At 38.7% G+C, this 72,089-nt stretch overlaps 4 protein-coding genes and 2 long non-coding RNA genes across 7 annotated transcripts in view; 1 reads left to right on the top strand and 5 right to left on the bottom strand.

Annotated features, from left to right (window-relative positions):
• The first annotated feature begins 3,939 nt into the window (after window positions 1-3,939).
• Window positions 3,940-6,663, top strand: LOC114821781 (putative B3 domain-containing protein Os03g0621600). 2 transcript variants are annotated; one of them, XM_070814582.1, is made up of 5 exons: window positions 3,940-4,003; window positions 4,244-4,434; window positions 5,329-5,907; window positions 6,056-6,326; window positions 6,419-6,663. In XM_070814582.1, the coding sequence occupies exons 2-5, from the start codon at window positions 4,270-4,272 to the stop codon at window positions 6,475-6,477; spliced, it is 1,074 nt and encodes a 357-aa protein (XP_070670683.1). In that variant the 5' UTR covers window positions 3,940-4,003; window positions 4,244-4,269; the 3' UTR covers window positions 6,478-6,663. The 2 variants fall into 2 exon arrangements, with proteins under 2 accessions (XP_070670683.1, XP_028950959.2); XM_029095126.2 differs by lacking the exon at window positions 3,940-4,003 and having other exon boundaries at window positions 4,237-4,434.
• An 11,699-nt stretch (window positions 6,664-18,362) lies between these two features.
• LOC139192282 (uncharacterized) lies at window positions 18,363-19,441 on the bottom strand. Its single transcript, XR_011576330.1, has 2 exons — window positions 18,747-19,441; window positions 18,363-18,665 (listed from the first exon to the last, which is right to left on the bottom strand). It is a non-coding gene; the product is annotated as an uncharacterized lncRNA (long non-coding RNA).
• An 11,265-nt stretch (window positions 19,442-30,706) lies between these two features.
• Window positions 30,707-35,781, bottom strand: LOC114823670 (extra-large guanine nucleotide-binding protein 1-like). The gene is made up of 8 exons (XM_029099093.2): window positions 34,128-35,781; window positions 33,891-34,028; window positions 33,692-33,796; window positions 33,416-33,601; window positions 32,620-32,800; window positions 32,008-32,237; window positions 31,720-31,883; window positions 30,707-31,412 (listed from the first exon to the last, which is right to left on the bottom strand). The coding sequence occupies exons 1-8, from the start codon at window positions 35,235-35,237 to the stop codon at window positions 30,818-30,820; spliced, it is 2,709 nt and encodes a 902-aa protein (XP_028954926.2). The 5' UTR covers window positions 35,238-35,781; the 3' UTR covers window positions 30,707-30,817.
• Window positions 35,782-47,512: 11,731 nt separating this feature from the next.
• On the bottom strand, window positions 47,513-49,017 carry LOC114823671 (uncharacterized). The gene is made up of 2 exons (XM_029099094.2): window positions 48,048-49,017; window positions 47,513-47,901 (listed from the first exon to the last, which is right to left on the bottom strand). Exons 1-2 carry the CDS (start codon window positions 48,909-48,911, stop codon window positions 47,740-47,742), a joined length of 1,026 nt encoding a protein of 341 aa, XP_028954927.2. The 5' UTR covers window positions 48,912-49,017; the 3' UTR covers window positions 47,513-47,739.
• A 15,964-nt stretch (window positions 49,018-64,981) lies between these two features.
• On the bottom strand, window positions 64,982-66,828 carry LOC114823675 (protein JINGUBANG-like). The gene has a single exon (XM_029099097.2). The coding sequence runs from the start codon at window positions 66,633-66,635 to the stop codon at window positions 65,247-65,249; it is 1,389 nt and encodes a 462-aa protein (XP_028954930.2). The 5' UTR covers window positions 66,636-66,828; the 3' UTR covers window positions 64,982-65,246.
• Window positions 66,829-71,569: 4,741 nt separating this feature from the next.
• The window catches only part of LOC114823674 (uncharacterized), a 1,850-nt gene continuing 1,330 nt past the window's right edge, over window positions 71,570-72,089 (bottom strand). The window contains exon 2 of the long non-coding RNA XR_003771686.2: window positions 71,570-72,089. This exon is cut by the window's right edge and continues 31 nt beyond it. This is a non-coding gene — a long non-coding RNA (uncharacterized lncRNA).

The raw sequence follows: 72,089 nt of genomic DNA, 5'->3' as shown, positions 1-72,089 counted from the left end.
ACTTAGCGAAGAAGGCTTTGGTGTATTCAACACAATACGTTGAAATGAAGGAAAGCTATTTATTGATATCCCCGATAAGTCACAAATATGTACATATACATGAGTCAAAATAAACAAACAAGAGGGAGCCTTCACAAAGGTTGCTTAGAAGAAGTCTCAGCAGTCGGTAGAGCCCCAGAAAGAGCAGGCACTGGAGGGGGATCATTTGGAGCCTCAGTACTGGACAAAACCCTAGAAGGAGGAGGCAGCAGAGGTTGATCATTTGGAGCTTCATTACGCGGTACAGCCCCAGAAGACGAAGGCAATAAATGCCTTTGGAACAAACCCACAAATCTCTGATGATCAAGTAAAACCTGACCATCAGATTCCTTCATCTGGTCAAGCTTCCTCTTCATGTTTGTAGCATAGTCATGTGCGAGCCGGTGCAACTGTTTATTCTCATGCTTGAGCCCTCTAATCTCCTGTTTGAGACTCATCACTTCAGCCGCCAATGATTCAACTTGGCGGGTTCGAGCAAATAGGCGTTGGGCCATGTTAGACACAGAACCTGCACACTGAACACTGAGAGCCAGAGAATCCTTAACAGCCAACTCATCAGACCGTTTGGAAAGTAGTCTGTTATCTTTGGGAGTGAGAAGGTTCCTGGCCACTACCGCAGCGGTCATATCATTCTTCATCACGGAATCCCCAACAGTAAGAGGACCAGTAGGGGAGACGAAGGATGGGCGCCATATGTTGTCTGCAGAAGGCGTGGCTGCCTCTTCAACAAGGTTCAAGTCAAAACGACGGTCGGAGGGGCCAGACATTTTCAAAGGTGTTGAAGAGAGAAGAGGTCGAACAAATCAAGATCTTAGAAGTGCAAGAATGGAGCTTCTACTGGTGGAGATTCAAGTGTGCTTTGGAACTTAATGTCAGCCTCTATAAAAATCTGCACTCGACGAAGCTTCAGAAATCGAAGAGGCGTTTGCTTTCTCAAAAGCTGGGCTGCTCAGAGACCACGAGACGTTTGCTTTCTCAAAAGTTGGGCTACTCAAAGACCACGAAGGCCGATCTCATAAATCGAAGAGGCGCTTGCTTTCTCAAAAGCTAAGCTGCTCAGAGACCACGAGGGCCGATCTCAGAAATCGAAGAGGCACCTACTTTTCCAGCCTTGTCAGCACCTGTCAGCTTTGCGAAAATTATGGGCATTATGTCGAAGATTTCTGGTGAAGTAGAAAGCACATGAATCTTACTGTTCAATCACCCACTTCCCACACGCAACATTAGCTCATGGGTACCACAGATAACTTTGCCAAAGTTCTCTGACAAAGTTGAGACACGTGAAGCTTGCAGCTCCCACTACACCGCTCTGACCAAGAAAGGGTAAAAGAATAGCAAAGAAACAGCACTAACAAAGTTTAGACACATAAATTTTGAAGGTCTAGCTACCATATTATTACCCACAAGGGTAAAGGAACAGTACCACTGCTGGATAATTGGAAAGTCCCTGTGTGTCAACCTCTGTGCTTCGTGGCAAGATAGACTAGCAAACATGCCCAACCTTTTCTCACATTCGAGAAAACACTCCCAACAAGATTGCTTGCTCCAAAATCGAAGAGGCACCGCCCTCCGAATCTCGAGAGCCAGACTCCCAACATGATTACTTTCTCAAAAATCGAAGAGACACCGCTCTCCGAATCTCGAGAGCCAGACCCCTAGCAGGATGGCTTTCTCAAAAATCGAAAAGGCATCGTTCTCCGAATCTCGAGAGCCAGATCTCCGACTGGATTGCTTGTTCGAAAACCGAAGAGGTACCACTTTCCCAACTTCAAGAGCCGGATCTCCTTGGATAAAGCTTGTCTGTAATCTTTACACGCAACATCAGCTTTCCAGATACCATAGACCACTTTTTCAAAGTGCTCTGACAAAGTTAAAACATGTGAAGCTGGCAGCTCCCACTATCGTGTTATGACCAAGCAGGGTAAAGGAATAGCATTACTACTTGTTGTTAGGGAGACTCCTATATATGTTGACCTCCATCCCCAACAGACAGGCAGACCTGCAAAAATGCTCAACCCTTCCTCATATCTGAGAGGGCACTCCCAAAGAAGCCTTTCGAAATATTCAGCTTTCTTTCCCCCCGATAATACCTCTGCAAACAAGCTATACTAGAGCAAGAATATCTCATATCATCAGGGTTAAAAGCAAGAGTATCCCATATCATGTTTTTTCCCTGTCTTTTCCTTTGGCCTTGTTCTTACCTACAAGACAAGGAGAAAGAGAGCAATCAGTCAGCACTTGGAATCAAGCTTCCAGTCAGGAACTGACTGCCTGGAACCCCTTACTTGATTACTTACCTGGCATTGCTCTCGAGTACTCATCTTCAACATCTTATGCTTCCAGGGAAGATACCGCATCTACCTGAGGAACATATAGGGCAAGTGAGAAGGATACAAGGAAGCATGTGGAGACAAGCGTAACAGCACACGTGCCGATACATCCACTACTCTGTCAAAAGCAAAAGTATCCCATATCAGCAGGGTCGAACGTACTATAGATTTGATGGACTTGTTTTGACCCTCAAATTCTTCAGTCGGCCTTATACTCTGGAGGAAACCAGAAAACCCTCCAGCCCAGTTCAAGAATAAGCCTGTGGAAAGTTATTTCTTCAAAAGCAAAAGTATCCCATATCATCTCTTCTCATTTTTCTTCTCTTTATCCTTCATGCTGCCTGCAAGATAGGGAGAATGTGAACAATCAGCCGGAACTCGAAATCAAAGTTCTGATCTGGGACTGATTGCTTGGAGCTCTGATTGCTTACCTTGTCTGTCACCTCTTTCAGCAGATCCCCTAGCTCGGCGACTTGGAGGACTCCTACTACATGGTTTGTATCGCGCTTGACCAAGCCCGAAACTACAAGTAAGCTTCAAGTGAAATTGATACATTACCTTGTGCATCTCCACCAGTTAAAGATACCACCCCTGGATGGAGGAAGAGTACTTCCAGAGAAGATGCCACATCTACCTACGAGACAAATAAGGCAAGTCAAGACGATACCACACTCCGGAACTTAGAAGTTTCGTGATTACGAGATCATTCTCCCACAATATTTCCTAATGTCATTTGTACTAAATCATTCACTTGTACTCACTAAAAGAGAGCTTGAACCTATGTACTTGTGTAAACCCTTCACAATTAATGAGAACTCCTCTATTTCGTGGACGTAGCCAATATGGGTGAACCACGTACATCTGGTGTTTGCTTTCCTATCTCTATCCATTTATATACTTATCCACACTAATGACCGGAGCAATCTAACGACGATCACAAAAAGCGACCGTTTTCGCTACCTAGGATCTATCTTGCAAGAGAACGGAGAATTAGATGGAGATCTCAACCATAGAATACAAGCTGGATGGATGAAGTGTAAGAGTGCATCCGGCGTGTTGTGTGATCGTCGTAGGTCACTGAAGCTCAAGGGAAAATTTTATAGGACAGCAATAAGGCCAGCGATGTTGTATGGCACAGAATGTTGGGCGGTGAAGCATCAACACGTACACAAAATGAGTGTAGCGGAGATAAGGATGCTTTGTGGGATGCTTCGTGGGATGTGTGGGCACACGAGAAAGGAGAAGATTGTGAATGAGGATATCCGAGGTAAAGTAGGAGTAGCCGAAGTTGAAGGAAAGATGAGAGAAAATCGGTTACGGTGGTTTGGACATGTGCAAAGAAGGCCTACTGACGCTCCGGTTCGAAGATGTGACTACGGAACAGAGGTTCGGGGCCGAAGGGGTAGAGGAAGACCTAGGAAAACTTTGGAAGAGACCCTAAAAAAAGACTTAGAGTACTTGGATCTAACGGAAGACATGACACAAAACCGAGCGCAATGGCGTTCTAGGATTCATATAGCCGACCCCACTTAGTGGGAAAAGGCTTTGTTGTTGTTGGGTTAAGTTTTCCCCAGATTGTTCAACACTTCTTAAATGGAGGTGATTCCAACGTATCCACCACTAATAAACAGGAGGTAATGCTAGGTACAAGTGTCCACCTCTCGGAAAAGAAAAAATTAACAAAGTATTCATAAAGTTATGATTAATGTTAGAAATATCGATTTTTTAAATTAATTTTACAAATCATATGATGTGAGTGTTGATAATTGAATTATAATTTAAATGTTAATTTATATGCTTATTTTTTATTTATAATATATCATTTTTTTTACAAATTTGGTTTAAAATTTTGTCACTCTAAGATTATGCTGAAGGTATACATAAACACAGATTCCTTGAAATGCTCAACACACACCAAACCAAGGACGGTTCTGAGTCTTTGACCATTTCCCCGTTCAGAGGAGAAGCGCTGAAGAGGAAGAAGAAAATGGTGATGGCAAGATCAAATGCAGTAAGAGCACCCACTTTTTTCAAGGTTCTTGTAGATGACTTCTCCACCCAGTTGGTAAGTCCAGCGCCCTCCTATTATCTACTCTCTCTTTACACTTTACATAAAATAAAAACAGAAAAGAAAATTCCTTTAATTATTTACCGGAAGTCAACAGAAAAAAAAAATTGCATTGTTATATCACAGTGGATAATCTTTGGAGTTCCCACGATTCAAACCTAATAGCTTTGAGTAAACAGTATTTACAGCACTCAAGTTTCATGTTATGGATTGATCACATAAATCATTTGATGTTTGTATTTTGTATGACTGTTGCTTCGTTTTGATGTAATTTCCCAATTGGATTAATGAGTTTTTGTTCTATTTGTAAATCGCCTTTGTTTTGTTCATATTCTGTCTTTTGGAGTCTAATTATTAGCAATGTGGTCTTAATCCTCTTCTAATTTCATCCTGCTCAGTGGAAAAACCATAACTTCGATTGAATCTGTAAAATAATTAAGGTCTGTTTGGAATCCTTCTTGGATCCTATTTTTTGTTTTCAAACATGACGAATGTAGCTAAATTACTTAATACTCATTATTTTCAAAAAAAAAAAAAAATGGATCCAAGAAGGATACCAAGCAAGCAACCACTAAGGATCGGGGCATAAATTTCTCCTTATTTGTGATAAAATATGTACATGGCATCCCATATCTACCATAGCTCCCTGCGTAGATTTTAGGAAATTATTTCCGCACACCCTTTCTCCTGCATGCCCTTGTTTAGTTATGTCCCGTTGATTCATCTTTCCAAAGGCCAAATATAAACAAGCGTGTGCATATAAATCACTTACCTAACTATTTGCCTTTTGTTTTAATTTTCATTGGCTGAAAATAAGTTTGCTATGTATGCTGATCTTGATGTAAATTATATGTTGCCAGTTGGATCATAAGATTCATTTCTATGTTACAGCAAATCCCGCTGGCTTTTCTGGTGCATTTTGATGGAAAGGTACCTCAAGAGACCCATCTTCAGACCCCAGGTGGAACTTGGCCCGTTAGTCTGGAAAAACGTAATGACAGGTTCTTTTTCCAAAAGGGTTGGAAGGAATTTGTGCAGGACAATGGTTTCCAGCTTTGTGAGTTCCTAGTTTTTCGATATTATGAAAAATTGGGATTCTATGTTGACATATATGGAAGAAATGGATGCAAAAAGGAGTTTGTGATGGTTATTAGGAAGAGGGACAGACCTCATGAGGAGGCACATGGCAATGCAGTTCACAGAAAGACACCAAGAAATCATGGAAAGCAGAATGTAGATAACCAAGGTCAAAAAGGCTTGGCTTATGGAACTGGGACTAGTCATGCGACTCATGCCAATATTCAAATCAAAGATGAAGTAACTGATGATAGAGAATATGAATTATCGATGCATCCAAGGGCTACAAGAACTGAGAAAGCTGTTGCTCTTCAGAAAGGCAATGATTTTGAATATCGAAACCCTTTTTTCAAGGTTCCACTGCGGTTCTCATATACCCATTATGGTTATCTGGTAAGCATTCTATGGAGTAACCCTACTAGGCCATCAAAATAAACTCACTCTATTTGTAATTTTGTACATGTACAGAGAAACGTAAAATCATATATATTCTGTGTAAATTTGTTTGTCTTTCGACTCTTTCCTGCTTTTCTTTTTTCAGGCTTTGCCAGTTATGTTTGTCAAGGCACATCTCACTGTGAGGCCTTCTGATGCTACCCTTCGGGTTTCTGATGGAACAACCTGGCCTGTTAAAGTTGGATTTGATGTAGCTGGACACTGCAGATTCCTTAGTGGTTGGAGGCTATTTGTGAACGACAATGGTTTAGAAATTGGTGATATATGTGTCTTTGTCTTGATTAACAAGATTAAGTTTTTGTTTGAAGTTGTTCTTCACCGCAAGATAGGAGCTGTGAGTCCTACCTTGTCACCAGGTAAGCAATCTGTTATGCTGTGAATTTCTGCTCCATTATGTCTGCCCTCTGCATAACACAGACATGTCTTATTGTTTCGTCTTTTCGTTTAGTGGAAGACAAACTGCAGCGGAGGATCAATTCGAGTTACGAAATCAAGATAGAAGTATAATATATGAAGCTTCTTCTGATGAAAATGCCTCCTGCAAACGAAGGCCAAGCATAAGTATTACAAGGCCAGTTGCCTATATGTATATTTTGTCTTTTGTTGTTATTTTACCACCTGTCAACTGGCTTGTCTAAAAGAACAGTAATGTACCATATTAACCACTTAATTTCGATATCCTTATGTGTTTCATTGAACAGAAGGGGACATACTGCCACTCTTCATGTTAGATAGATTGTGTCCTGCCAAGTTGTTTGCTCTTCAAACATTTCATCAACTAAATCATGTCCTAAAGATGAAAAAACAATATTAGGTTGAAAAAATGGACAAAATGGGTGGGCGTTATTGAATTATTTCTCCATTCGAAGGCGCAATTTTTCTGTTTTTTGTTCGTGCAAATAAGCTCTAATTTAATGAAGTTAGTTTTGTTTTTGGGTTTTTGATAACTATTATACATCAGTCCAACTAAATTGGGGTTTCAAGATTTTGCATCCAAACTAATCTTATTGAGCAAAAATAATTAAATTGGACTGGGTAGGATTAGAGAAAAATCAGACTCCTTTTTTTTTCTTATCAAATACTAGGTTTTGTTAAATTATATGTTAGATTGGTCACCGATGGTGTTCGAACCCATACCATCATGCAAGGGCTCAATATTTTTTCATCACTGTGGTAAATGGCCACTTCCGAAAAATCAAACTCCCATTCTTGCAGTTTCTCATCTAGCAATCAATTTTGTTCATTCACATTTATAAAATTATTTTTAAAAGGTTTAGATCCTTAATTTTCATTTGGAGAGAAAGGAAAATACCGATCACATTTTTTAAACTAAATGTATTATTCCTGTAATAAAAGTGGGGTCTATTTATATGAAAACAACTCATGGTTAATTTTCATTTAGACCATCTCCAACCCTTGGGCTAAAAGCCAAATTTTTTAGCCCGGAAAATTTGGCTTTTAGTCCAGAAACATCTTTTCTGCTCAACCCTTCTGCCCTAAAATTTTAGCCCGGAATTATTAAAGAATGAACTTAGGCTAATTTTTTTCTTAAATCAATTTTAAAAAAAAATAAATATGTAGATTATTGTAAATTAATTTTATGAACATTTTAATCTAAAAATATTTAAATTCCGATAAACATTTGGCATTTAGCCCGGGGGGAAAGCTGGGGGGTATTTGGCCCAGAAATAACATTTGGCATTTAGCCTAAAATTTTAACATGGGTTGGAGAGTGTTTTGGGGGGGGTAATTTGGGGGGTAATTTGGCTTTTAGCTTAGGTTTGAAGATGGTCTTAGGGGAAGGAAAATACCATAAAGACCCCATTTTAATATTTTATAGACTACATGTGAACTATTTTTTAAAAGGAAAACTAATGAAAATGACTTGAAAACTTTGAGTTTTAACGATAAAGACAAAATAAAAGGTAAAATGAATAATACTATGATTGATTTTTTAGTGTAAAAATGTGATTTTTCGTTAAAGTGAACAGTACCGGAAACTTTTTGTTAAAGTTCTCTTTTTTAAAATAAAGGTGGGACCTATTTGTATATAAATAATTTTGATTAAGGGGAGGAAAGTACCATGGAGACCACATTGTGTAGACTATATGTGAATCTCTCTACTAAAAGTGAGGCCTATTTGTATTGGCGGATTCAACCTATTAGAGAGATGATTCATGTGGTCTATAAAATGTGGTTTCTTTCGCATCGTTGGGAAAGAAAACAACATTTTACTTTTAAAAAAAGATAATTGATAAAAGGGTTAATCTTAGGGGTGTAGTCAAACTAAAATTTTAAGGGATTTTAAAAGTGATGGATTTTAAAGTATTTAAGATGATTATAGACTCCTACAAAATTCATATGGATTTTAAAGAATTCGAATGGATTGTGGTGGAAGGATTTGAAATCCTAGGGGGTGGGGTTGGATTCTTTTTAGTCTAGGTTATATATACCTTTTGCTCTTAAATCCCACAAAAATCCACAACTTATTGAAATTCTTTAAAATCTTAATTTTTTTAATACACTTAGATTTTGAATGGATTTTAAAATCCTTTAAAATCTTTTAAAATCTTTTAATTGACTACACCTAGATTTGAATGGATTCTAAAATCTTTTAAAAAATTTTAGTTGACTACACTAGGATTTTTAAGTCTTTTAAAATCCTCTCAAATCGAGTTTGACTACACCTCTCTTAGTTTACTTCTCTAAAGTTTTTTGGTTTTCAACATTTGGTATATAAAGTTTTTTTCATCCTAGAGTAGTACATAAAGTTATAATTTTAGGACACTTTCATACATCCGTAAAGGTTGCTGTTAAATTTTCCGTTAACAGATGACATGGCATCCACGTGGACAATGACTAAGCGCTACGTGGATATTAAAAAATAAAATAATAAAATAATAAAAAATTAAAAAATTAAAAAAAAAGGGTAAATTACACAGTACCTCCTCATGTTTGATGTTTATTACAATCGCATACAACATCTTCAAAACATTTCACTTTCATACCTCAACTATTATTTTAGGGATATGATATCCACACACCCCATTTTACTTCTCACACACCTTTTTAATTTTCGGCCGTCAGATCGGATGAATTGAAGAAGATCAACGGACAAAAATTATGAAAGGGTGTGTGAAAAGTAAAATGGGGTGTGTGGATAGCACACCCCTTATTTTATTTCAATATAGTATCTCCATTACATTTTCTATCCATTGATCTATTAAATGCTGACGTGACTGTCACATATATAACACGTGGCTGCCAAATGTCTGCCACATGGCAAATAAAATAATTTTTTTTATTTTTTTTTTAAAAAAACCTGAATTTTCTCAAACAATAAAAATTGAAAAAAAAAATTGAAACCCATTATCCCTCAAACCACCCACCCCAAGCGACTCACATCCTTATCCCTAACCAAGAACCCAAAAACCTGCAACAACAAGAAGAAGAAGAGGGAGGAAGAAGAAGAAAAAAAAAACCCTAAACCCAGTTCGTCCCCCACCCGCAAAAAACCTAATCTAAACAAAAAAAATTCCAGTGGCAGTTGCAATGGAATAGCTTTGTCCACAAAACTTGCACCAGTGGCTTTTTCCGTTAAAAGTCGTCTCGAAAAACTTGAGATAAACCGATGTCATAGTCTTCTTTCTGGGTTTGGTTGCAGAGGTAAAATTTCCCTATCCGAGGAAACCAAACCGATATCCACCAGATCAACGATTGGAATCATCGCCATGTCCATCATTGGTTTGGGTTCCACCTCCAATCTACCAAGAAACAAACCAAAACCACTTTTAATTTCAAATCGTAAACTTTCATCTGATCAGGCAAGTGCTTTCAGCAATCAGTTCATGGCATTGCAATCCAACAACAAAATTTAACGAAAAATATGAATTTAATTTGAACTTTTTTGAAATTCAGCTCAGAAACTCAATCCAACATGCAGAAAGAGAGAACTTTAGCAACAAAAACCAAAATTTGGCGATTTGGGAAAGTACCTTTGAAGGTTTTGAAACCGTTGTTTGCTGCCCAGTTCAATTGATATGCTGCTTTTGCAGCTGCCCAATGAACCTGAAGTTGAAGGCTTTTGGATGTAGGGAAGCTGCCCAAACAGTCCCTTACTCAGTGACTTAGTCAATCACCTGTCTATGAGTTAAGAGAGCGAATCAGTGAGCAGCTTGAATAGAATAAATGATGAGAAAGATAGAATTGAGGAGAGAGGGAAAAAATGGAGGGAGATGGAAGTTGGAAAGCGGAATGGTGCCAAGAGTGAGTCGGATCGCAGCCGAGCGAGGAGAGAGACAGCGAAGATTGTGGAGTTGCAAAGCCGCGAGCGACGGCTGAGTCGTATCTTAAATCTCAAAATCTTCGACGGCTTACAAAAGTAAATGCTCGCTCGCTCACAGACTTAGTAGAAAGGGAGAAAGAGAGAGATGAGGGCTCGGCTGCTTGCTCACTCGCGACCCACCTCCCTTTCCACCTGGGCTTTTTTTTCCCCCTCTTCTTTTTCTTCTTCTTCTTCTTCTTCTTCTTCTTCTAGACTGCAGGTTTTTTGCGGGTGGGGGACGAACTGGGTTTAGGGTTTTTGTTTTTTCTTCTTCCTTCCTCTTTTTCTTCTTCTTCTTCTTGTTGCAGGTTTTTGGGTCCTTGGTTAGGGATAGGGATGTGGGTCGCTTAGAGGGGGTAAAGGATAGTGGGTTTCAATTTATTTTTTTTTCAATATTTTTGTTTGAGAAAATTCAGGTTTTTTTTTTAATTATTTTATTTGCCACGTGGCATATATGTGGCAACCATGTTAGCATTTAACAGATCAATGAATGGAAAATGTAACGGAGGTATTATATTTAAATAAAATAGTAGTTAACTGTGATAAAGACCTCATGTCACTGCCGGTGATAGATGATATGGTGGAGGCACTTGGATACAATGAGCGATTCATGAACTACTATTACAAGATTCCCAACATGGACCTTTCCAATGGTTTGAAGCCGATTCAAAGTGATTCTGATGTTCAGTCTATGTGCAATTTTGTTCCAAAAGATAAAGTGATTGAGATGTACATCAAAGAATTAACGACAGAAGTAGCCGTAACCCAAGAGCAACAGTTTCTGAAGTCCATGGAAGTCAGTGGTCTAAGTACATTGGTTATTGAGGAGATAAGTAGTTCAGAAGGGGATGTTGGGCCAACAACAATTAAACTAATCAGATTTAGAGGTTTGCTAGCTATTAAAAGGCCAGAAGTGGATGATTGTTGCATATCTCAACTAGTGCAAACATGTGTGACTGAGGTATAAGAGATAAATGATGATTCTGGGAATGGTCAGAAAGAGAGAAATTGTGAAGGGCCAGAAGAGAATAAGGGGAAATTTGTGGCTGAGGTAGGAGAAGAGGATACTCAGGTAGAAGAAGGGGATACAGAGGTAGAAGATGAGGATATTAAGGTAAGAGAGGGGGATGCTGAATTATTCTTTGATGTACCTATTAGTTTTGAGGGGAATGTTGAAGAAGAGAATGAAGAAGCTGCTCAAGAAGATAATAGTGACTTTGAAGATAGTGAATATGAAAGTGATGATGATAACCCAGTGTTTTCCAAGTTTGATGGTATTGTGGAAGAAAGGGAATTTGAGCACATGAAAAAACAAAAGAACTCTGAGCAAACAGATGAAAGGGATTATGAGGAAAGAAGTGCAAGACAATCTGAGCAAAGCCGAGAAAAAGAACAAGAGCAAAGGGAAGAAGAATTTGATACTGCAAATGTGGAACAAAATGTGGTTGATGATCTAGACTATAACTCTAGTGCTCTTGAGAATGTACACTCTCCGGATGATGAAAGAGGCAAAAAACATGAGCGATTCCCAGAGTTCAATAAAAAAACAGACATGAAGAATCTCACTCTTACACTCGGGCTTGTTTTTAGGGATCATGTGCAATTCAAGCGAGTTGTCATCATGTACTCCCTAGTGAATGGATATGGGGAAATCCATTTTTCTAGGAATGAGAAGCTGAAAGTCATAGCAAAGTGTGCAAAAGGGTGCCCTTGGAAGTGTTGTGCTGTAAAAATGTATGATTCAAACAGCATATAGATCAAAACCATACTTGATGAACACACATGTAAGAGAACTTGGGCAAACAAGAACATGAAGTCCTCTTTGCTGACCGATTTGAACATGGATAAGATAAAATTGAATCTCACATGGCCTATGGATTCCTCTTTAGCAACTGTCGAATCAAAGTGGAATCACAGTTGTGGAAAGAGGAAGACTTACAGGGCTTTAGATAGGGCTTTGAAGATCATTGAGGGAAACCATGCAGAGCAATACACAAAGTTGTGGGACTTTGCTGAGGAAGTGAGGAAGACTAACCCTGAAAGCACAGTAAAAGTGAAGTTGGATAGGGGGAGGTTCCAAAGGATATATGTGTGCTTGGGGCTGGTGCATACCATTGATAGGATTAGATGGATGCCATTTAAAGAGTGTACATGGAGGTCAACTACTTTGTGCTGTTGGCATTGACGTAAATGATGAACCATGGGTTATAGCGTATGTAGTTGTAGAAATGTGAGAATAAGTCCAATTAGATTTGGTTCTTAGAGTTATTGGTCGTTGATGTTGGGATTGTCAATCAAGGGTGATTGACATTTATTAGTGATCAACAAAACGGGTTAATTTCGGCATTTCAAAAAGTCCTCCCTAATTCCCACCACAGATTTTGTGTGAGACATTTGTATACCAACTTCAGAAATATGTTCAAAGGGAAAACATTGAAGGATGTTTTATGGTCAGTAACTAGAACAACAGTTCCCCACTTAAAAAAAGCAATGGATGATATGAAGAAGCTCGATGAAACTGCCTACAATTGGTTGGTGAAAAAGCCTGCACATCATTGGAGCAAGTCCCATTTTGAAACATATCACAAGTGTGACATGTTGCTCAACAATCTCTATGAAAGTTTCAATGCTGTAATACTTGTGCCGAGACAAAAACCAATTGTCACCATGCTACTCCTTATTCACACACTTTTGATGAAGAGAATTTAGATGAAAAGGGATATAGTGGTGAACAAAGTTGGAGATCTCCGTCCTAAAATAAAGAAGAAGTTGGAGGAAGCCAAAATTCAAAGTGGCAAGTGCATTACACTATGGTCAGGAGGCGCTAAATTTCAAGTTGATGCTGGAAAGAGGGAGTAATATGTGGTTGACTTGGTTGATAAGACTTGTTCTTGCAAAAAGTTTGGCTTGACATTAATCCCATGTAACCATGCAATAGTGGCCATAAATTTGAAGAGATAAAAACCAGATGACTATGTCGATGGTTATTATTCGATAGCACAGTACTTGGAGGTGTATTCTCATTTAGTAATGCCGATGAATGAGATGTCTTTATGGGAGGAAACTGATAACCAACCAATTTTACCTCCTACATATACAAGGTAACCTGGAAGGCCGAAGAGGAAAAGAAACAAAGAAGTTGCTGAGAGGGACAATGAGGGTGAACAAACTCTCACAAACCCAACCAATAATCCTCAAGGCCCTCCTCAACCACTTAAGCTAGGAAGGAAAGGGCAAGGCACTTTGAAATGTACTATATGCAAAAAGGAAGGTCATAATACAAGAACCTATCATAGACATCTTCCTCCAAGGGACAGACAGGTAACATTTTCTACTTTATGTGGTTTTTTAAATCCTTTAACATCATATCAGACTCTTAGTCCTTTAAATTGCTTTGTAGGCATCCACATTTGCTCAAGGACAATCACCATCAACAAATTAAGCTCAAACTGCACCTAAAAAGAGGACAAGGAAAACAAAGGTAAAAATTTAACCATTTCCTTAGTTGTAAAGCATTTGGATTAAGTTAAAAAACTTGCTTGGTCTCTAAATGAACTTTGGATTTAGACATCACAATTAGTAGTTGAATCACCTAAAAGCACCAAGCAGAGAAAGACCAAGCAAACCCATAACTGAATCATCCAAAGGCACCAAGCACATAAATACCAGGCAATCCAGCCACGTTTTTTGCACAGATGGTTGTTTTTTTGTAAAGGAATTGTAAAGTTAGAACAAGTTTTATGCATCCGGTACGTATCTTGTGAATTGAATGGACGATGTAGCAGGTGTGTATGAATTCAGTAGGTTTTGTAATGTTGGTTGGAGATGCTAGATGAATTTTGTTAGTGTTTTTTAACAAGTTTATGAATTTCTGGATAATTAAGCAGGTTTTATGCTTAATTTGGCCTATTTCATGTTTTTTTTTGGAAATGATGAGTAGCTTGTGCTTGAATACACTTGTTTTGTTGTGGTTATATCATTATTTTTTGGGTGAGATTTTTCTAATTTGAGGTCAAGGATGATAATCTATGCTTAAAATGGTAGATCATCTTTGTCTCAATTTTTTGCAAGAAAATTTGAATTTCAAATTTGAAATTTTGAAATTCAAATTACCAAAAAAAAAAAAAAAATCAAACATATTTTCTGACGTGGATGCCATTTGGCAAGAAAACATTGGGTGTGGTGCCACATGGAATCCATCTGGTTGAGGAATTGGGCCCCAAATCAAGCCAGATCAGCATTTAACTGGGGAATTCATGGACAAGCTAATGGAGGTATAACATTGGACCAAATTCTAAAGATTCGGTATGACATTGTCAATTTTAAAAGATGAGGTATGATACTATCTTGATCCCAATAGTTGAGGTAGTTTTTGTAATTTACCCAAAAACAAATGATAAATACAAACAATTAAACTTCACTCCATTCCCATGTTGCACTTGACATGCCTATAATTCTGGATGCATTTCTCTTAATAATACAAAATCTATAAAATAAAAAAAAACATTACAAATAATTGAAAACACAACTTTCGGAAAAAGTGTAACATCCCACATCACCCAGGGAAGAGGATCCTGTAAGCCTTATATGTATATTCTCATCTCTACCTAGCACGAGGCCTTTTGGGAGCTCACTGGCTTCGGCATCCGTAGGAACTCCGAAGTTAAGCGAGTTCGAGCGAGAGCAATCTCAGGATGAGTGACCCATTGGGAAGTTCTCGTGTGAGTTCTCAGAAACAAAACCGTGAGGACGTGGTCGGGACCCAAAGACGACAATATCGTGCTACGGTAGAGTCGAACCCGGGATGTGGTGGGGACTCGGGCCGAGATGTGACAATTTGGTATCAAAGCCAATCTCTGGCCGAGAGTGTGCCGACAAGGACATTGGGCCCTAAGGGGGATGGATTGTAACATCTTACATCACCCAGGGAAGAGGATCCTATAAGCCTTATATGTATATTCTCATCTCTACCTAGCACGAGGCCTTTTGGGAGCTCACTGGCTTCGGTATCCGTAAGAACTCCAAAGTTAAATGAGTTCGAGCGAGAGCAATCTCAGGATGGGTGACCCATTGGGAAGTTCTGGTGTGAGTTCTCATAAACAAAACCGTGAGAACGTGGTCGGGACCCAAAGACGACAATATCGTGCTACGGTGGAGTCGAGCCTGGGATGTGGTGGGGGCTCGGGCCGGGATGTGACAATTTGGTATCAAAGCCAATCCCTGGCCGAAAGTGTGCCGACAAGGACGTCGGGCCCCTAAGGGTGGTGGATTGTAACATCCCACATCGTCCATGGAAGAGGATCCTGTAAGCCTTATATGTACATTCTCATCTCTACTTAGCATGAGGCCTTTTGGGAGCTTACTGGCTTGGTGTTCCGTAAGAACTCTGAAGTTAAGCGAGTTCGTGCGAGAGCAATCTCAGGATGGGTGACTCACTAGGAAGTTCTCGTGTGAGTTCCCAGAAACAAAATCGTGAGGCGTGGTCGAGGCCTAAAGCGGACAATATCGTGCTACGGTGAAGTCAAGCCCGGGATGTGGTAGGGGCTCGGGCCGGGATGTGACAATTTGGTATCAAAGCCAATCCCTGGCCAGAAGTGTGTCGACGAGGACGTCGGGCCCCCTAAGGGGTGGATTGTAACATCCCACATCGCCCAGGGAAGAAGATCATGTAAGCCTTATATGTATATTCACATCTCTATCTAGCACGAGACATTTTGGGAGCTGACTGGCTTTGGGTTCCGTATGAACTCTGGAGTTAAGCGAGTTTGCACAAGAGCAATCCTAGGATGGGTGACCCACTGGGAAGTTCTCGTGTGAGTTCCCAGAAACAAAACTGTGAATCACTAGGAAGTTCTCGTGTGAGTTCCCAGAAACAAAATCGTGAGGCGTGGTCGAGGCCCAAAGCGGACAATATCGTGCTACGGTGAAGTCAAGCCCGGGATGTGGTAGGGGCTCGGGCCGGGATGTGACAATTTGGTATCAAAGCCAATCCCTGGCCAGAAGTGTGTCGACGAGGACGTCGGGCCCCTAAGGGGTGGATTGTAACATCCCACATCGCCCAGAGAAGAAGATCATGTAAGCCTTATATGTATATTCACATCTCTATCTAGCACGAGGCATTTTGGGAGCTGACTGGCTTCGGGTTCCGTATGAACTCTGGAGTTAAGCGAGTTTGCACAAGAGCAATCCTAGGATGGGTGACCCACTGGGAAGTTCTCGTGTGAGTTCCCAGAAACAAAACTGTGAAGGCGTGGTTAGTGCCTTAAGCGGACAATATCGTGCTACGATGGAGTCGAGCCCGGGATGTGGTGGGGGTCCAGGCCAGTATGTGACAAAAAGAGGAATTGGAAAGAAAAGGAGAGACAAAAAAAAAATTAAGTGGAGAAAGAATAACCACGTTTAATTTTCAAACTGCATACCAGTTTCGTTTAGTTTCAAACTCCCACAACCTTTTATCATAACTTCCTAGTTGCATTTCAATATATGAAAAACAGACAGAACTAACCCTTTGTTCTATGTATGCTACCGAATGGTCTTTTTCTCTTCGAAGGCCGCTTTGACAGTTATATGCACAACTTCTGTAATTGAACCACCTTTCGGGGAAAGAAAAATGAAGAAGAAAAAGAAAATTTTTAAGAACCTACCGAATAGTATCACCACAAAATTTGCAAGGCTTGAAATGATCATATATCTGCAAAGAAACAAAGAGTACCTGTACAGCAATAATGGAAGTCATTCAAGAACTCAACAATTTGCAGAGGAGTTGTTGAAAGAAAAAACATACCTGTAAAGAATTAAGATCAGAAAAGTTATTAAAAGAAAAAGTAAAGAAACCCAACTAGATACAGGTAAAAGCCCTGAAAAATTGATTACCAAAAAAAACCCAATTAGATATTAAGAGGGAAATCCCAATCAATTCTCCACTACTTGGGATCGTTATCATATTCATCTTTGAAAATAAGCTGTTGTATCAAAAGTCCGAATGTTTGAAGGCATAATGTTTTGCTGACATAAAGATCAATAGAAGATGAACCACAGAGAGTAATCTCACTAACTCTAATTGTAGATAGTAAACTGAAATTATGCAATACAACAATCTGAAGCCAAGCCAAACAAAATTAAAGCACAACCCAAGGGAAACAAAATTAATTAAAGCACAACCCAAAGGAAACAATTAAAGTACCTAGAGTTATGCGCGTGCGAAAAGTTTTTTTTAGATCACAAATTGTCTTCAAGGTCATTTAATATATAGTTGCTTTTTTCTCAAGTTTCTTTGGCGGAAGCTTGGAAATGCTTCCTTTATTGAAGAGGAAATTAAATTAGTGAATTAGTTGATTATGAACTAAAACCATAAAATGGAGAAATTTTTAATTGTGACGGGAACACGGATGGTGCACCACGTGTTTTTATGTAAGTGTGGAAAATTTTAATTTGTAAATTATTAACCTTTTAACACACATATCCCACCATGTATATAAGAACACGTGGTGTAACGCCTCATGTGACGGTCATACTGAAAAATCTCAACACAAAATGAAATGAGGCAACCCACTCACATTTGAAACATGGCCGACAATTCAACATGATGTTAAAAAAAATCCAGATGATGTTAATTTGCTGCAAGAAGTACATCAAAATTATTAAAAAAATTAATTGAATGCAAATATGTGATCAAAATTGAAAATTGAGAGAGAATGAAAATTTAAGACATGAATTACTAACCAAATAAAAATTTCAATTTTTGGAAAAGAATTTGTTCTAAAAGTGATTTACGCCCTAAAATTCATAACCATCTATTTGTATGAAAAATGAAAAAAGCAAAACTGAAGGGAACTGGTTGGATTAATTGGAACACTGCGTCTGCAATTTCATTGATCCTTCTTCCCTATGCGAAGAAGAAATCAAACAGAGTATTACAACTTTGAATTTAAACAAAAAGTATTAACAGAATTTAAACAAATTTACCATTTGAAGTTGGACTCTTCAAAAAGCTTACCAGGCCCGAGTTAATTAATAAGTTAAGCTTTGGAAAAGTTAGCTCAAACTTAAGGTATTATACTGGCTCCAATTGCTCAAACAATCACTTATTTAATAAAACTGTGTCTTCGGATTTTCTACATAAACAACCACTTGCATTTGCAATTTAAAATAAATAAACAAAAAAGGGATAGAGTTTGTGAAAATTCAAGAAGATAGTATTTGGGGTTGGAGGTATCAATTTCATCAGGGGTTCGAAAAAGTCCGATTTCCTCCCAATGACGCTGCCATCTGAGGTTGATTTCATGGAAAGAATAGGGCCTCATCACCGGTTGCTGGTTCGGTTTCTGCTCCACCACTCCATTGGCTTTCTCGGCATCGAGTTCCTTGGAAGCTTAAATTAAAGCGCACGATAGGAAAAAGAATTAAACACCAAAAATACCAAAGAGAAGAGAAAGAAAGTGAAGAAAAATACCTGAGAAATCGAACAATTCAATTTTTGCCTGACGGAAGAAACAGAGAAACCAAAGGCAACTGCTCATAGTAGTTTCAAACACCACCAGGTTCATCTTCCAAGGCAAAAACTGAATGGGTAATTTTATTAACACCCCACAATCTTATGAAAACACCCCACACTTTCATTTTTTCACATGAATTTTCTCTTTTACCCCTATTTGAACTAAATTAAAAGACTCCACAATCTTACAAAAACAACGACGTCCTCCACTATTCCACCCCAGAAAATCTGGAGCAAAATACCAACCTCTCACCATGGCACCATATCCTCTCTCTCTCTCTCTCTCTCTCTCTCTCTCTCTCTCTCTCTCTCTCTACAATCCCAAGAAATTGCATGTACTTCTTCTACCCTATTTGGAATTTTGGATGGTTGGTAAAGTTTGGCAACAGGAAATTTGGAGACGAGGTGGGCGAGTTTGAGTGTTGGACGACAGATTTTTGCGACGGAGGTGATGGGGCTGAAGGGTTATCCAATTGGATGAGTTGAGGTGATGGGTTGTTACCAACTGCATGGGAGTTGTCGGTCATGCGATGTCAACGACGGAGTTATTCAGAGGTAGTGGCTGTATAAATGGGGTTGTTTGCTGTTGACTTTTGCACGAGGGTGGGGGTGTATTTAGAAAAATGAGGGACAAAGTTGGAATTTTAGAGGAATATTTTGGATGTGGGGTGTCAATAAAACAACCCTTAAATCGCAATTTCAAACAACACCACGTTCATCTTCCAACACCACGTTCGACCTCAACTCCTGTGAAGTCGCAGGTTTTTGTCTTTTTTCTTTAGATTATCTGAGTTGTTTTTGTACCAAAATGCCACGTTGTTAGTTGTATTTTTTTTGTTTTGTTGGTTGTGGGGTGGGGGGGGGGGGGGGAGGGTTTAGTTAAAAAAAAAAAATTGTGAAACTTGAGACACAAAACTTGACTTCTGAATTCCAAATATTAGAGATTATAGATAAAGAAAAGAAGAAAAAAAAAATAGGACTTTTGTTTCCTATGGTGCGATGTACAACTCCTCACCGTTCTTTCATTCGTCAGCATGAAACTGGTTTTGTTAAGCTCCAAAAGGATAAGTGAAATATTTGAGCATTGTAATTCTCAGAAGATAGAATCAAAGATTTTATGAATGAATTTTCGTTTATATGGTTAGTTATATGTGGGGATGAACTGATGTTAGGCAATGTTTCGGGCTATTGGGATTGGGTTCTCTAGTTCGCTTCCAGCAACTGCTTTCCTTAAGAGCAACTCCAGCGTTGCAAAGGCCTCCTAGGGCAAGTCATTATTGAATAACCTCCAGTGAACAGTAACTGTCTTTAATGAACATTAACTATCTTTTGCATCTCCACTCCTAAACTGAATAGCCATGGCAATAGGCAATAAAATATTAGTATTTTTTATTTTATAAAATAATAATAAATAATTTTATTTGTAATTTCGGATATGAATCAGTCTCATTGTACCACATGTCATTAAATAAGAAATTACAACCTAAAGTATTTGAGAAAATATAAAATTATGGTGTAAGTTGGAAGATAATGATAACATATTTATAGAAAAATTAAATCAATTTTTTTTAATTTTTAGGGTAAAGTACAAAAAACTACCTCAACTATTGGTGTCACGACACTTTCATACCTCATCTTTTAAAATTGACAATGTCATACCTCATTTAACAAAGCTTCGTCCCTCCCCACCCTCTCCTTCCTTCTTTCCTTCCTTACTCCCTCCTCTCCTCTTCTCCCCCATCTACCAGCTGCAACCCGGAAAAAAACGAAGGAAAAAAAAAAAAAACCTACCTTCGTCCCTCCCCCCCCCCCCCGCCGGTGTCATTCTCTCTTCTCCCCCATCCCCCCCCCCCCGCGCCCCGATCCGGTCACATCCCTCACCGCACCAACCCCCCACCCCCCAAGATCCCAAGATCCCCACACCTGCAACTCAAAATCCACCAGCCCCCAACCTGAAGAAGAAGAAGAAGAAAAAGAAGAAAAAGAAGAAAAAGGAAGAAGAAGAGAGAAGGAAAGGAAAAAAAAAAGGAGGAGGAGCAGTTCGTCCGTCCCCCACTCCCCCCAACCCAACCTCCAGAAGAAGAAGAAGAAGAAGAAGAAGGAGAAAGAGAGGGAGAAGAAAAAAAAAAAAAAAAAAGAAGGAAACCAGTTCGTCTATCCCCCCCCCCCAACCCAACCTCCTGAAGAAGAATAAGAAGAAGAAGAGAGAGAGAGAGAAAAAAAAAGAAATAAAAAAAAAAAGGAGAAACCCAGCTCGTCCGTGCAGAAGAAGAAGAACAATAAAGAGAGAAAAGAAAAAGAAAAAAAAAGATATATATATATATTTTAACTTTTCTTCATTATTTTAATATTTAAAAAATATTAAATGATTTTTTTTTAATATTATTTTATTAATCTTTTAATAGAAAGTAGGGTCTGAATCAAGTCACGTCACCATTTAACTGATAAATTAATGGCCAGGCTAACGGAAGGTATGACATTGGCACAAATTCGTAAAATGAGGTATGACATTGTCAATTTTAAAAGATGAGGTATGAAAATATCGTGACCCCAATAGTTAAAGTAGTTGTTTGTACTTTACCCTAATTTTTAATTTTTTTTTCGAATTTTTTTATTTACTTTTTGTTTAATCTTTTACTTTTTTTAATAATTTTTTACATTTTTTTAATAATTTTTTACATTTTTAATAATTTTTTTTATATTGTTTTATTAATATTTTTATTTTTATTAATTTTATATTGTGGCTGACTTCACCCTGAAGTCAGCCATTCATCACTTGGGCCTTAGGCTCTCGGGCAATGGATTCCCGCTTGGCCTGTCTATCGGGCCTCCCCCGAGCCCCATTGCCCGCATGGGCTGGAGCCAATTGCTGGGGCAATTGGGTGATTAGAATCGCCGGTCCATCAGGCTAAAGAGCATGCTAGACTTGCTCTAATTGGGTCTTGAAGGATGGACTTTGGACGGTTGAGTAGGTGCGTCTACACTGCTAGTCTAGCATCTGCTTTTGATACAAATTTGAAAGTAAGGCTTCTACATGTGTCATGGAAAGAAATTTTTTTTTTTAGTCGAAGTTGTTATAGTAAAACTCCGCCTATGTAAGTTTATCTTACATTGCCGGTCCCAAGCCTGGGTAAAGGAGGAGGGGGAGGGCGTCAGGTAGTCGACAGCCGGCACTCCACAGTTACGTCGAATCCTTATGAAAATGAATTCAGAACGAAATCGCGCTAAAGCTAGGGCGTCACCCGTAAGTGGCGCGCTGTGTGGCCCGAGCACAGTGATAAGTGAGCAAGGGTCGCTGTATCTCCATAGGCACCCGAATGCAGTGTTAAATGAGCAAGGGGGCCATAGAAACTTCTTTTCGAACGACTCCACTCAAAGTTGTTTGGGAGCATATGCACCTATCAACTTTACACGGGACACACAAAAGAAGTACTTTGATTCCATTGGACGGGGGAGGGTGAAGAAGCTAGGATAGAAGGGTAAAGTTCAGGAGAGTAGAATGCGTTTAGGAACGTGGAATATATAAACTTTAACGGGAAAATCTATGGAAGTAGTGGAAGTTATGGTGAGGAGAAGGATAAATATTATGTGCCTACAAGAAACTAAGTGGGTTGGTCTTAAGGCAAAGGATCTAGAAAACTCAGGGTTTAAACTTTGGTACTCGGGCATAAATAGAACGAGAAACGGTGTTGGCATCATCGTGGACAAGACCTTGACACAAGATGTTGTAGATGTCAAGAGGGTAGGAGATAGAATCATGGCAATCAAGATTGTAATAGGACAAAAACTTATCAATGTGATTAGTGCGTACGTACCTCAAGTAGGGTTGGATATGAGTTCGAAGGAGAAATTTTGGGAAGACCTTGGAAACTTGGTGCAAGGAATTGCTCAGACGGAGAAGTTATTTATAGGAGGAGATTTAAATGGACACGTGGGCAGGGAGACAGGCAACTATGGAGGTTTTCATGGTGGCCATGGTTTTGGGGAGAGAAACGAGGATGGGGAAGCTATCTTGGATTTTGCAATGGCATATGATCTCTTCTTAGCCAACACCTTCTTTAAGAAGAGAGAAGAACATGTGATCACCTACAAGAGTGGGTCGTCAAAAACACAAATAGATTTTCTTCTAATAAGGAAAGGGGATCGTATAACTTGTAAGGATTGCAAAGTTATACCAGGAGAGAACGTGGCTAATCAACATCGCTTATTGGTGATGGATGTACATATCAAAAGAGTGAGAAAAAAGAACAAGACTTGGAAGTGCCCAAGGACTAGATGGTGGAATCTAAAAGAAGAAAAACAAGTCATTTTCAAAGAGAAAGTAATCACCCAGTGTGTGTGGGATAGAGAGGGGGAAGCTAGCCAAATGTGGGATTCCATGGCTAGTTGTATCCGAAAAGTAGCAAAAGAGGTATTATGAGAGTCCAAGGGCTTTGCCACACACCAAAAGGAATCTTGGTGGTGGAATGAGGAGGTACAAACAAAGGTGAAGGCTAAGAAGGAATGTTGTAAAGCCTTATACAAGGATAGGACCGATGAAAATGGTAAAAGGTATAGAAAAGCGAAGCAAGAGGCGAAGAAAGCTGTGAGAGAAGCTAAGTTAGCGGCTTATAACGATATGTATAAGCAACTAGATACCAAAGAAGGAGAGTTGGATATCTATAAACTAGCTAGAGTAAGGGAAAAGAATACAAGGGACCTAAACCAAGTGAGGTGCATCAAGGATGAGGATGGAAAGGTTCTTGCTACAGAGAACGCGGTTAAAGATAGATGGAGAGGTTATTTTCATAATCTTTTCAATGAAGGACATGAAATGAGTGCTTCTTTAGGGGAGTTGAGTAACTCAGAAGAGTGTAGAAACTACTCTTTTTATCGTCGAATCCGGAAGGAAGAAGTGGTTGTAGCTTTGAAGAAGATGAAGCATAGAAAAGCAGTAGGCCTAGACGATATACCAATCGAAGTGTGGAAAGTTTTGGGAGAGACATGTATAACATGGCTCACTGACCTTTTCAATAGGATTTTGAAAACGAAGAAGATGCCAAATGAGTGGCGAACGAGCACTTTGGTGCCTATCTACAAGAATAAGGGCGACGTACAAAATTGCATGAACTATAGGGGTATTAAGCTAATGAGTCATACAATGAAGCTCTGGGAGAGAGTCATTGAGCATCGATTGAGGCAAGAGACACGGGTTTCGGAAAACCAATTCGGGTTCATGCCAGGGCGCTCAACCATGGAGGCAATCTATCTCTTACGAAGATTGATGGAAAGATATAGAGATGGGAAAAAGGATTTACACATGGTCTTTATAGATTTGGAAAAAGCGTATGATAGGGTTCCAAGAGACATTCTTTTAAGGATTTTAGAGAAGAAAGGAGTACGAGTAGCATATATCCAAGTTATAAAGGATATGTATGAAGGAGCAAAGACTGCCGTAAGAACTCATGAAGGACAAACCGAAAGTTTTCCCATAACTGTAGGATTACATCAAGGCTCATCCTTAAGTCCTTACCTTTTTGCGTTGGTAATGGATGAGTTAACATGACATATTCAAGATGATATTCCTTGGTGTATGCTTTTCGCAGACGATATAGTGTTGATAGATGAAACTCAGGAAGGCGTAAATGCAAAGCTTAACCTTTGGAGAGAAGTGTTGGAATCTAAAGGTCTTCGCCTAAGCCGATCAAAGACAGAATATATGGAGTGCAAGTTTAGTGCAAATGGAAGCCAAAACGAGTTAGGGGTGAGGATCAGAGATCAAGAAATACCAAAGAGCGATCGTTTTTGTTACCGAGGATCTATCTTGCAAAAGAACGGAGAATTAGATGGAGATCTCAACCATAGAATACAAGCTGGATGGATGAAGTGGAAGAGTGCATCCGGCGTGTTGTGTGACCGCCGTATGCCACTGAAGCTCAATGGAAAATTTTATAGGACGACAATAAGGCCGGCGATGCTGTATGGCACAGAATGTTGGGCGGTGAAGCATCAACACGTACACAAAATGGGTGTAGCGGAGATGAGGATGCTTCGTTGGATGTGTGGGCACACAAGAAAGGATAAGATTAGGAATGAGGATATCCGGGGTAAAGTAGGAGTAGCCGAAATTGAAGGAAAGATGAGAGAAAATCGGTTACGGTGGTTTGGACATGTGCAAAGAAGGCCTACTGACGCTCCGATTAGAAGATGCGACTATGGGACAGAGGTTCAGGGCCGAAGGGGTAGAGGAAGACGTAGGAAAACTTTGGAATAGACTCTAAGAAAAGACTTAGAGTACTTGGATCTAACGGAGGACATGACACAGGACCGATCACAATGGCGTTCAAAGATTCATATAGCCAATCCCACTCAGTGACTTGGATTTTCCAAGTCTCCAACCGAGAAGTTTTCCTCACTCGGGAAATTAAGGGAATACTACCTCAACCTACATGCTCCACTCACAAAGCTTCAACATACAAACTTCAACAAAAGAAAATTCAGATAACTTAGCGAAGAAGGCTTTGGTGTATTTAACACAATACGTTGAAATGAAGGAAAGCTATTTATTGATATCCCCGATAAGTCACAAATATGTACATATACATGAGTCAAAATAAACAAACAAAAGGGAGCCTTCACAAAGGTTGCTTACGAGAAGTCTCAGCAGTCGGTAGAGCCCCAGAAAGAACAGGCACTGGAGGGGGATCATTTGGAGCCTCAGTACTGGACAGAACCCTAGAAGGAGGAGGTAGCAGAGGTTGATCATTTGGAGCTTCATTACGCGGTACAGCCCCAGAAGACGAAGGCAATAAATGCCTTTGAAACAAACCCACAAATCTCTGATGATCAAGTAAAACCTGACCATCAGATTCCTTCATCTGGTCAAGCTTCCTCTTCATGTTTGTAGCATAGTTATGTGCGAGCCAGTGCAACTGTTTATTCTCATGCTTGAGCCCTCTAATCTCCTGTTTGAGACTCATCACTTCAGCCACCAATGATTCAACTTGGCGGGTTCGAGCAAATAGGCGTTGGGCCATGTTAGACACAGAACCTGCACACTGAACACTGAGAGCCAGAGAATCCTTAACAGCCAACTCATTAGACCGTTTGAAAAGTAGTCTGTTATCTTTGGGAGTGAGAAGGTTCCTGGCCACTACCGCAGCGGTCATATAATTCTTCATCACGGAATCCCCAACGGTAAGATGACCAGTAGGGGAGACGAAGGATGGGCGCCATATGTTGTCTGGAGAAGGCGTGGCTGCCTCTTCAACAAGGTTCAAGTCAAAACGACTGTCGGATGAGCCAGACATTTTCAAAGGTGTTGAAGAGAGAAGAGGTCGGACAAATCAAGATCTTAGAAGTGCAAGAATGGAGCTTCTACTGGTGGAGATTCAATTGTGCTTTGGAACTTAATGCCAGCCTCTATAAAAATCTGCACTCGACGGAGCTTCAGAAATCGAAGAGGCGTTTGCTTTCTCAAAAGCTGGGCTGCTCAGAGACCACGAGACGTTTGCTTTCTCAAAAGTTGGGTTGCTCAAAGACCACGAAGGCCGATCTCAGAAATCGAAGAGGCGCTTGCTTTCTCAAAAGCTGGGCTGCTCAGAGACCACGAGGGACGATCTCAGAAATCGAAGAGGCACATACTTTTCTAGCCTTGTCAGCACCTGTCAGCTTTGTGGAAATTATGGGCATTATGTCGAAGATTTCTGGTGAAGTAGAAAGCACATGAATCTTACTGTTCAATCACCCACTTCCCACACGCAACATTAGCTCATGGGTACCACAGATAACTTTGCCAAAGTTCTCTGACAAAGTTGAGACACGTGAAGCTTGCAGCTCCCACTACACCACTCTGACCAAGAAGGGTAAAAGAATAGCAAAGAAACAGCACTAACAAAGTTTAGACACATAAATTTTGAAGGTCTAGCTACCATATTATTACCCACAAGGGTAAAGGAACAGTACCACTGCTGGATAATCGGAAAGTCCTTGTGTGTTAACCTCTGTGCTTCGTGGCAAGATAGACTAGCAAACATGCCCAACCTTTTCTCACATTCGAGAAAACACTCCCAACAAGATTGCTTGCTCCAAAATCGAAGAGGCACCGCCCTCCGAATCTCGAGAGTCAGACTCCCAACATGATTACTTTCTCAAAAATCGAAGAGACACCGCTCTCCGAATCTCGAGAGCCAGACCCCTAGCAAGATTGCTTTCTCAAAAATTGAAAAGGCATCGTTATCCGAATCTCGAAAGCCAGATCTCCGACAGGATTGCTTGTTCGAAAACCGAAGAGGCACCACTTTCCCAACTTCAAGAGCCGGATCTCCTTGGATAAAGCTTGTCTGTAATCTTTACACACAACATCAGCTTTCCAGATACCACAGACAACTTTTTCAAAGTGCTCTGACAGAGTGAAAACATGTGAAGCTGGCAGCTCCCACTACCGTATTATGACCAAGCAGGGTAAAGGAATAGCATTACTACTTATTGTTAGGGAGACTCCTATATATGTTGACCTCCATCCCCAACAGACAGGCAGACCTGCAAAAATGCTCAACCCTTCCTCATATCTGAGAGGGCACTCCCAAAGAAGCCTTTCGAAATATTCAGCTTTCTTTCCCCCCGATAATACCTCTGCAAACAAGCTATACTAGAGCAAGAATATCTCATATCATCAGGGTTAAAAGCAAGAGTATCCCATATCATGTTTTTTCCCTGTCTTTTCCTTTGGCCTTGTTCTTACCTGCAAGACAAGGAGAAAGAGAGCAATCAGTCAACACTTGGAATCAAGCTTCCAGTCAGGAACTGACTGCCTGGAACCCCTTACTTGATTACTTACCTGGCATTGCTCTCGAGTACTCATCTTCAACATCTTATGCTTCCAGGGAAGATACCGCATCTGCCTGAGGAACATATAGGGCAAGTGAGAAGGATACAAGGAAGCATGTGGAGACAAGCGTAACAGCACACGTGCCGATACATCCACTACTCTGTCAAAAGCAAAAGTATCACATATCAGCAGGGTCGAACGTACTATAGATTTGATGGACTTGTTTTGACCCTCAAATTCTTCAGTCGACCTTATACTCTGGAGGAAACCAGAAAACCCTCCAGCCCAGTTCAAGAATAAGCCTGTGGAAAGTTACTTCTTCAAAAGCAAAAGTATCCCATATCATCTCTTCTCATTTTTCTTCTCTTTATCCTTCATGCTGCCTGCAAGATAGGGAGAATGTGAACAATCAGCCGGAACTCGAAATCAAAGTTCTGATCTGGGACTGATTGCTTGGAGCTCTAATTGCTTACCTTGTCTGTCACCTCTTTCAGCAGATCCCCTAACTCGGCGACTTGAAGGACTCCTACTACATGGTTTGTATCGCGCTTGACCAAGCCTGAAATTACAAGTAAGTTTCAAGTGAAATTGATATATTACCTTGTGCATCTCCACCAGTTAAAGATACCACCCCTGGATGGAGGAAGAGTACTTCCAGAGAAGATACTACATCTACCTACGAGACAGATAAGGCAAGTCAAGACGATACCACACTCCGGAACTTAGAAGTTTCATGATTACGAGATCATTCTCCCACAATATTTCCTAATGTCATTTGTATTAAATCATTCACTTGTACTCACTAAAAGAGAGCTTGAACCTATGTACTTGTGTAAACCCTTCACAATTAATGAGAACTCCTCTATTTCGTGGACGTAGCCAATATGGGTGAACCACGTACATCTGGTGTTTGCTTTCCTATCTCTATCCATTTATATACTTATCCACACTAATGACCGGAGCAATCTAGCGAAGATCACAAAAAGCGACCGTTTTCGCTACCTAGGATCTATCTTGCAAGAGAACGGAGAATTGGATGGAGATCTCAACCATAGAATACAAGCTGGATGGATGAAGTGTAAGAGTGCATCCAGCATGTTGTGTGACCGTCATAGGTCACTGAAGCTCAAGGGAAAATCTTATAGGACGGCAATAAGGCCAGCGATGTTGTATGGCACAGAATGTTGGGCGGTGAAGCATCAACACGTACACAAAATGGGTGTAGCGGAGATAAGGATGCTTCGTGGGATATGTGGGCACACGAGAAAGGATAAGATTGTGAATGAGGATATCCGAGGTAAAGTAGGAGTAGCCGAAGTTGAAGGAAAGATGAGAGAAAATCGGTTACGGTGGTTTGGACATGTGCAAAAAAGGCCTACTGACGCTCCGGTTCGAAGATGTGACTACGGAACAGAGGTTCGGGGCCGAAGGGGTAGAGGAAGACCTAGGAAAACTTTGGAAGAGACCCTAAGAAAAGACTTAGAGTACTTGGATCTAATGGAGGACATGACACAAAACCGAGCGCAATGACGTTCTAGGATTCATATAGCCGACCCCACTTAGTGGGAAAAGGCTTTGTTGTTGTTGAAGTTGTTATAGTAAGGTATTTTGGTGTTTGAAACAAAAGTAACCTCTAGTCTCAAAGTAGTGTGAATATTGAGTGCTTATGATTTAGAGTGTGATGTTATGAGCTACAGTACATCACTGATTTACTGTTTTCTCATTTGATAGAGAGTTCGATTTTCAACATGAGTGCTATTTACTTTGAGCATTGAAGTTGAGTTGTTGACACCCGTATTTCCTCAATACTTGTTGGTTTTGGCATCCGAAGCGAACATGGCAAAACAAATAAGCTTGGCTTGCTATCTAGCGACTGGTGTAAGAACTGAAACACTTTCTCTGGCTTACTTTTATAAACCTTCCATTTTGAGTCAGTGTTCTTCCTCTGTATTATCAGTCTGCTGTTCATCGAAGTTTTGCAATAGACTACGATCTTTCCTACAAATAAGTCCCTGTTAATTATCTTTCATATAATTGAAAATTAAAACAGAACATATTTTGACTGCTGGGATGATTTTCAGATTCAAACGGTTGTGCTTTGATAACCTTGGACTTTGGCCTGCTGCACTGTTAAATATGTTGTTCAAGAAGAACCAAAGGTTCTCTTTCAACTTGTGTATCTGGAACTAATGATTACTATACTTTTCTATTTATTTGATGCCTTGAAGGTTATGATGATCGGTGCATTTTCTTAGCATGCTTTTCTCAGCCATTGACCTTTCGGGAATATATCAAGGGCTTAAACACGTCCATTTACAAACATTAACTAAGGTGTATATGCATCATTACCCTTTTTCAGAGGACTAAGGAAGTGAAATGTCCTGAAAGATACTGTAATATCACTGTCTCATTTTTGCGTGGTTCTTGTGTTGGGGAATCAGGATAGACTCGAAATTCTACTAAATAATTGGATCGAGTTAGGTTATGTTCCTGCACCTGCACAAGTAAAGAGGAAGGACCTGGAACTAACTGCTGACGTTACCATGGGTTCGTTGCTTGCACCATTAAAATGAATCTATCCTGATTCATTTGTGCGATCATTTGCTGTGTAGGCATGCTATATCCGCAAAGCCCTTCTTATAAATAAGTATAAGCGGGAGACCATGGTAGATGCCGGAGATGCATTAGACTCAGCTCCCAAGGAGTGGTCTAAATCGGTTGGGGAGTGCAAGCGCCGTGCACAAGGCAATATCAACGTGTTGACCCAACAAATTATGACGTTGGGTTGGGCTGCTAAAAATATATTATTGAGCGCGTAAGAACAGATTCGGTACAGTTGTGTAGATGACTCAAGATTCCGTATATCATACATCCTTGTTTTTTCCCCTTCTTGGCCTTCGGTGGTTTCTCCTTCGTGGCATGGAGAATTTTGGGGATCATACAGAAACTCAATTGTAACTATCCTGTAACGGATTGTTTTACTTCGATTTTGTGTATTAGATAGATGTAGGGCGGGGGATGAACGAAGAGTAGAACAAACCCGCATCTGCATCGGTTATTTATCAGTTCTTTTTCTTCTCACGTGAAAATCTTGAAGCTGCAGGGCAGGTGAAAGGCAACCATCTTTCTGTTGCTCATATACAAACCATTATATTTACAGTGGAATTGATCAATGTCACACAAATGTATAACGGATTTACAAGCCTTTTCGGTTTTGACATCAATTTGAATAGGAGCTTGCTTCGGTGCTATAGACCGAATAATCAAAGCCAAAATTGGCCCTCTCTTCATCCCACTTTAAAATCTCCCTCGAATATTTAAGAGCTGCATCGACACTATCCGGCTGCAATCCCTTCACCACGGAAACGTACAATTTCTTCCCGGTTAGAGAAGAATAGAGCCTCTTGAACTTTGCTGCAATGTAGTGAGCTCCTAAATGACCCAATGAGGGGCTGCTGTTAATGTTGTTGCTGCTCGTGTTGCTACTCGAGCGATGACGACTCATCACTGGACGAAAATCTTCAAACCACTCACACTGATTTAACGGTACCCGTTCTACCTTATCCTCAAATAAATCAAACTTGTTTAGAATCAAGAGGAAGTCCATCTGTTCGAAGGTCGGATGAGTAACAATGCTTTCAAAGAAATTCCTGGCCAGCAACATCTTGTTATTGAAATACCCATTCCCATCAGCAGAGAACTGATCATAGTCGCTCAAGGACACGCAGAATATGACCATTCCAACATCTTCAAACATCTCTAACCATTTACAGTTTTCTCCAAGTCCTCTTGCATTTACTCTAATAAGTTGGTACCTAAAAAGCAATGAAATAAAAGAAAGGTTAATCACCAGTCAAACCCCTGAAAGCAAGAAAGGAATATGTCTCAGTGACCCGTAAAACTGAGAATTAGCCGTCAACTCAAGTTCGACAATACCAAGGAAACAAACAGCATATATCTATGTTACACTGTTAGCTTTAATAACTTGAGTTTTCCAAGCACCTAATCTATTTGCTTGCATAATTTTTACCACACTTATCCGCACGGGAGCTTTAGCGATTACGATTAATATTAATAAGCAGCTCCGATCCACTTGATTGTGCAATATACAGGTGAACGTACCTAAGCAAAGAGTCATGCTGATCACTAGTATTGATGGTATCTTCAGATTCTGAGTTGGGAAATGAGAAGTCCACACAAGCAAGCCCATTAGATGAAGTGACACCTTCAGCATATAGGATGTCTAGATCTGTGGGCTCGTAGTCTATTCTTAATATGTCAACAGCCTGAAAAGCGAATGAAGACCGGGTCCATTAGATTAAGCAAAAGATAGTACTATGATTACTATCGACCAGTATTGAGTATCATGCAAACAATTTACAAGAGTTAAACAGAGGACACAGAACTTACCCTCTCTAGGAAATAAGTAGCAACACTAGGTAGCATTTCCAATTCCCTTCTCCGCTTGTATGTGGCCTGAATGGCTGAATCATTCCACAATTCCTCAACTAATGGTGCATATTCACGAGTAGCAGCTGGAAAAATGGCTTCCAGATTGCCTGACACCATAGTCTTGAGAAGCCAATCAGAGAACGCTTTCAGCCTCGGACCAACGGAGTAAAGAGTTTTGTCATTGTTCCCTGTTGTTAACCAGCACACAATTTCTCTAAGCAATATATCAATTTCAACATGGTTATTCTGAATGAAACCCTCTCCAAGTACGATGCAGACTAACCAACCTGACTAGTGTAATTATAATACACATAGCTAATCAATCAATGCAAAAGGAGAGCTGAAGTGTAAGAAGTTACATTAATTAATAATCTTCTGTCAAATACCAAGTGCTACATAACTTTTGTAACTTGTTTGATATAAATATCTTGTACAAATTGATATCTAGTGTCATTCCTCTATATAATTCAATTTCCCATTCTGAACAACATAAACAGAGGTTATGCACATGCACACATGTATCGAGCAAAGAAGATATGGAAAAAGTTGTACAATTATATAGACTCATACCATTGGCATCTGTTTGACTGGAAGAACATTTCTTCCTCATCCCATCCAAACATTCCTCTTCAAAACGCTCACGGCCCTCAAGAAGTATACCAAGATAACCATACACATTACTCTGTATTTTACATTTGATATTTTCACGCTCATCCTCCAAGAAAGGGACAGCTTTATATAGAATCTTGGCCTGGAACAAACATTCATATGTGAATGGTTAGGATTTATATTTGGCAGAGAATAAGAATTATATTCTGAAATACCAGATACGACTTAGAACTGAAAACTCGGTACAAACTTGTTGGCTAAGAAGTCCATCCCAGTCAAGCCATCTTAATTCAAAGACTCATTGACTATTCTTTTCTAGTAAGTGTGCTTATATGCATGCAATAAATCAATTCAAAACCCCATTTAAATTAACAAAACAATTTTTAGCAAGTACACTTCAACAATATCAACTGCATATAACTTATAAGGCAGAAAGCTTGAACTAGAACTTGTTTTCTCATCTGAGGTAAATACAAAAACTAGATCTTTAAGAAGAAGAAATGTAATTAATTATACACCAACAAGGTTTTTGCTATTACAGCATCCACAAATCATTATGATTAGGAACCAGACCTCTAGTTCCTACATACATGTGATACACATAGGTTGATGCGGATATATGATCTATCTCTTGAAACTTGAAACTTGAGGCATCAATTGTTCATTCAGCTTCCGAATTTACTATTGATTAGTCATCTTTGCATAAACAGAATAGAAACGATAAGAAGGAAAATTAATTTCAGATAAAATGAATCACCTGTTTAAATATAGTACTTGTTCCAGAACCATTACATCCAACTAAAAGAATCTTCTGAAGAATTCTCCGCTCAATGTAATCAGGGACAACCCTACTACCCACATAGTTGAAGGATTTTCCACAAGGAGTTGAAGATTTAGAAGGGACTGGTAGTGACAAGGCAGCACAGACAAGCTTTGTTCCAGCCTGAAAAAGTGATTAATAGTAGTTTAATATACATGAAAACTTAAACAAGCAAACGAAACATAACAATGCAAGTATTCTCGGAATCCATACCTTGCCCCATATGTATCCTTTAGTATTTTTCTGGCCCTCCTCTTGGTATGACCCATCTTCGTTCACCCAAAAATGTGGGTTACCAGCACATTGAACCCCAGCCAACTGCAATGTTCAACAAAAGGTGTTAATGAACCCTGCATATTAACCAGTTGCAACCTGCAGCAACAATTTCATATGCCTAGCAAGTCCATCCAACCTGCAACATCCGAAGCTCAACTTTGGTAATTTCCCGGCCATTTATGTAAACCTGTGTGTTCCCATTGCTAGCATTTGCCTTGATGGGACCCCCAACACTGAGATGGGGACTAATGATCTTAGAAGGCTTCTGCCCTTCCTGTTAAAATTCGACAACACCACGAAATTTCACAAGGGTGTTAGCACACTGAGGAAACAACAAGAAACAACAAAACAAATCTAAGTAAACCATATTCACCTTTCCCCAAAGACCAGAAACTTTATCATACCAATAGTTTCCTGGTTTTAATTTCTTCGGCGGATTAGGGCAGGTTTGTAATAGAACCAGCTCCTCATGACAAAGAGGCTGTCCATTAACACAAATATAATCGGGGGGCAGCTGATTTGCCTCACAAAATTTTTCGGATTTCATCACCTGTCGAACCTCCAAATCATTCAACAGCCGCTTGAGCATTCTAGAGCACTTCCCCAAGCTCCCTCTTTTCGACTCCTCAATTGGAAACCCAATACAAGCCACACATTTTCGACCTTCGGGCATTGATCCCATTGCTCTAAGCACACAACTACTACAATACTTGGCATCACAAACAATGCAAACCTCCTTCTCAGTAAACCTCGTCCCCTTCAAACATCGGTAGCACGCCTTCTTCTTCCCTTTGCTCTGAGGCTCCCGCTTCGCCTGCACAACCTCAGCCTCGTCTTCATCAGCCCCATCATCCGACTCAATGTCCCGAAAAGTCACCACCGGCGGCCGCCGTGCATCATAATCCAAAGCCTTACTGGATGAAACACGAGACGACGGATAGTCCAAGCTCAAAACCGACTCCGTGGAGACCCAGTCCAGCTCAGGTTCTGGCCGATTCGAATCACTGTTGAAGTCCACACTCTCCTTCCCGTCACCAATCACATCGGAAAACTCACCCGACCTGTTATTCAACCCGTTCGAAAACTCCGACGGGCCGGAGCTGCTCAATTCACCGGACAACGCACACCCAGCCACACTCTCCACACCAGTCTCCTCAAATCCAATCACCGACGTCCGTGAAACAGTCGATTCAGAACCTTCCAACTCCTTCGTGTAATCCTCGCTGCCCCGATCAAAAACGGAAGTCGGAGACACCGTCGAGTTCGACGCCTTGAGCTCTTTAGAGAACGTTGCGGGCGCAAGCACCGGCTGGACCACCGGAAAGGTGAGCTTCTCGGGCAGCGCAACCCCTCCGACCACCGCCGCCACTGGAATTCTGTCGACGTTGATAGGAACCGCCCGAGGAAGATCGTAACTGACCGCAGGACCCTTGTACTCTATCGCAAACGAGTACTGGGCGCCGTCGTCGGCGCCGGAAGGCATTTTGACTGCAGAATCGAGCTCGGAAACCCTAATTCGAACGAGAGAAGCACAGAATCATCTGTAAATTCAGCTCGGGATTCTGAGATTGCAAATTCAGAAGGCAATGGCTCGGTGGGGGCTTGATTCGAGGAAATGGATTGGAGAAAAATGGAGGAGGAGTGGAAAGAGTAGAAATTGGAGGGGATGTGGGTAGCGTTTGGGGAGAAGGAAAATGTGATGGGAAAGTGAGGGAAAGTGACTGGGCGGAGAAGTGAAGAAAAATACAGCGAGCTGGTTTTTCTGGATTGGAATCTTTTTTGTTACTTTTTTTTCTTTTTGGAGCTTTTTTGGGTTGGTGGGGAGGCGTTGTGGGGTCCAGTTTTGGGGTGCTTTTGTCTTTTTGTGACGTGGTGTTGGTATCGGAGAGGACCACGGAGGTTATTATGGACTTTTTAGTTTTTACTGTGCCGATCGTCTGCTTTGGCGGAGTTGCAGCCAATCAGATTTGGGGGCGTGGAACTGGATTTTGGATTCTGCGAGTTCCAGTTGAAATTAATGAACTCGCCTGGAATGAAATCTCCCAACAATAATGGGCTGGCTGTTTTCTGGGTGCAGCCATTTTTAAGATTATGGACCAAGGTTATAAAAGATATTAGGTCATCTCCGACCGATGATTGGTCAGATAGTTCGTTTTAACCTTCTGACTCTTCAAGATTCTCCAATATATTAATATTTTAATGAACAGTACATGGTCATATTTGCCTCCGCCTCCAACCGATGGCCAAAGGGCCAGATGGCTCGTTTTAGCCCTTTCATAAAAAACCGTCTCCAACCGAGGGCCAAAAAACCATAGGGCCAAACATAATTTATTATTTAAAGCTACTACTTAAATGTTTTTAAAAATGTTGTTTAAGTTTCATGTTATATAATTTTTATGTTGGTTAATATTATTTAATGTTGTTTCATATTGTTTAATGTTGTTTCATGTTACTTAATTTAATTTAATGTTGTATAATGGCTTAGGAAGTTATAGGAAAATAAAATAAAATTTTAAAAAAATATGAAACAAATTTTGTGAAATAGAAGTTATAGGAAAAAAAAGGAATTTAAAAAAAATATGAAACATATTTTGTGAAATAGAAGTTATAGGAAAAAATGGAATTTAAAAAAAATATGAAATAAATTTTGTGAAATAGAAGTTATAGGAAAAAATAGAAGTTATATGAAAAATTTTGTAAAAATTTTGTATAATGGCTAGTAGCCGTTGCATTAGAATTTTTTTCTTAAGAAATCATGTCGGTTATAACCGACAGGAATAACAAAACATTAAAAAAAAAGATAGCCAGCCCTCCAGCCCTTTCCGATTCCGTGGGGCCCTCCCAGATTCCAGAGCCATCTGGCCTAGCCCTCGGTTGAAGACGGTTTTCGGGCTATTTTCGGCCTTTTGGACTCTTCGGTTGGAGATGGCCTTAAGTGATAGTCATGAGGCCAGTCTGGGCCTAACGATTAAACGAATTTAAGCAAATTTATTATATATTGTAAAAATAATTTTAGTTATACTTAAAAAAACACACACACACAATTTTATTGGGATATCTAAATTACAAAATAAAACGACATATTAATTATATAGTATTAGAACATATTAAAAACATAGGGAACAAGCAAATAATAAGTATTCATCTAAGTATTTAACAAGTCTTACATTTTATTGAAATATTAAAACCCAAAATGAAAGTTATCGATTTTTAGTATCAGTGAGAGTTGCAACCTAGGCAGGCTAGGTGGAGGCCTAAGTAGGTCTAGGCGCACTTTCTTAATTTTCAAACACATAAAGACTATCGGGGTAGTGGCCAACCGTCTAGTGCATAGATGAAATTTTTTAGAACAATGTTAGGGATATAATAGTGTCCATGAAGAGTCCTAATTTTAAGAATAGTTCCCTTAGTATTTCTCATATAAAATTACACAAATTATCATTATATTTAATGTATTAGTTCTTATATTAATATTTCATAATTTTTAAAATCTAGCAGATAAATGTTACATCAATTTTTTTAACAAATGATATTATTTACAATAACGATGGGGGAATGGGCTAAGTTTTACAATAAGCTAGCAATATTGTGGATGTTACACCATTTAGGGCGTGATATAAATTTTTTTTTTGAACAAACAATATTATCTATACTAAAGGATAGGGGTGGGCTTAGCCTCATAATGGACTAGTAATAATGTGGTTGAAATTCGCCTTTGACGAACTAGAGACCTCTCACTTACAAGTGAAGAGGAATGGAAAAGGAATACCACTAGACTATAATATTAGGTAGCGCAAGTGACATAATTATATAAAATGACAAAAATGGACATAGTAGTATGAGTGAGGGTGACGACAACAGTGGTGGGGACAATGGTAATGGTGGTGGTTGCAATGGCGGTGCAGTTGCGGTTGTGGTGATGGTATTGGTGGTGGAGGTGGCGGTTATGATGGTGGTGACAATGGTGGTAGTAGCAGTTGTGGTTGTGGTGATAGTGGTGGCAGTTATGGTTATGGTGGTGATGGCGGCGTAGTGGTGACAATGATGGTAGTGACGGTTGTTGTGGTCACAGTAGTGGAGGTTGTGGTTATGGTGGCGGCGGTGGCAACAGTGATGGTCGGGGGTGGTAGTGGTCACTTTATTATCTAAGAGATAAAATGTGTGTAGAAGGGTAAATATGTCATTTCAAAAAATTAAATAAGGTATTACAACATTGAAAATATTTATTAAAGGGTCTACTCAGTTTTTCATTAAAACAACTTTCAAAAGCAACCTACACACTGCTTTTAAAAATTGTTATTTGAATACCATTGCTTTTAAAATAAGTAAGATATTTTACGTATGACGTGACATACATTTGGTATGTCTTTTGATCCTAATTTGAGGATGTACCAACCCACTAGGACATTCGCGGACATTGGCAGCAGGTATGTTGTCCCTAATTTCATGGCTCCTTCGTGACTCTTTTTTAGTTTTTTTACACATATTCTTCGACTTAACTTTGAATTTAACACTATTAAGTTTTTATATAATTAAATAATACAATAAAACTGAAAATTTAACAAACAAACAAAAATAAACAGCAACCTCCGGAACAACCCTAGCCCCGCAGCAACCAAAACCAATTTTTCCCACCATTCAAGTCGGCTGCAATTGCTCACCGCCGGCGAAGCTCATTTTTTTCTCGTTTTATCTCTATCTTCTTCTCTACAGATATCCTCCGACGAAGCATTGATTAGATATCCTCTTTTGCATCTCAAATACCAAATTTGGATAAAATATATGTTCCTTGACGTGTTGAATTGATCACGATCTAGTGCGGAACTTGAAGAGAAAGAGCGAAAGGAAGCTTTGCCGGAAGTAAGGAGGAGCGACGGCGGTGATGGGTTTGTGTGGTGCTTAGGGATGGGCAACGGTTATGGTGAGCCGGTAACCGCGGTTATTTACTTATAACCGTTTATGTTTATACCCGCTTAACCGTTTACCCGTTGGGTAATTGCATAAACGATTATATTCATACCCATAACCGTTTATAAACGGTTAACCATACCCATAATTGTGTACCCATTTAACCATAATCGTTTACCCATTTAACCATAATCATTTACTCGTTTATCCGTTTTTGATCCCGTTTATCCTTTTTTACCCATTTACCCATTTTTCACTTGTCTACATGTTTTTTTTTTTTACAACTTGAAAATTATAAAAGAAAAATTTATTATAATTTTCGTTTTTTGACAATTAAACACTATTATAGGTATATTTTAACATGCATTTTCATATTTTAATCATTTAAATTCTCATACAATTTCAATACGAACGATATTTTAAATTTTAACTACTGTATGTGATGCCTTTGTAAAGTGGCGGGGAAGTTCCATCCATGCAAAGAACTCCGCATGGTTTGGTGCGTCGGCGCAAGATGTTTGGCTTCAAAATGGCCTTCTAAGTTTTAAGCATCATGAATTCATGGAAGAGTACGAGTGTCCTTTGCAGTCGCCAAGAACCCTGTTATTTGAGCTGTATATATTTGCATGGAAGAGACACTTTAATCGGGGCAAAGATTTCAGCAGGAGATTGAAAATTTAGGGTTTTTAATTTTAAATTTTAAATTTTACATATATTAAATTAAATGGGTAAATGGATAACCGTTATAATCGTAGATAATACCTATAACCGTCCATTTAAATTTCACGGATAAACGGTTATACTCATAACCGTTATAACCGTTTGTTCGTCTAAAAGATTACTCATAACCGTAACCGTAAACTTTAAATAGACGGGTAACCATGATTACCCAAACCCATTGGTATTTTACCCATCCCTATAGTGCTCGGGAATTTTATTTCACTATTGGTTTTTGTAAATATTTAAGTTTTTAAAGTTATAAATAAGGATTTATGAAAGTTTAATAAAAAGTTGAAAACCTATTAGATATTTAGGAACAAAATTGCAAGATAGGAGGTGGGGATTCTCATTTCTTCTTAGGATTTTTCTTTTCTTTAACCAGTGTGTTCCGGATTACAAAATATTTTGATATTTCATAGGAGATGTATCACAATTTGCATTGTGGTGTTTTCATTTTTTTTTTTTTTTTTTAGTAATGCTACACATACCACATTTTGTATACTATATTTGAATCACCTCATTTTTATAGAATTGATATCCACCAATCCAAGTAGGTCTGATCTCTATTAAAAAATAGTACAAATGTGATATACAACATGTGATAAAGTGTAGCATGTTTGTTTCACTTTTGATTGTCGAGTGGTTGATAGTTTTTTTGACAAGCAACGATATTTGATATTTCATTAATCATCCCCAAGATTCTAAAAGACACTTGGCGCTAGTCGGGTGGCGAGCTATGGCCTAGTGCCTAGACGGACTAGACGAATTTAAATAAATCTATTATATTTCGTGTAAATAAATGTCTGTTTATATTATTTATAATTTCATCATAAACTACAAAATAGAATGACTTATATATTATGAAGTATTGGAACATAATGAAAACATGAGGAATAAGGATATATTGTGTGTTCATTTACGTATGCAATAAGTCTCTTACAATTTATGAAGAAAAAAAATGCAAAATAAAAGTTATCTATTTTTTGTCTAAATGAATTGCGATCTAAGTGGATGCCTAGATGGGTCTGGATGGGTGCCTAGGTGGTCTAGGTGGACGCCTTAACAACTCTAGGCGCCCTTAATTAATTTTCAAATGTCTAGGCATTAATCAGGATGGTGGCCAATTTGGTACAATATTCTAGTAACCAAGAAAATGATATGGAGGTGAATTTGCACAAACAAAACAACAATAGTAAATTCCTAAACGGCTACCATATGTACGAAAACTTCACACGCCACCCATACAAACCTGTCACAAAACGATAGATATAACATATTTGTATTGACGATTACAAACGTTCACCGCCGAATAACGAGGCCATATAGTCATCGCAGGAACGAGACCACATAACTCAACGCTCAAAGCAAAAATCAAATACAGCCAGCGTTGCGGCGTGGCCACAACACTCGCTAGACGAGACAATAGAACTTAATTAAACAAGACTAAACTAAACTAAACTAAATTTAATTAACTACTCCGAGAAAGAAGACCACAACATGACACAAAACAATGGAAGGATAAGATACTCAGGCAAAGACTACTAGCCATGACTCTGGACAAATTGGGTATGCAACACCCACAGGTCAAACCGAGGGCTGTAAACGTTGAAAACACAGGCGCTGAAGTTTTCAGATTTGAAGAACTTAAGCGTTGTGACCGCCAAAATAGAGCGGACTAGGCCATGCAACCCCTTAGATGTGCTCGCCTAAGGCTTTGCAACAACAAGATTCCAAAGCGGCGCTACACAGATCTGAGCATAGAAGGCATCGCTGCAATAGATCTAAGCACATAAGGCGCCGCTGCAACAAAAAAAGTCAAAGAGAGTATCACTAAACCAAATTAGTTTGACAAAAGTGGCTCTGACCTACCAACAGCCCCAATCCAAAACCAAATCACAAATCAATCCCCAAATCAATGAAGGGACCTTGAGAAAGGTATAACCTGAATCTGGGTAGGAGACACGAAACCAAGAGATAGCCAAGACAAAAACGGTGAATGGGAAAACGGGGAAAGAGAAGAGAAAAAGTGTAGAAAAAGTTGAGAGGTGAGGAAAAAAGAGGGCGGCAGAGAGGATAAGAAGAGAATGATGAGGGAAAAAAGGAATGAAATGAAAGTTAGGAAGAGATATGGATGGGCTACCACTGGCCCCAGGCCATAGTAAGGGGCCAGCGGCTATGACGACTACGAGTTAGGGTTTGTTAGGGGAGGGAAAGGGGCTGGGTGAGAGAGCAACGAGAGAGAGAGAGAGATTCGTCCTTGTCTCTCCAATCGGGTGGTTGATAGTTGAAATTCTTATTTCATCTCATAAAAATCACTATTGAATATAGTGCTTACTAATAATTATCGGACATCTTATCCAATGGCATACCACTCTTTAACACTAATAATTTGCTCGTGTTAACGACCAATTTTATGGTGTATCCTGAACACGCACTACTACAAAAGTACCCATTAGTATCGGTTTAAAAACCAACAATAAACGTATAATACTGTCTGAAATTAAGCAAAATTCGACAGAAAATATGTGCAGTGACGGATATAATAAGCTACAGAATTGCATGCGTCAGGAAATGAAAAATCCGACAGAAAATACTCTAAAATCGACAGAAATTGTGTCAAGCATAACCGCTAGAGAATATATTAATAAAGAATAAATTAGAGCATTATCTGTCGGATAAAACCGACAGAAAATACTAAAACCGACAGAACTTCTGTCGGATATAACCAACATCAAATTTATTAATAAAAAAAAATATAAACAACTTTCGGAATTATTTCTTTCCCTTTCAAGTTGAGCCAGAAAGAGAGAGGATAGAGACAATTCCTTCCTTCCCTCCCGCACAACGTGGTTATCAACTTACCATCTTCCTCTTGTTCCTTCTTCTCCAACGACCTTTTCCTTCCTCTTCTGTATTCTCACCCACCTTTCCCCTTCCAATTCATTCTTCCACATTCTGTAAATATCCACACATAGAAAGAAGAGAGAAAACAGAGAAACAGTGGCCACCAACAGAGCCTCTCACTTTTCTTCACTCTCATCTGCAATTTTGGGACGAAATTGCACAAAGGATGATAGAACAGCCCTTAAATCAAGCAACGTATCACATCGATGACCACATTTTCTACCTATTCCTAAACAATCCAACTTTAATGTTACGAGTTTGGGATCAAATACGCAACTTCTGTTTACCAATGATACAAAACAAACCAAACAATGTGCAACCAAAGAAAATTAAATTACCTTTTTTGAGACCAGGACAAACATCTTCACCTTTGAAAACAACAGGGACATCAACTTTGAGCTCGGAGCCCTCATACAAAACAAACACCAAATTCAGAATCTTCCCACTCTCTTGGTCCCTGTAATCTACACAATCAAACACCCCAAAATTCAAATCACTCATAAATTTTCAATCTATATATATATATGTATATATAAATTATAAATGGATGAAGAAAATGAGAAATTGCCTTGATAGGTATGACATTTCCGGATTCGAGCAAATCCGACGACCCAGACCCGGCTCAGATCTGGTAGGGGAACTGAGTGGAGCAGAAAAATGGGAGTTCTACCGACTTGAGAATGCCCTAATCGTACCTGAAAATTGGAAAATTGGGACGAAATTGGTAAGGAGGAGGCGAAGATCTGAAGGATTTAGCGAAATGGAAACCCTAAAAAATCGTTAGGGAGAGCGTAGTCAAACTAGAGCTCGGCCTTGCGCTTGTCGTCTTTGCTCTCATCCTTTATGAAATTGAAGAAGCGCGGAGCTGAGAACTCGTACGTATCGTCGATGATCATCCCCGTTGTCGTCGGAGCCAGCGCGTTGGGTTCTTGGTCGGTCATTTCCTTGTTTTTTTTTACCTTGTTTTTCTGATCTGGAACCTTCACGCTTCTCGGATCTATGACATGCAGTGGTTATCTTCACCATCTCTCTCGGATGTTTCACAGATCCGAATCTCCTGCACAAAAGAAAAGCATGCATGGGTAATTTCTTCTTTTTGTTCTTGTGATTTACGTTTCAACAATAAAATCAAAGAAGAAAAGGGGAGAACCTTTACCTCTGAGAGAATGGAATCAGAAATCGCCAGTGCAAACCTCAGCTTTGAGGAAATCACCATGCCAGGGGGTGAGAAATGAGGATGATGATAGAGGAGGTCTGGGGCAATGCTAAATGACGCAAGGCTTGGATTTGGATTTTCATTAGTGGAGAGATAGAGACTGCAGCTGGGTATGTGTTTTTGGGGATTTCAGAGGAGGAATTGGAAAAATCTGGAAGAATAATGAAGTGAATAGAGAATAATGAATAAACGAACGAGAGAGAGAGGGAGAGAGAGCGTCTGAGTGGGGGCAAAAATGGGGTATAAAACCTACAGAAAAAAATGGGGGCAAAAATTCCCTCCCAAAATTTGAAGTTCTCTCTTCCAAAATTTTAAATTCCCCCCAAAATTTTGTTACGATTTAAAAAAATAAAATAATAATTATTTATTTTTTATTAATATAACATTTTAAAATATTAAAATTTTCATTTCTGTCGATTATAAACGCCACTATTAACTTAAAAACCGCTAGCATCTGTAAAAAAATATTTAATAAAAGAATTCAAAAATACTGTCGGTTATAACCGACATTATTTTTTGATATCCGCCACTAAATATCCGCTAGGACTTTATGTCGGATATAACCGACAATATTTTTCTAATATCCGCCACTAATTAAATGATGTGTCGGATATAATTTATCCGACATGATTTTCTAATATCCGCCACCATCTTCCGTCACCTAAAGCTAATATTGTAGTAGTGACGGGCAAATTTATGGTGTATCCTGAACACCATCACGTGGTGTCACAATTTCACACAAATGTTTTAGTTGCACAAATATTTATTGTATGTCAACAAATTTGTTAGTTTTATATGTTTGGGTAGTGTTACTCTTATTAACAATATAATTGATCTCTCTTATAGGTCAACTCTTCAGTTACTTCTTGTCGCAGGGAAAGTATTATGTTCTTTCCGTTGATGAGGGAATTAATAGTTGATTCCTTGTTAGAGATTATTGAGAATTTGAGATTGTGTCTCGATTAAATGATGTCGTTGTGGTTGCTTATTTTCTTTAGAGGTCATAGATAGAGATCAATTATGTCCTCAATAAGTCATGCAGCCGTTGTTTGATTGTTCTTCTTTGAATATGATAGGGACTGCATCTCCAATAACCAATACTCAAAGTATCTAATTAGTCAAATTATAACAATATATTGTTGAAATTTTGAAACAAATTAATAATTAAAAAATTACGAAATTGGGTAACCTTAAGTTATCTTAAATATATAATTAACAACCTTCCGATCATGTTCAACTTCAACCTTTGTAGTTCAACCAACCACCCCACCTTTTCACCAAAATATATGCATAATCTTCTATTACACCAATAAAAAAGTCGGATTAATTATGTATGATTAGACGTATATGACTGGTTTCTTAGGAAATACATACCGGTTTTCTATTTCATGATCCACCTATTGTTTTACAGATTCTTGGTTAAATGGGATTAGATCAATGGCGGTCTGGCTTCAAATCGTGGTGCTGCTTATGAATTTATTTCAAGTTTTGGTTGTTTACGCTATGTAGGCTCGAATACTAGCTATGCTAGACTTTAGGGGTGGTTTGGGAGTGAGGTGCTTAAAAACAAAGCACCCATGAAAAAAAGCTGTGAGGGTTTTAGGTGTTTGGTAAACTGAAAAAAAAGAGCTTATTTTGGAAGCTGCTGTGAGAATAAGCTGAAATCAAAGGAAAAAGCTGAAGCTGCTATTTGTAGCTTTGGAAAACTGGCTTTTTTTCAAAGCACACGGAGCTACAGTGCTCCTTTAATGAAAAGACCCACTATCAGACTGCTTTTTTTTTTTTCCAAAAGCACTTTTACAAAAAAGTTTACCAAACACTCTGCTGATTTTTTTCACAGCCACTTATTCTCACAGCACAGCCACTTATTCTCACAACAGTTTTTTTTTCAAAGCACAGCAATACAAAATCAGCCCTTAATGTTGTAGGTTTTTTTAGTCGCTTTTGGAAAGCTTGTCCACTTTAGTTTAATTCTTTGAGTTTGTTATTTTTGCAGTAATGTTGAAATTTGTATTCAGTATATGTCGTTATTGTAGTATTAAAATTAATTATTAATGACTATCGTTCTTTCTTCGTAAGTGTTTGAATTGAAAAAACTTATAATAACATCATCGTGCGCATGAGCGCAACTAATACCCAATTTCTAACTATATATATGGACCGTACAGTGTAATGGAATAATACTAAATGCTTTTGTTCTCTAACTTCTGCTTGCGTTGTAAAAAAAAATAAAAATGTCTGCGGGAGTCAAGCATGGTAAGCTTAAGTTCAGCCTTTGTTTTATATGGTGTTATTGACACTCCAAAATAGTCAACTTACACTCTTCGTATAAATAAAATTAAGAAAGAAATAATACTACGAGAGAGTCCATAATAACCTTACTAGATGTCAATAAGAATTCCCTATTTTTGATCATCAAATCTTTATACTCTCTATATATATATATATATATAGGAAATTGTTATTTGGCACTCCAAACTTTCTATAATTAGAAAAACAAAATACAATTGTGAGGAGTGTAGAATGAAATTATATATATATATATATATATAACCAAATTAGGAAATCAAACACGAGATGATCACAAAGTCACCCTACTCATTTGACTGATGTTGAGTAATTATTTTTGAAAAGTGGTATTCACACATCAATTTTTACTTTTCATACATTCTTTTTAATTTTCGTTCATTGATATTCTTTAATTAATTCGATCTGACGGTAAAAAATTAAGAGTGTGGGTAAGGTGACTGTAATCAAAACAATTCACTTGAATTTGATTCCTGTCTATATAAATAAGGCACTTTCAGTTTAATTCATACATTCACAAAAGTCGAATATACAGTAATTACTATACATTCATCCACTTGTTTTCATCTTTGACTCTCTAGATCTGATAGTCCCCAAAACGACCTAGAATAAAGAGATATTTTGATATGGATCAAAGTAATTAAAAGGTAGACCTATTTCAAAAGTCAAAAGTCATTAAAAATTAAACTCATTTAAAAAATAAGCCTATAAAATTGAACCTATTTCAAATTTTCTCTAAAATAAATTGCATGCAAGAGCCAAATGAAACAAGCCAGGCAGCGGAATATCAAATTATCGCAAATGGTGATTCACATTATAAGAATGCAAGAGTCAACATATTGATTGATACCTGAATCATGAGTTTGATAGAGTTTAATATATTAAATTCATGATTTCAATAAATTTATATCAAACTTAAATTTTGCGGCCCAATGTAAAAATGTGATTTATATACAAGTCCTATAAATTAGTGTACACTCATTTTTTTCAGACTTACTATGGAAGACCTGAATGAATAGGGTTTTTTTATTAGAAAACTAATTAAAAAAGTTTGAAAACTTTAAATTTTAATGATAAGGACAAAATAAAGTGTAAAGTGAATAGTACCATGTTTGATTTTTTTTAGTGTAAAAATGTGGTTTTTCGTTAAAGTGAACAGTACCGTGGGTTTTTCGTTAAAACTCATTTTTTTAGGGTTTTTATCACAAATGATCCCTGACATTGGCTTAACTCATCATTTTGGTCCTTGACATTCGAAATCAATAAATTTGGTCCCTGACATTCGATGCTACACATCAAAGTGGTCCTTCCATTAATAATCTATCAAATCCTCTGTTAAAAACGCATGTGATGACCCACGTGACCCTTTTATGGAGGACATTTTCGTAAAATTGCCTCACCCACTACTTGGGTTACTAGCCCCACCTTTTCGATAATACTCTTTCCCCCTGATACATTTTCCTTCTGCTTAGAGAGAGAATCAGTTATACTTAGATTATTAGGACTCACGTGCAGACTCACTCAACCTTTTCCCTTTCTTGCTGAATTCGACGACAAACATTTGTGATTGTTTCCTTTCGAAAAGTCAAAATGAGACCTTTTCCCACTATAAAAAAAATGCCCAGCCAGTAAATGTTTTGTGCAAAATGCTAATAGCATATCATTCCAAAAGAAATATACCATTTCAAAATGACATCTGCTCAAACACATAAGATACAACATCTATTAATTTGCATATTTCATTGTCAATAGCATATCGTTCTAAAAGAAATAACCATTGTTCATAACAACATACCCATTCAATTCCAAAAACATTAAACAACAACAACATCTCATGTTTTCGAATGCAAAAACAAAAAACCTTACATATTTAGATAGTTTTCGAAGACTTTAAAAACACAACTAAGCTGCCAATTTTTCACCAAATCCTTCAAGGCTTCCATGGCTTTCCTCTCTTTGCACCAAATCCTTGGGTTGACTGAACATGTTGAATTGGTGGAATGGTGGGTTGTGAGCTTGAAATCATGCCTCTTTCTCTGCATGTACCTCTTCCCATGGCTCTTCCTCTAACCATTCCACTGCCCCTTCCCACCTACATACTCAAGATATCAATACACAACTTCACATTATAAAAATTGAAAATAAAAATGAATTATGCCACACCTTCCGCATCTTCCACATACCTTATTACAATTAAAAAAAATACAAAGATTTCTACTCTTCAAACTTCACACATACCTGTCTTGTTTGAGTTGATGTAGGCTTATTGTTAGTAGATTGAGTTACTCCTTGAGTGGATTGACTAGTAGATGCTTGATTTTGTTGCTTTCCACATGTCTTGGAAGTATGGCCTTCTTGTCCACATGACCTACATGCATATGGCTTGGTATAAATCCATCTTTTCAACTTCTTCCCTTCATGACTTGTAACTGGGGGCTCTTCACTAGGATCTTTAGCCCTCTTTTTCTTTGGTCTTCCAGTTTGCTTCTTGTAAATGGGAGGATCAATTTTGGTGGTCTCATTACTAGGCTTGTCCCATTGATCTTGGCCAGGCAATGGTGAAATAACTGGTGCATAAGCCTTTAGGTATGTTGCTTTCTTGTAACAGTCATCAACATACAAGGCAACATCTTGTCCCTTCCTCAAAATATAGGCAATATCATGAGGACATGGGATTCCACAAAGATCCCATCTCCTGCAAGAACAAGTTCTAGCAGCCAAGTCAACTGCGAACTCTCTTCCAGAAAGGTGTGAGACTTGATATTTCATATCTCCAACTAGATATGCAATGCAATGCCCACTTTCATACTTCAATTTTTCAATAATTTTCTCAATTCTTGGCCCCACAGATCCTTTCCATTTCAAGGCAGCAACTCTTCTATTTGCCATCCTCACTGTCAGGTTCTTTCTTATGATTTGCAACATTGTCAAAATTGGTTTGTCCCTTGCCTTGACAATTGATGCATTGAAAGCCTCACACAAGTTGTTAAGTAAGATGTCACATTTGTAATATGTCCTAAAACGTGACCTACTCCAATTATATGCTGGTTTAACATGTAACCAATCCCAAGCATCTTTATTTTCTTGTTGCAGGTTATCCATGATGTCTTGCCACCAAGGAATGGTTGTAGCTCTTGCTGCTTCCCACAAAGTTTGTTTCAAGGCAAGACCACTGTATTTTTTCTTGAAGTTATTATACAAATGCCTCACACAATGCCTATGCTCTGCATTGGGCATTAGTCGTTAAATTGCATTCCCTAACCCCTTCTGCTTGTCTGTAATGAAAGCATATGTTGCTGAATTCTCCATACTCAAATCATCTATTAAAATCTCCAAAAACCACTCCCATGTACTCTGATTTTCAATTTCCACAACTGCATAAGCAATTGGGAACATCCCATTGTTGCCATCAATGCCTACTGCTGCCAAAATTTGCCCTGGATGCTGCCCTTTCACAAAACAACCGTCCAATCCTATAACAGGCCTACATCCTTGCTTAAAACCAATCTTACATGCATCAAAACAAATGTACATTCTCTAAAATATGCGTATATCACCACGCATTTGTGTCTTTATGAACACTGTTGAACCAGGATTAGTTTGCTTTAAAATAGCAGCATATTGCTCAAGTTTGTTGTATTGTTCCACCCAAGTTCCTCTATTTAGTTTCTCAGTCCTTTGCCTTGCCCGATAAATCTGTTGGGTGGTCACTTCTTGTCCGTAATCCTTTTGAATTGTAGCTCTAAATAATTCAATAGACCAATCAGGGTCAATCATCAATTCATTTGCATATCTCTCAGCTAGAAACTTAGAATTCAACCAAAAAACATTTTCATCCCTTGTCCAAACGTGATTCATTTCAAGAGTTTTGATTTGGAAAGTTGTTGACTCATGTAATCTTGAACCATAAATCACAAACGGGCAACCTTTCATACAAATTGCTCTGATTCTCTCCTTGTCATTCTTCTTGAACCAAACATTCCGCCCATTTTTCACAGTGTAGTACACTATTGCCTCCTTCAACTGTTGTTTATTAGGAAACAACATACCCATGCAAAAATCTGGATTCTTCAAATTTATAGCTCTATGCCATTGTTTAAACTTTGGCATAGGTTTCTTCCTCTTTTTCTTGCTGGACACCTCAGCACCATCTTCTTCCTCAGAACTCTGGGCTTCCAAGCTATAAAGGTCCCCAGAAATGGCTTCATTGTCAGAAATTTCCCCAGCAAACCCCATCTCCTCAGGAACCTCTTCAATTGGGTTGTCGACATGTTTTTCGAACAAATCATCATCCAACTCATTCTCATGTACATGCTCATTTTCTTGCTTTGAATCTTGGTCATAATCACTATCTTTGATTATTTCCTCCTCATTTTCAACTTGTTCACTTTCATCTTCCTCAACATCTTCATCATCCCTATTTTTTCCCTGAGTGTATATAGTAAAATCTCCTTTTTCTCTTTGCTTTTCTATTGTCAATTCCCCAAGTTGCCAAAATTCATCAAATCCATCATCTAAATTCAAGGATTGTGCTATCTCAAACTCTTTCACCACATTACTTGAAGCAGTGCCCTTGTCACCTTCACTAATTGCCTTCTCATTCTTGTCAACCATATATAATTCAACTACCTTATTCTTTGGCATATCATCGATTAAATTTGTCAGTTGTGCATCACATACCATTTCTTCAAATATACCCACTTGCAACTTTTTATAGTGGCTCAACTTCACCTTGTACCCCAATTCCTTTGCTATGTTATGACACTCAACCAAGGACTGTCAGTCACCAAAAACCCAATCTAAGTATATAATTTCACCTCCACTGTAATGTTCCTTATTTCCCTTCTTGAGAATTTGACCCCCATGATAAATTTTATATGTGAATTTATCAGGATTAGCTGCAAAATATTGTTTAATACATTAGTAAATCCAATAGTCAATTCATTTTTGAACCTCTAAATAGAAGTCAATTATTTTTGCCACATTTTACAGTCAAAACCCTAAGTCCATGCCATACAATCAAGACTAAAACAATAAAAATACACAACAACAACCATTCCAATGTCATTGAATAACTCCAAAGCAGTAAAGCTATGCAACCTTTAATACAAAATGACAAAAGAAAGGGAACAAGACCACAACAATACATATATTCATCACCTACCCTAACCCCACACCATCTCAAACTACACAAACCCCACCACCAGATATCAAAGGTATGAAGAAGGGCTATTGGAACCATCAAAAGTATAAAAAAAAAATCATGGAAAGAAGATACAAAATACTCACCATATTTTGGAGGCTTTCCAGATTTGCGAAATTTCTCCGACATGCTTATAGGTCACTAAAATTTTCTCACAATCCACAGAAGTTCAATGATCCTTCACGAAATTTAGAATTTTAGAGTCCTAATCTAGTAGAACTTAATCTCTCGCCAAAATCCCCATTGTCAAGCCCTAGCCTTTTCATATCTCTCTAAACAAAGAAGGAAAAGGTATTAGAGGGAACATGTAGCGAAAAGGTGGGGCTAGCGACCCAAGTAGTGGGTGAGGCAATTTTACGAAAATGTCCTCCATTCAAGGGTCACGTGGGTCAGCACATGCGTTTTTAACGGAGGATTTGACAGATTATTAACGGAAGGACCACTTTGATGTGTAGCATCGAATGTCAGAGACCAATTTATTGATTTCGAATGTCAGGGACCAAAATGATGAGTTAAGCCAATGTCAGGGACTATTTGTGATAAAAACCCTTTTTTTTATTCACACCCCATAATTTGTTGAAAACACCCCACAATTAAATTTTCTCCCTGTAATTCCAACTTTATCCTTCATTTTGTTGAATTCACCCCACCTTTCAAATACAAAATCTCACATAGCCACCCACCCTTCTCCGGTGATTCCATTCAACCTAGCCAAAACACAAAATTGAAATTTCATGCAGCTATACACTTTATAAATCTAAACTAGCTTATCAGGAAAAGATAAAAAATTTATCGCAACATCCAAACAGTCTATCATAGAAATAATGGAAAGGGGTTTTTAATAGTTTTCTAGGATGCATTTTCATCTATAATCACAGTAGCCCAATGCATATATGATCATTCCCCTCAATCCTATGTCAAATGCCAAACAAAAGCATAACTACGAAAGAAAGAAAATTAAGATTGAATGGGGTCATCCGCAAAGTTGTGGTTATGGTTATGGGGTGGGTAGCTGTGAGATTTTATTGTTTGTGAGAGGTAAGGTGGATTCAACAAAATGAAGAGCAAAATTGGAACTGTAAGAAGAAATTTTGAATGTGGGATGTTTTCAATAAATTGTGGAGTTTAGATAAAACAACCCTAATGAATATTACTAAATATTTTAAGTAAGATATTCGAAGATTTGCTAATTATATGTATATTTTCACGCTTGATGAGAAGACTTTTGGTGATGATGCACAGTTTAACACATTTGATTTGTCTTTTTTACAAAGAGAAGCATATATCAAAGACGAATACCAGCTGCCTTTTTCATTTGTCTTTTCGTACTTCTCTATTCATTGTCATTTGTCTTTTCATACTTCTTTATTCATTGTGTGACATAGCATCCACCGTCACTTGAAGTTAAGAATTTAAAGTGTCTAAAAATTGACTACTCTTTTTTCATACATACCTCTCATAATTAGATTTTTTTTAACTCTTTTTTATCCTTTATCTTTTTATTCGTAATTTCCTTGGTTCAATCATTGTATTCTACTCACTTGTTCGCGCCAACAGGAGTTTAGAGAGCTGAGTTGGGAGGAGCATATTGGGACTTTCTTTAGAGCAACTCTACCATTGGAGTCCTCCCTTAGACAATCTATTATTCAATCCATCCTGTGAACATTAACTGCCTTAATGAACAGTAACTGCCTTTTGCATCTCCACCGTTGCACTTGAATAGCCCTGACAATAGACAATAAATATTATTAATTTTTTTTTACAAAATAATACTAAATAAATTTATTTTTAATTTCGGATAAGATATTTTAAATCGTTCTCGTTGCGTCACGTGTCATTTACCCAAAATGACTATTATTGGTCATAGATTTCGATAAGATTTTTATCCAATGTTATCTTGCCACGTGTCGTTATCTTTTCAGAATCTTTGAGGATAGATTTCGATCAGACTTTAAATCGTTTTCGTTGCGCCACGTGTCATTATTCGAAAAAATAATTATTGGTAATGGATTTCGATAAGATTTTTATCAAATGCCGTCGTGCCACGTGTTGTTATCTTTTCAGAATCTTTTAGGATAGATTTTGATCAGATTTTTAACGAATGACGACATGCCATGTGGCACTATCTATAACCTAATCATTTCAGAATCCTTCATATAATCCATCATCCATCCTTTTAAATCTCACACCAATTTTCTCAATATCTCTATCATTATTCATAGTTTCTGCTTCCTTCTTCACCAAATCAAAATCTGTATCATTATTCATAGTTTCTACTTACAATGTCTTCTTCTTCAAGCATGATGTGGGAAATCGATCAAGAAGAGGAAGAATTATTTAACCAATCTGAATGAATGTTCAATCTCCATATAGCCCAAAATGAAAAGGAAGAGGATGAGGAGTGGAGAATGAGAGATGACGAAGCAAGAATGGCCAGATACTCACATTCCCGTCGAGTCATCCCAGATGTGGCTCAGATATACAGGCCCACCCGTTCCGGAAACCTTGATAGAAGCAGGCAACAACGAGGTGTAGGGCTGTTGGATGATTATTTTGTCTATAATAGTGCATTTCCTGATACGTACTTCAGACGTCGTTTTAGAATGGAACGACATTTGTTCAACAAAATGACTGCTGTTTGCAACCATGATTCTTACTTTGTGCAAAAGAAGGATGCTTGTTTTGCTATGGGTCTCCTTCCCGAGCAAAAAATTACTACTGCGCTGCGGATGCTTACATATGGAGCATCTACAGACCAAGTGGATGAGTTAGCGAGGATGGGGAAATCAACCATTCTTGAGTCCCTGATGAGGTTTTACAGAGCAATCGAATCTATCTACACCGCATAGTACCTCCGGAAACCTACTCACATGAACTTAGAAAAGCTTCTGAAGAAGGCCGAGATGCGAGGTTTTCCTGGGATGCTTGAGAGCATTGATTGTATGCATTGGACGTGGAAAAACTGTCCAAGTGCATGGCAAGGTGCTTATGGAGACAGAAAATGAGCAAAAAGTATCATTTTGGAGGCGGTGGCATCTTTTGATACATGGATTTGGCACGCCTTTTTCGGGGTTTCGGGAGCTCAAAATGACCTCAATGTCCTTACCCAATCCCCAGTGTTCAACAATGTCCTGCAAGGAAAGGCACCAAAAGTCACGTATGAGGTCAATGGACATATGTAGGATGGGCCATACTATCTAGCTGACGACATTTACCCAAGGTGGTCAACATTTGTCAAAATAGTGCCACGTTCGCGAAATGCAAAGGAAAAACACTTTGCAAGCTGTCAAGAGGGGTGCAGGAAGGATGTGAATTGTTGTTTCGGTATCCTCCAAGCTCGCTGGGCAATCGTCAGGTGCTACCAGATTGTTTGATGTAGAGTCGCTTCGATCCATCATGATCAAGGTATTAAATATCGGTACTATCGGAAATATCGGTAGTTCGAAAACACGGAAATATCGATGGAAATATCGGTAAAATATCGATATCGATAAAAATTACATGGAAACCACGGAAATTGTAAGAAAAACTTGGAAATTTTTATTGAAACTTTGCAGGATGTTTATTTAGTCAATTATCTATTAGTTTATCACAAAAAATTGGAAGGAAATGCATTGCATGATGGATTTAACATTATCAAGTTGATTATATAGCGAGCTGACAAATATTGTGAGTGTAGAAAATATGTAGTAATTATTGAAAGAAGTCTAAACACACCATAATAATTTATATATAATTAATTAGTACAATATTTTACACTTTAGTACCACATAGAGTTCATATAAGGTTCAATTTTTTCAGTATCTTCATCATCTCTATGTGTAGAGTGAGTGTCTTGTCAAAATTATTTGGAGATGCTTTTGAATTATTTATATGTTTTTTTATTTGATTTTGAATTATTTGGATTGGATCATTGCATTGGATTTTTTTTTTTCTCACACCGCCACACATCACACGCAGAAGAGAGAGTCAATGAGTCAGTGTGTCACAGACAGACCCCCCCCAAAAGCCAAAACCACGCACGCCCACAGAGAGTCTCACTCTGGATCCTTCTCTCTCTAGAACTTCTGTCTTTCTCTTCTCTCCCTTCCTTCTCTCTAGAACTTCTGAGCTTCTCCCTTCTCCAGTTCTTCGTCTTCTCCTCCTGCTCCCTGCTCCTCTCGCCGCTGATATGCAGGACCCTCCCGTCCTCCACCTCCACTTTCACCTCTTCCTTTTTGATCCCCGGGAGGTCCGCCTTGAAGATGTGGGCCTCCGGGGTCTCTTTCCAGTCGATGCGCGTGTTGGCGATGGCGGTTGTTTCCTGGGCGGATGAGGGGAAGTTGGCCAGAGTGCCGAAGCCCTCGAACGGGTCCCAGATGTCGAGAGAGAAGGGGTCGAATACGCTACTTCGTCGGCCGTTGCCAAAGAGACTGAGAGCCATTGGATGCTTGGGTTTCTCCTTCATCCAGCGCTCAACCCCTGGCTCTCCAACTCGCCGTCGCCGTCGCCTTTTCATTTTCAAGAGGAAATATCGATAATATAGCGATATTATCGATATTATCGATATTTCCTCGATATTTTGACGAAAACCTTATGGATCTGTGTATAAATATCGAACTCTGCAAAAAATGATAATATCGGCGATATTTCGCCGATATTATCGATATTTAAATCACTGATCATGATGATGTGCATCATTCTTCACAACATGATTGTGGAAGAGGAGTACAATTATGAAGCCGTTGATGAATATGAGCCAGACACGATGAACAATTCAAGAACACATATATATTGTGTTCATGACGCCACCGATGAGCCTGTGCAACATGAGCCATTAGAAAGGGATGGACGTTACAATGAAATGATCATTCAACGATATATTGTATTTCAAAGGCCAGACATGCACAATGTCTGGCAAAATGACTTGATAGAGCACCAGTGGGCATTGAAACAAGCTAAAGATAATTAAGTTCATTTAGTGTGTTTTTTATTATTTGGTATGTTTATGTAATTTTATTTGGTGTGTTATTTTAATTCATTTAGTGAGGTTTTTATTATTTGGTGTGTTTATGTAATTTTATTTGGTGTGTTTTATTTTAGTGAGTTTTTTTATTATTTGGTGTGTTTATGTAATTTTATTTGGTGCGTTTTATTTTAGTTCATTTCATGAGTTTTTTATTTGGTGTGTTTATGTCATTTGAATAAAGATTCCCTTACAGTATAAATATATTACCATATTAAATAAATTTACTCTCACTTTAAATAAAGTACTAAATTCAATAAATTGGAAACAACATAAAATACTCAATTCAATAATAATAAATTACAACCCAAGGTGATTGGAAAACTAGGGGCTCCGATTACAAAAAGTACTCTAATCATCATCACTTAACCAATTTGTGGTGCTAGGATGATCTTCTCTTGTCATGCTAGGACCATCTCCTTTTGCTCTCGCTTCTCTTGCACGCCTCCTACGCACCACATCCTCTTTCTCCGACTTCCAAAAATATTTAGAATTTGGAGACTTCCCTTCTAAAGGCGTGTTCATAATCTCACGATCTCGTTGAGCCATTCTTTCTTCTCTAACCAGTTCCCTTTCTTGCCTAAGTAGCTCTCTTTCTCTCTGATTATCTTGAAATTCTCTCTCAACAGTTGTAGCTTTTGCCTCCTCTCTAGCCTTATCAGCCTCAAATTTTGCCATTTCCCACGCCAAAGTCAATTCACTATGGCGAGTAAGTTCTTCCATGTACTTTGCATAATCATGCTTGGAAGCACTTCGTTTTCTCTTTGAAGCCTTCTTACCTTGAGGCCTAATTGGATAACGGGTAGAACCCGACGCTTGTTCAGGGATGGGCGTTTCGGGCACTTCTTCTGCATCATCTTTATACAAGCCATTATCTTTATACGAGCCATTATCAAGTGTAGAGTGTAGATGGGTGTTGTTCATGACAACTTCTGGACCGACAGGCACAACTCTGAATTTAGGACAATCTTTGACAATATTCCAACATTCCCACCGGTTCAATTAATTATTTTTTTGTTTTGGTTTTGGCACCATACCAAACTTGTGCTTGAATTAGCTACACAATGGGGGAGAAGAAATCATTATAATCAAAGTAGGTTACTAATAAATAATACAAACAAATAATTATAATTAAAGTAGGTAACAAATAAATAATACAAATAAAAAATTATAATCAAAGTAGGTAACAAATAAACAATACAAACAAATAATTATAATTAAAGTAGGTAACAAATAAATAATACAAACAAATAATTACAATGTAAATTTGGGTATGGTACAAACAAATAAATAATATATTGTTACCTAATCCGTATAATTTTCCCCACTTCGAAGATTACTACTAGCTTGTGCCAAGGTGTCTCTCCAAATAGTAAACGATTGGCTAAGTAATTTCCAACGACTAAACATCGATTCTTTGGTTCTACTCCCACCCATTTTCTCAAGATAATTGGTATGAATAAGACTCCACATTTCTCGCAACTGCATCTCATTACCCGTACGTGAACTATGAGTAACTTCAACCCAGCTAGTACACAATGCAACATCTTTAAGAGACGTCCAATTCGTACCTGCATTAGTAGTCATTTTATTGAAAAAAATTGGATTGAAACTTTGAGAGAAAGATAGGAATGTGATTGAAAGTAGTTGAGAACATATGAAATTGTGGTGTAAGATAGATGATAATGAGAAGGTATTTATAGAAAAGTAGAAACATTTTTTTTTTAAAATTTTCAGATATTTTTTTTCGGATTTTTTACAATTTTTAAATTTTTTTATTCAAATAATTAATCTCTGCCGTTGGATTTAAAAAAAATTGAATTCCAACACTCCAAAATGTGCCACATGTCACAACGGTAACTTTTCTTAATTTTAAAATTATTTTTTTAATTTATAGAGCAGATTAATATCAACCGTTGATCTCAAATCGAACGGTTGATATTAAATCAGTTTTTTTTATTACCGTTTCAAATCAGACGGCTCATATTAAAGAGCCGTTGAGATCAAACAGACCGTGGGAAGCCACGTGGCTTCCCAACGGTCGCTTGTTGAAACTGGCGCGCGGACCCCGTGCCCTGTAAAGTTGTCGGCTGACGCACCCCCACTTGCGAGTGAGGGGCACATGCCTGACAAAAAAAAAAAAAAAGACCGACGCTAGGCCTGGCGTCAGCCTGACGTCACACCCACCTCGAGCTGCAGGGCTCAGAATCCTCCACGGGCCTAGCCCTTGGGCTCCCACCTTCACTCGGGCTGCCCAACGCTGGAGCCCTATCCATCGGCCCTCGGGCCCTTTCCCTTCGCCTATCCCCCAAGCAACCACTAAGGGTGGAGTTGCTCTTATGACCCTGAGAGAGAGATAGAGGGGTGGTTGTGGTACTTGGAGTGTAAGGCGTCAGAGTGATCAATTGGAAAGGGAAGGGTTGGTATTTTCATTTTGGATTAGGAAGAATAAAAAGAAAGGGGGTATGTATGGGAATAGAGTCAATTTTAGACACATTAAATGCTTAGTTTCAAGTGCTTGTGCATAGGCTAATGTAGTTAGCATGAGTTCAAATCTTCTGCATTTAAAAATGGTTGTGACTTCTTTGTGGCTTCCGTAAAATGTAAGGAAAATTAACGAAAAGTTAAAAAAAAACTTCTCTTTTAACGAAAAGTCCAAAAAAACTTCTCTTTTAACGAAAAGTCATTTTTAAAGGTACAGTGAATAGTGCCAGTTAAAGGTAAAAATATAGTTTTTCGTTAAAAGTGAACAGTACCGGGAGTTTTTTGAAACTCCCTAAAATGAAACATATGTCCACTCACTTACACACCTTAATTGTGTTAACTCCTCTGTTATTTCCCAAGTTTGAAAAACCAAGAAACCGTCTCTGGTATTCTTCTCTGCTAAACCCTACTCGTCTCACTGACTCCTCTTCTCGCTCTGGCTTACTCCCAACTCACACCTTCCATTTTCCAAAGACAATTTTATCTCCCAAACTTGACCTGATTTAGACCTCCTACGCCTCCCTTTATGCCACGGAACAAGCCTCAACCCGCTCCGATCACAAATGGCAACTTGTTCGAAAGAAGAAAATGGTGCTGAAAAAAAGGGTCATATTTTTGTTGAAAACAGAAACTTAGCAAGTAAGAAATCAGAGATTTTAGAAAGTGAGAGAGAAATGTAGAGAGAGAGAGAGAGAGAATTGTATAAAATGTATTTCTATTCATTTCTTTGTGTCCTGTGTACATTGAGTATTTATACATAAATACCAAAGGTAACTTAGCTAACTCAACATACCCTAACTAACACATATACCAAAGATCTAATATGGTGGTTTACACCCTTTACAATTTTATGAACCTTAACCTTCAGTACTCATAACACCCCCTCAAGCTAAAGGTAGATGAGCGAATTGAAAGCTTGTCAGTCAAGGAAGCAAAACGATAAGCAGGAAGAGACTTGGTGAAAATATCAGCAAGCTGTAACAATGTACTAACATGTCGGACACCAATCTGTCCCAAAAGAACCTTCTCACGAATGAAATGATAGTCAATCTCAACATGCTTTGTGAGAGCATGAAAGACTGGATTAAAAGCTAGAGCAATAGCACTCTTATTATCACAGAAGATGAAGGTTTACAGAGAAGTGGAAATGAAATATTAGAAAGAATCTTAGTTATCCACAAAGTTTCTGTAGCAGTGTTTTCAAGAGACCGGTACTCAACCTCAGTGGATGATCGAGCCACTGTGAGTTGTTTCTTAGCACTCCAAGCAATCAAGTTTGGTCCCAAAAACACACAATAGCCACTTGTAGATCGTCGATCAACAGGGCAACCAGCCCAATCAGCATCGGACCAAGTTGTGAGATGTTGAGAACCTTTTGTAAACCATAGACCTAAGTCAATAGTGCCTTTGAGATATCTCAAGATACGTTTAACAGCTTGCAAATGAATTGTTCGTGGAGTCTGCATGTGTTGGCACACTTGATTCACTACAAAAGCAAGATCAGGCCGAGTCCAGGTAAGATACTGCAATGCACCAACAATGGACCTGTAGGAAGTAAGATCTGAAATAGGTGTTCCAGAGTGATCTAGTTTAGAAGAGTTGACTGGAGTGTTGCAGGGTTTGACTCCTAACATATCAGTTTTCTTAAGGAGATCCAAAACATACTTGGACTGATGTAGAAATAGACCTTTCAAAGAGCGTTGCACTTCAATTCCCAGAAAATAATGAATATCACCAAGATCTTTCACAGGGAAAATAACTTGCAGCTGAGAAATAATAGTTTGGCAGACTTGAGAGGAGCTGCCAGTGATGATTATATCATTAACATACACCAAAATGAAAGTAATAGTGGTGTATTTCTTGATGAACAGACTGGTATCATATGAGGATAAAGAGAATCCCAAGGATAGAAGAGCCCGATAAAAGGCATTATACCAGGCTCTAGGGGCCTGTTTAAGACCATATAGGGATTTCTTAAGTTTGCAAACATGAGTACGCTTGGAAGGATTAACAAAACTAGGGGGCTGCACCATATAGACATCCTCATTTAAATGACCATAGAGAAATGCATTGCTAACGTCGAGTTGATGAATAAACCAATCATAATGCACTACAATGGAAAGCAAAATTCGAATGGTGGGTGGTTTAGCCACGGGGGTAAACATTTCTGAGAAGTCCAATCCCTCTTGTTGATGAAATCCCTTAGCAACTAGACGGGCTTTATACCTTTCTATAGACCCATCTGCCTTGTGTTTCACTTTGAAAACCCATTTACAACCAACAAGGTTGTAAGAAGGATGATGAGGTACCAAATCCCATGTACCGGTGGATTGAAGAGCTTGAAACTTAGCTTGCATTACTGCCATCCAAGGAGCAAGTTTAGAAGCTTGAAGATAAGTGGTTGGTGCTGATGGTATTTTAGTGAGAGGATCAATTGAAGATGGAAGATGGTGCTTTATGGCAGTGAAAAGTTTTGGCTTATGAATACCAGATTTAGCTCTAGTGATCATATGATGAAAGTTGATAGATGTTGCAATATGGTGATTTGAATCTAGTTCTGCAATATTGTGAACAGAGACATAGGGTGATGAGATAGATGTGGAAGAAGGTGAGGTTAGAACATCCATTGGGAGGGCAGAAGAGTCGGGAGAATTGGCAGAGATATGAGCTTGGGGATCTGCAATTTGAGAATGGCACAGGAATAGTGACAGAGACTGGATGAGTTGTAGAAATAGACTTAAAGGGTGCAGAAGATGAAGAAACTGAGAATCTGTGTTGAAGATATGGAAAAACACTCTCATCAAATACAACATGCCGTGAGATATAGAGCTTCCCAGTTACTGGATCATAACACCTATAACCACTATGATTCAAACTATAGCCTAGAAAGATGCACTGCTTACTTTTGGGATCCAATTTATGACTGGAATAAGGTTTCAGCCAGGGATAGCATGCACAACCAAAAGACTTCAATGTATGATACTTTGGTGGAGCTTGAAATAATATTTCCCATGGACTCGAAGAGGAATTCTGTGAAGGCAATCTATTAATGAGATACACAGATGTTTGAAAAGCTTCAACCCAAAATTCGGATGGGAGACCACTTTGAGAAAGTAAAGTCCTGCCAATTGCAACAACATGGCGATGTTTTCGCTTAGCACATCCATTTTGTTCAAGTGTATGAGGACAGCTCAGTTGATGTGTGATGCCTTGAGCATTGAAGAAATCTTGAAGTGGTTTGTTTAAAAACTCTCCACCTGAATCAGATATGAGACATTGAACTTTAATGGCAAACAATGTTTGAACTTTGAGAATAAAGGTCTGAAGAATTGAAGTAACATCAGATTTAAAAGACAAAGGATATAACCAACTGTATTTTGTGAAATCATCCACTATTAAGTAATATTTGTAACCAGTACAAGAAGAGGTAGGAGAAGGTCCCCATACATCTGCATGAACCAAATGGAATGGTTTAACCAAGCTACATGGTAACACAGAAAATGAAAGCTTAGAGGCTTTGCCCATTCGACAAGCCACACAGACTTGCAATTTATTTACTGAACCAAGTACAGGTAAATGGTTATTGCGTAAAATAGAATGTAAGACTGCATTAGAAGGATGTCCAAGCCTTCTATGCCAGAGATGAATATCAGCCTTTGCAACCATCAAAGCACGATGAGACATTGTGATGCCAGAAGATCCATTTGAAGTTGTCAAGTAGAACGGATAAAAACCACCTTCATGGGGGCCCTGGAAGAGCATCTTCCCAGTTTTTAGATCCTTAATATAGAATCCAAAAGGATCAAACGTCAGAGAGCACCAGTTATCATGGATAAACTTATACACAGATAACAGATTATGAGATGCTTGAGGTACTAGTAAAACATTATTAAGACGAAAAACAACAGTAGGTGTGCGTAAAAAGGTATGACCAATATGAGATATACACAAACCTTTACCATCTCCCATAAATATTTGTTCATTGCCTGTGTATGGAAATGCAGAGTTGAAGAATAAAGGATCTGGAGTAACATGATGAGAGGCACCACTGTCTGTTATCCAGTAATTAGGTGTAGGAGTGGTTGTTGCAAACATAGCCATAGGTGAATAACCAGAAAACTGAGGTGGACTAGAACCTTGATGGTGAGCAGAATTCATTGAGGAAGCAAATTGAGAGAGACAACCACAATGAAGAGCTTGATGACCATGCTGATTGTAGAGCTGACATGGAGTAGATTTACCAGAGAAGAAGGATTTTTCACCAGATTGAAATGTACCAAATCTAGATGGACCAGCACCAAGAATACCACCTATTTGGTTAGTAGAGCGATTACCCCCAAAATTGCGATTTCGATTTTGATTGTTGCGACCTCGATAATTCCCTCGGCATCCAGATTGAGAACCAAAACTATGAGAAGATTGAGCAGCATAGGCATGAAATGGAGCAGATGTATTGGACGCAGAATATCGAGTTTTACGCTTTTGTAAAGAAATTTCTTTGCTCAACAATAACCCATGCAATTCATCAGAAGTAACAGACTCATTTCTTGTTTCAATAGAATCAACAAAGGAATCGTAATCATTTGGAAGGCCAGACAGAATGTAAGCTACCAAATCAAACTCAGAGATCGGTTCACCCGCAGCAGCCAATTTATCAGAAATATCTTTAATGGAATTGAGATAGTCAGTCATTGAAGAGTCACCTTTTTGGATTGTCTGAATCTTGGCTCGGAGGCTATGAATATATGTGCGAGATGCTCTAGCAAAACGTTTATCCAGAGAAAGCCAAAGAGATCTGGAATCATCCATTCCAACAGTGAGAGGGAGAAGATCTTCAGAGAGAGTCGAATTGATCCAAATCATCAAGATCTGATCTCGCTCACACCAAATTTCATGTGCGGAATTAGGCACACGAAGTCCAGCAGAATCACAAATGAATTGAGGAGGACATATATCGGTGCCATCGATAAGCCCTAAAAGCTTGAATCGCTTCAGAATTGGAAGAAATAAGCCACGCCAGGTGATGAAGTTGTGATGATTTAACTTCGTCAGAACCATACCGACGATGTTCTGAACAGTGACAGAGGTAATCAGAGCCAGTTGAGGGTGAGAAACTTCAGCATGAGGAGCAGAAGCTGAAGAAGTGGCAGGAGAAGAAGAATTGGAGGAGTTCGCCATTGTAGCCATGAGAAATCACACAAAAAATCAAAGAAAATATGAAGATAAGACCTGTTTGGAAGGTAAGAAAATCAAGAACGCAGAAGCGGGAGATCAACGTCGGTAGACTTCGGCGATGATACCATGTTGAAAACAGAAACTTAGCAAGTAAGAAAACAGACATTTTAGAGAGTGAGAGAGAAATGTAGAGAGAGAGAATTGTGTAAAATGTATTTCTATTCATTTCTTTGTGTCCTGTGTACATTGAGTATTTATAAATAAATACCAAAGGTAACTTAGCTGACTCAGCATTCCCTAACTAACACATATACCAAAGATCTAATCTGGTAGTTTACACCGTTTACAATTTTATGAACCTTAACCTTCAGTACTCCTAACACTTTTAACCCTCAGTTTGATTCCATGGTTCAATGCTTGGACATGGAGGTGGGTGGAAAGTCCAAGATAAAGAAGTTGATTTATCAGAAGAGAGGCCACAATGCTTGGTTTCTTGGGTTTTCTTTTTCCAAATTTAGGAGTTAATGCAGTTAAAATGTGTAAGTGAGTGGACATATGTCGTGTTTTTAGAGAGGCCACAACTATTTTTAGGTGCAAAAAAATGTGAACTCAGTTAGCTTTCCCATATCAAAGAAGGTGTGAAGTCTCAATCATCATTATAAAGTAGACAGAAAATAATTAGGTTGGTTAAGTTTCTTCGAGCCATCAAAACTCTCTTTCTTGGTGCTTCCATGTTTTCCATTTATATAATATTAAACACAACAAAGGTATCTTCATAATTTGGTAAGATTTCACTTCCTAATTCGTTGACTTTCATAATTTTGTCGCGATTCTATTTTACAGTATGTATTAGCGTGTAAAACACGAAAGTTGAATCATATATGTGAAAACACAAAAAATTTCAATGAGGATTAATATAAAATAACTCCGCATGTCAATTGAGTCAGGTAGAGTAAAGATGTTCAAGCTTGACTTGAATTTACTAAGCTCGAGCTATATTAGTTATGCTCAACCTTGTTAGCAAAAACTTGACGAGGCATATATGTGTGGGACAAGTAAAATTCGAGCTTTAAACTCTTCTTAGTGTAATAATTTGTTGATTTGGATGGAGGAAAATTTGAGATTAATACTTGATAGAGCTTAATATTTCTTGCTACTTTTCATAAGTACGTTTATCCTCTTATGTCAATAAATATGATAGAGATTAAAAAACTGTTTGTAATTCAGTTAGTTATCTAAAAGTATTCATGCAGATGCAGGTCCTAATAAGTTTGATTGATTTTCTCGTAAAAATTAAAAGATGATAAAGTTGAAGAACAAATATTGAACTATGCAAATAAACATTTCCCAAGCATATGTATGTAATTTGTGGTGAATATTTGGTATTCCACAATCCACATGTCGAAAACTTTAGCTTTACCAATGACATGATTCAAAATCCACCGAGTTCAATCTTATGCATGAACAATATTTGGATCAAGAAAAACTGGTATAAGCATGCAGGCATGCATAAATTCACAACTATTAATCACACAGCACAATCATATATTGATTATAATCCTATCAAAACCTAGAATCTTCTTGAACCCATTTTCCCTCCACGAGAAGCAAAGCTAGGCGCCGAGCTCAACATTGGCACACAATACCCATCGGAGGTGTAGTGCTGGTGCTTCTGGTTCGGCACCATAGGCTGCGCTTGCTCCGAAATCCTCCACATCTTCACCGACTTATCCAAACTCCCACTATACACGATCCACCTCGTCTCTCCAGACGTCGACTGATCGTGATCTCTCTCCACAGCCAAGCACTTCACCGGCCCCGTGTGCCCCGTCAGCACCGACAAGCAAATGTGCTCCCCGTCAGGGCCTAATCTCCACACGCAAATCCCCATGTCAGCGGAGCCACTGAATACTAAGCACCCAGCCGTGGCCAAGCACAAAACCGCCAGCTTGTGGCCTCTCAAAACACCGCCGTGTTGGAGGTTCTTCTCCCGTTCCCAAAAGTTGACTAGTCCGTCGGACGAGCCACAATATATGATTGTGGCGTCCGGGTTCACAGCTAAGGCTGTGACCGCACATTCCTGCTTTAAAAGTGTTTGTGAGAAGAAGTGCTTAGTACCTTTTCCTTGTAACTCTTTCCGCCAAATTTTAACCGTTCCGTCGGCAGAACCGGTGAAGACCAACCCATCAAATCCAACAACCAACGCATTGACGGCGTCATCGTGAGCGTTGATCGACTCCAAGCACTTGAAATCGGAAACCCTCCAAACCTTAAACGTTTTGTCCCACGACGCGGAGTATAGTAACGTATGATCTTCGCTCAAGCTCAAGCATGAGATGGAATCAAAGTGTTTGATCCATAGGACTTTGCTCTTGCCTCTCACTTCAACGTAATTACTCGGCTTCATGGAACACTTTATGTAATTCTTCAACGTAGGTAAAGTTCCTATTCGCTTGTGAGTTGCGTTCTTGGTGGACACCTTCCACACCCTAATTTTCCCGTCTTGATGACCGGTGAAGATCTTCTCCTTCGCTATGATTATCGCTTTAACCAATCCGCTATTCGATTTGAACCCTGAATACTCGTTGTGCTTCTTCCAAATCCGAATGTTCTTGCTATCCGAACCCGTGTACAACAAGTCTCCAGAGGCGGCCAACGAGTATATGTGTCCTTCTTCACGAACCAACGCACCCATGAGAACGTTGGGGGAGAAGTTGTCGTTGGCCGTTTCTGAAGCATTATTATTATTGTCGTTGTTGTTCATATGGGCAGACCATGGAGACTTATTGAAAGGAGACAAAGCGGCGTCCTCCGCCACCATCGAGTCTGGCTCGCAGCTGAGGGGGGTCGTAAAACCCGAGTCTTCGTGTTCCGGGGAGTTCTTTAACCTGTCAAACTTTTGGCCACGAGTGCTGTTCTCTTCGGAGAATATGCGGTTGCCTCTCGTCGAGCCTTTCATGGTTTACATATAATGGAGAACAAATAAATGGAATAAAAGAGGAAAAACCAGGTGTGAAGGAAGCCGAAAGCTTTGAAAAGCAGTAACAGGCTGGGATTTTACCTTTTTTAACTTTTTAGTAAAAAATACAATAAAATTAGATTTTCTTTGGCAGCCATTGTGGATGATGGGCTGGCCAATCATGTGACGTCGCAGCGGATTTACCCGCCAATATAAATGGATTTATTACGGGAAAGAGTGCGGTTACGATGAAAAAGGTGAAAGCTATAAGTTGGATTATGACTTAGTCAATTGGACCAAAATTGGTCGTTGGTGGTTGTGTGATGATTGTGGTAAGGATGTGTGGATAAAAAATAGGAGAGCATATGTTGCAAGTAGGAAGTAAACGATTTGTTTCAGAGGTAAATAAGTTGATTCAGACGTTAAATTTTAACTAAAAGTTTGAACTGATAAAAAGTTGGTTGTATTTCAATAGATCAAGTAGCGAACCTATGGATCGGATTCGTGCCATCACTGTAACCTATGGATTGGATTTGTGGCATCATTTTTTTTACATAATTTTGGCATACATTTTTGTGCGACTCACTTCGTAATGTATTTTAACGATCTGAATAATTTATCTTTTAGGTCTTTCCTAGAAGATCATGCCTACCAAAATTCAAATTTGAAATCATATGATCGTTGGTTTAAGGTTTGTATAATTTTTTTTGCAATGACGATATATAAATAATGTTCTAAATGATAGATGATTCAAATCATTAAAATACATCACAGAATGAATTCCACAAAAATGTTCATTAAAAGTTGTGTAAAAAAAATGATGTCACGCATATGCCCCTATATATAGTAAAAATTTATCTTTAGGTTTTCCCTTGAAACTTTATTTTGATCTTAATTTTGCTCACTGTAACTCAAAAATCAGCATTTTACTCCTGAAACTCAAAATTTATTTCACTTTGACCAGTGGACTGTCTCTTCTCCCTGAAACTTATAGATGGCCTCTAGAAACATATGTGGAACTCAACACCCAATAAGACTATGCTACATGTGCAATAAATTTGATTATAAAGTTTTATTATGCTTTAACATTCAATAACAAGAGAATATTAAGTTTTAAAGAAATTGAGGAAATTAAAAAAATAAAAAGAAATTGATTAGCCTGGCGTACCCAATTCAAACTCACATAAGAAATTAACAGATTTAACGCAATGTATTTTGAGTTTTATAGATACAACTTTCAAGTTTCAAAGGGCAAAATGCGATTAAAATTGAGTTTCATAGAGCAAAGTGGAGCGAACTTTGAGTTTCAGGGAGTAAAGTGGTGATTTTTGAATTACAAGGAGCAAAATGATATTAAAGTCAAGTTCCAAGAGAGGCGTAGCTACAAATAAGCCTATAGTAAATATAGAAAGTGTATTTGTAGTCTACAAGAGTAGATTTAATTTGTGTCATGTTGTAAACTTGACTTGGACTCCAAGAGTTAGTTTTTACATATAGTTTTAAAAAAAAAATTGCATTACGCTAGCTTCAAGATGTGTAGTATAGATGAATAGGAACATTTACATTATTCACTGAAACAATTGAATAACCAATAGGGAACTGTTATTAGCACTCTAAAAATCTCATTCTACACGTCTCACAAGTATATTTTTCCTTCTAATTATAGAAAGTTTGGAGTGCGAAATGAGATTTTTGGAGTTCCAATAAGAATTCCTTAACCAATATTATCTTATGTTGTTATATGGTATATGCTTTAGTTTGGACCAAAAATAATTGGTTTGAGCCGAATGTAACTATAGGCTTGACTTGACAAAGAGCGAAGATTTTCAGCCCATGTCTTATATTTCTGAAACTTGAAGTCCAACCCAATATAGGATGGCCGAATCCTAATGGGTGAAGAACTCTTAAGGAGTCAGGTTGAAATGATTTGACTGAGTCATAATATGAGTAAAATTGTTAAAGGATCAGAGTAAACATTGATGTGATTCGTAATATTCCAATATCAAGGTTCATAACTGATCAAGTCCAAGAGTAAATTGAAAACAGAAAAGGGATTGAGTTCAGATACCTAGATCTAGTAGTACTGGCCTTGCTCTATGGGTAGATCAGGATAGCTTGATAAAAGTTTGGATCAGGGAATGCTGAGAGAAGTATAATCCAAGATGGACTCTACTACTCAGTATAAATTGATCAGCACGAAAGTCACTCTTATAAATAGAAGAGATTATGTAACATTCCAAAGACTTTCAACCCAACACAGAAAATTGCCTTGCACAAATTCTCATTCTATGCGAAACCCTCTCAAACCTTTTAAGAAAAAAAACTAACCTTCCTAACTTCATCAATGCATCTTCAAGTTGGATTAACAACAATGTGTTGACAACCGGCGAGGTCTTCAATTTGGATTAACAACACTAGAGTTGTAAAATTAGGTAATCGGTGAGCACTAGAGGTGGCCACGGGCTGGGCCGAGCCTAAATTACAGGAACCGGACTCGACCCGCTTGAAAATAACAAGGGGCGTGTAATATCCCACATCGACTAACGGAGAGGGGGTGATATGCTTTATATGTACATGCCTACCTCCATATAGCATAAGCATTTTGGGAGTTCATTGGCTTCGGATTCCATAGGAACTCCTAAGTTAAGCAAGAAATAGGCCAGATCATTCTTAGGATGGGTGACCCACTAGGAAATTCTGCTCGCGTGAGTTCCTAGAAACAAAACCATGAAGGCGTGGTCGGGGCCCAAAGCGGACAATATCGTGCTATGGTAGAGTCAAGCCTGGGGTGTGGCATAGCTGGTTCGGGATGTGACAATTTGGTATCAGAGCCACTTTCCGTGTGGTGCAAGTGCGCATACGAAGACGTCAGGTCCCTAAGGGGGGTGAATTGTAACATCCTACATCGACCAACGGAGAGAGGGTGATGTGCCTTATATGTACATGTTCACCTACATATAGCATGGGGCTTTTTGGGAGCTCACTGGCTTCGAGTTCCGTAGGAACTCTGAAGTAAAATGAGAAAGGGGCCAGAGCATTCCCTGGACGGGTGACCCACTAGGAAGTTCCGCTTGCATGAGTTCCTAGAAACAAAACCGTGAGGGCGTGGTCGAGGCCCAAAGCGGACAATATCGTGCTACGGCGGAGTCGACGTGGTGGAGCCTGGGTCAGGATGTGATAGGGCAGGTTGGATCGGGTAATAAAAATTTAAAGATGGAACTAGACTTAACCAGACCCGTATGAAATGGGTTAATTCCTATGGGTCTACAAGTTCTTTTACAAAGAAATTCTCCTTCTGTGCAGCAAACTCTTCCTCTACTATGCCCAACTTCTGTAGAGTCTCAAGTTGTTATTTCAAGTCTCCAACCATCTTCTCCTTGTTCTGAAACCACAAACCATTCTACCATCGAAAAAATAAAAATACTGAGAATTTGAATCTCACCGTTCTACCATCAACGGTGTTCTTATATTGAAAGACCCTATCGAGAACAACATGATTTACCAAAACCCCAAACCCAAAACCTCTAGGGCGGCCAAAGACCTTATCCCTCATGACCACCGTCTACAAAATGTCGGCGTAGCGTTGAAGCACTCATAAGCTTTTTCTCTGAGGTCTACCATTAAATCCTACCAATAAAAAGCTTTCCAGATCTGAATCCATATAGGTTTTCAATACCTTTCCTTCTCGATACCTGTGAGAGTGAAAACTTCAAGCTTTATTAAATTTTGAAGGTGGATTTTGGGGGTTTGGGCTTTGAGAGAAGAATGGTGGGTTTATGTTTATGACTGACAAGAGAGAGATGATTTGGTTGGGTCAAGTATGATTTGAGAGATTTGCAGACTTGTTCCATCGCATGATTCAGGCTAGGGGCCCATTTCCTTAAACTTTTGGACTTTTCCCACCCCATTAATTTTGTGAACCCACCCCGTTTTGGCTTTAAATGTTTTGGAGCACCTTCAGTTTGGAGTAATAGCACTACTTCGAATTTGGTTGGTTATTTATCCAAGTCTTTGTCAATAAGGTGTATTTCAGTCATCGTTGAAATAGGTCATCTCATTAGCCTCTCGGTGAGTTAGGATGTCACCATATTACAGTGTTCGATAAGTTAAAAACCGAATTCATTTTATGATTGGATATTCACAAGTGCATTTCAGAGTCCACATTCTGACGGCCGAACCATATCCACAATTTTAGTGCTCGCAAGTATACAAATCGGATAATAGTATAGCATTGAAGCACATATATCGTCCCACATAGATCAAATTTATTATAAAAATTCTTAAAAACTAAATTGAAACAAATTGTAATGTACAAGCTTTAATGGAAAATACATGATATTTTGAATTAAACTGAAATAAAATAAAAAAGGTCGTACCCAGTGCACAAGGCTCCCGCTTTACGCAGGGTCTGGGAGAGGTGAATGTCGGCTAGCCTTATCCCCATTTATGGAGAGGCTGCTCCCAAGTCTCGAACCCGAGACCTACCGCTCATGGGCGAAGGCACTTGCCATCGCACCAAGTGCGACCTCTTTAAACTGAAATAAAATAAAGCTTGAAAATAATATGCATGTAAAGTATAAATTGAAACATAAGAAAATAAGACCTAGGGCATCCAAATTCACCATAACCAATTATACTTAATTTCCTTAATATGTTATGCTCAAGTAGTTCCCCAATATTGATGATTGATTTTCCCTAAATTATTCAACGGCCATGGCAACTGCTTCATAAAAAATATCCTTACATGTTAACCCTCACATTTAGATGAATTTAAGCAAGTAAGCACCCGTTAAGCCCTATGGAAACCGTTGGAAAATCACATAAACCCTAATTGCATGGCATCTACAAATAGGTGTTTATGGTATCAAATGCAAGAAGCTAAACCCAAGTTAAGTATGGAATCTACTCTAAAACCTAGATGGTGATCAAGCATCTACATTAAAAATCAAGTGCATTACGAATAGCAAAAGATACTCAACATGGAATAAATACTTGATACTAACAATACCACAAGGCAATTAAATATTCATGATCAGGCTACATCGTAGCCCTAACAAAGAAAAACTCCGAAGTAGCTCTTCCTCTTGTCCTTCCTTGACGCAACCTATGTGAATTTTGCTTCGTGGTTTTTGGTGGCTTGCTCCTAATCAAATGGAGAATGAATCTCCTTAATATAACACTCAATAATCATAAATCCTGCTAAATTCTAATTAACAACCCACTAACATTCTCACTAATGCACTTTAAGTTCTTATTAAATAAAAGAAAAAATAACGGAAATAATAAAACTAGTAATTAAGTTCTCTCCTAAGGCCATTTAATAGCATCCCCATGTCTATTTGATTTCTAAAACGGATGTCTCTTATCTTCTTGTTGTAATGCATTTGTCTTGATACAGAAGTTGACTCTTGTTCCATTGGAATTACTCTAGACACCCAAAAAACTTGTTTTCCA

Source organism: Malus domestica, chromosome 15 (assembly GCF_042453785.1).
Source record: "Malus domestica chromosome 15, GDT2T_hap1".
NCBI classification, from domain to species: domain Eukaryota; kingdom Viridiplantae; phylum Streptophyta; class Magnoliopsida; order Rosales; family Rosaceae; genus Malus; species Malus domestica.
The sequence above is the reverse complement of the archived record's forward strand: the minus strand, read 5'-3'. Positions and strand labels throughout refer to the sequence as shown.

Coding starts and splice junctions, on each gene's coding strand:
- LOC114821781 (XM_070814582.1), top strand. CDS start 4,270: ATGCTCAACACACACCAAACCAAGGACGGTTCTGAGTCTTTGACCATT. Junction 4,435..5,328: donor ATGACTTCTCCACCCAGTTG/GTAAGTCCAGCG, acceptor TCTATGTTACAG/CAAATCCCGCTGGCTTTTCT. Junction 6,327..6,418: donor GAGTCCTACCTTGTCACCAG/GTAAGCAATCTG, acceptor CTTTTCGTTTAG/TGGAAGACAAACTGCAGCGG.
- LOC114823670 (XM_029099093.2), bottom strand. CDS start 35,237: ATGCCTTCCGGCGCCGACGACGGCGCCCAGTACTCGTTTGCGATAGAG. Junction 34,029..34,127: donor TTTCTGGTCTTTGGGGAAAG/GTGAATATGGTT, acceptor GAATTTTAACAG/GAAGGGCAGAAGCCTTCTAA. Junction 33,797..33,890: donor TTGAGCTTCGGATGTTGCAG/GTTGGATGGACT, acceptor TGAACATTGCAG/TTGGCTGGGGTTCAATGTGC.
- LOC114823671 (XM_029099094.2), bottom strand. CDS start 48,911: ATGGATAACCTGCAACAAGAAAATAAAGATGCTTGGGATTGGTTACAT. Junction 47,902..48,047: donor CATCAACTCAAACAAGACAG/GTATGTGTGAAG, acceptor TTGAGTATGTAG/GTGGGAAGGGGCAGTGGAAT.
- LOC114823675 (XM_029099097.2), bottom strand. CDS start 66,635: ATGAAAGGCTCGACGAGAGGCAACCGCATATTCTCCGAAGAGAACAGC.